General features: G+C 37.3%; 1 protein-coding gene across 2 annotated transcripts; it reads right to left on the bottom strand.

The window, feature by feature from the left end:
- Positions 1–603: 603 nt before the first annotated feature.
- DSC1 (desmocollin 1) lies at positions 604–31,018 on the bottom strand. Of its 2 annotated transcripts, XM_032859703.1 has the most exons (17): positions 30,549–31,018; positions 26,998–27,082; positions 25,590–25,792; positions 24,262–24,381; positions 23,289–23,444; positions 16,931–17,075; positions 15,601–15,767; positions 15,029–15,163; positions 13,434–13,619; positions 11,578–11,837; positions 11,352–11,494; positions 7,207–7,419; positions 5,554–5,793; positions 3,871–3,989; positions 2,284–2,538; positions 1,261–1,306; positions 1,089–1,179 (listed from the first exon to the last, which is right to left on the bottom strand). In XM_032859703.1, exons 1-16 carry the CDS (start codon positions 30,609–30,611, stop codon positions 1,271–1,273), a joined length of 2,526 nt encoding a protein of 841 aa, XP_032715594.1. In that variant the 5' UTR covers positions 30,612–31,018; the 3' UTR covers positions 1,089–1,179; positions 1,261–1,270. The 2 variants fall into 2 exon arrangements, with proteins under 2 accessions (XP_032715593.1, XP_032715594.1); XM_032859702.1 differs by lacking the exon at positions 1,261–1,306 and having other exon boundaries at positions 604–1,179.
- Positions 31,019–60,948: the final 29,930 nt, after the last annotated feature.

Here is a 60,948-nt window from a genome sequence, read left to right as displayed (position 1 = left end):
ATTCTGTTTTTACCATATTTAAAAGGCTAAGCACCATGTGTCAGGCTTGCAAGTCTAATGCCTGCCAGGCTGGTTTCACAAATGCTTGAAGATGGTGATCCTCTGCCAAACTAGACAGTGCATGCTCTTGTCAAGGTATTTGTATTTTAAAAAGGTAATAGTGCATCCCAGTGGGCAAGCAAAACCTATTTGTGAGTCTAAGTCACACCATGGGCATCAAGGTTGCAATTCTTTCTTGGAAATTCTCCCATCTGATCCTTATAAAATCTCTGGCTCACATTATTGTGGGCTTGTTCTGGTCCATGCCTTTCCAACAAACCTAGAAGCTGTAGGAACCTGAATATGGATTCATATGGGCAGAGATCCAAGGACCAAGCGCTGAAGACTCCTGAAAGCGACAGTGCTGAGAGCATCTCCGCAGTGTGAAAAGTGTAGTGAGAAATGAGTACTTATTTCCCAAACTGAAGACTGAACCAAAGAATACAAAAGTCCTTCAATACACAGCCACTCGGGTAGAGAAATCAATTCTCTGGCACCAAAGACAGTGTTTCTAAGAGTATTTCTAAGAACAATCTCCCCAGAATTTTGAAGGAAAATATTTAATTTTCATCTCAAATTAAAATGCATTTTTTATTAGCCTCGACAATACCCAGCTCTCCCACGACACGCTTCCGTAGCATAGAGAGTAACATAAGTTTTCAAATAGAAGATACAAGAACGCACATTGGTAGAGTCCTGAAAAGGGCAATATATACATGCATAGAAAGGAAAATTAACACAGGAAACTTTTCTTTCTAGAGAATATGGAAGTTACGTGAGACGAGGAGAATTTCAGGGAACCTTGTATTTATAGCGTCCTTATCTATACATGACTCAAAGTTTACTTCCAATAAACAAAATATTAGCAGATGCTGCTATCAATTTACATTCAACGAACTCCTACATATGCATTTGTAGATGTTTCTCTGTTAAAACACACATTTATTTCTTGACACATGTCTTTGCTAGCGTCCTAAATTTGGGTTCCAGGTGATCTAGAAACTCAAGCCCTTCTTCTTCCTGCCGATCGCTGCAGCAGCCTACAGAGCCCGCCATAGACCCTTTCCCTTCGTAGTTATACGAACGCACGTAGTCTTCAGAATGTTTATGCTCCTCGTCTTGTCCACACAGGTACACCTTCTGTATCAAAAAAGAGCACATTTTATTATTTTTTTAAAGACACCTAAACATATTAGCATAAAAATAATGTCTTTGATTTACCTTTTACTGTTTAATTTTTAATCAGAGTGTGTCCTCTAATGGATTCCTACATATAAAAAATGCACATGATTGGTCTGTATTATATTCATTCTGAAAATATAGCAGATATATAAATGCTCCTAGTGAACACATTTATGAAAATTAAAGATACACGCCTATCACAAAACTAACTTACGATTTCCCATTTGAACATAAGATCTGTATAGTTCCAACGTCTCTTTGTAGGTCTTCACATATTTGGGGAACCCATACAGGCTATGATTCTTCCATTTATATGCAATTATATGGGGACAGTTATGGAATATATTCAACTGGATAATATTAACCAGTATTGGTTAATCTGAACCTAAAATAAGGAACTAAAACCCAAAATAAAAGCTTGACAGTCTATCTGGTTGATGTTGATAGCCAGGCCTTTATGACTACACAGAGGATTCAATATACTAAAAAATGTTTATAATTTATGATCCATGTATCATTCTATGCAAATCTTTCACTCCAAGTGATTTTTCTGGTAATTTTTAGGGAAGAAGCTACTGGTCCTCTTGTACTTCCTAAATACATATACATATGCCCCTCCTAGATAGTTATGCAGTTTTGTAAACCTTATTTTAAAAATTAAACTTGAAAAGATCGTTTTTCTATTTGGGCTTGGGCCTGGAATCCATATCTATGATAATTAAAGGACTTAAAAGGTGATGAGTTCCAGGTGCCTGAGGAGGAAAACTTTTGAGAAATCTTTATTTAAAATCGTTTTTAGGGGCCTCTGGGTGTCTCAGTGGGTTAAACTGTTGCCTTCCACCCAGGTCATGATCCCAGGGTCATGGGATCGAGCCCCACACTGGGCTCCTTGCTCAGCTGGGAGCCTGCTTCACTCTCTCCTCCCCACTTGTGCTCTCTCTTACTATCTCTGTCTGTCTTTCTCCTTCTCTCTCAAATAAATAAATAAAATCTTTTAAAAAAAAAAAAGTAAAATCATTTTTAACTTTCATGGAATATGAACTCGAAGACATTGGCACTCACCTCGCCAAGCCGAGGTTGGGTGAAGCTGTGCCAGTCAGTATATGTGTATCTTCCAGCCTCCATTACTCCCTGTCCTGCTCCCTTGACAGATTCCAAGGTCTGATGTCCACCGCCTTTGCCAGAATCCAAAGTGTAGCCACCTTTGACCATCTCAAAGCTTTGCTGTGTTTTGACTCCTTGGCCACCAAGAGTGCCAACAGACATGCTTGTGTCACAAATATTGGATGTCTGTGTGGGGAGTCTAATATTTGCTTCCTAAAAGTAAAGTTAGAGTTATAAAATGAGTGAGTCAAATTTAAACTAACAATTTCTTTTCATTTTTCTTTCCCATCAAAATTGATTATGTTGAAGTCCGAACCCTCAGTGCCTTAGAATGTAATCTTGTTTAAAAAGAGGTCATCATATATGTATTTAGTTAAATTTAGATGAGGCCACACTCAGGTTGGGTAAGGTGAAATTTGAACACAGACATGCACAAGGGGAGAAGAATACCATTGAAGATTTGATTTTAAGTCAAGGAACCACCAGTTTATGATTCTTTGCAGTCCTATCAATAGGTCCCCCAATGATAGGTCCGTGATCAAATGAGCAAGACTAATACAAAGCAAAGGTCAAGCAAAGCTTTATTTTGCACCAAGCATTGAGAATCAAACAGACCGTCGGGGCCGCCTCTTACAGAGAGGGTGAAACCTCCCTGCCTTACAGACTAACTCTTATAGAGCAAAGGCCATGTGGTTGAACCTGGCCACACACAGGTGGCCAATGAGATTGCAACACACAGAGAAAGCTCCACAGTCATGCTAGGTCACTCACGGGTGGCCAATTGAATTATAATTCACCCCATAGTAGCTATTTGAACTAGCCTATCACCTTGGTCAGAATTGGCGTCCAAAAGGCGGGGCCCACACTCCTTGGTAGCTAGGGAGACAGTATGCGCGCTCCACTGATTGGATGTCTCCACTGGCCCGACTCATTCCTGCATTCGGGCTCTGTTATCTCCACCTGGCCTGACCCGCCCTTGTATTTGGGCTCTGTTATCAGGGACTGGTCAACCATATTCTACTGGTTTCCGGGACTTGCTTTAAGTAAGTTCCCCGGGTGGGGCGGGGGCAGGCTCAGTTTAAGTTTTACTGCATAAACAACAAAATCACTGTTTAACCGCATGGAATCGCTCTGGCCAAATAGGCCCTTACACTATGAAAGTAATACAACAGAATTATAAAGTTAAACGAGTTAATCCAGGGATGCCTGGTGGCTCAGTTGGTTAAGCACCTGCCTTTGGCTCAAGTCATGATCTCAGGGCTCTGAGATTGAGGCTCATGTGCTCCTGGTTCAGCAGAGGGTCTGTTTTTCCCTCTCCTGCCCCTCCTCACTGCTCATGCTCTCTCTCTCTCACTCTCTCTCTCAAATAAATAAATAAAATCTTTTAAAAAAATGAGTTAATGCATGCAAAACACATGGAGTTCTGCTTGACATAGTAAGCGCTCAATAAACATTAGTTGTCATTATTATTACTATCATTATGTAATACTCAGCTATTATCATTGGATCACCATACAATTTATATGAAAGTGAAATCTAATTTACCATCACTTCTTCTCCAGGTCCTTCAGTGTTTGACACAATTAAATTTTGTTGGGCTACATCTGGAAAACACTTCTTTACTGTTCTCTTAGCAGTAACACAGAAACAAGCAAACAGAACACCTAAAAAATAAAAAAGTATTTAAGTAAAATAGTATTTATTTTCTTGCTGGTATATATCATTTTTTTTTTTAAATTTCTTTTCAGTGTAACAGAATTCATTGTTTTTTGCACCACACCCAGTGCTCCATGCAATACATGCCCTCCTTAATACCCACCACCTGGATCCCGCAACCTTCCACCCCACCCTACCCCCTTCCCTTCAAAACCCTCAGGTTGTTTTTCAGAGTCCATAGTCTCTCATGCTCATTTAAATCATGCTTTTTAAAAGTTTCTTCACAGAACTTTAAGGAATTTGTTCCATAAATTAAGATCCCTTTGGGTTATGAAATTTAAAACAGAGTATATAGACCATCTCTGTCTTACTAAGATTATGTTATTAGGCTAAATGAGAAAGAAATCAGTTAAAAGTAAGAAGGATGAACTGAGCATAGTTTGTTAACAGGTCTCTTCCCAACTCCAGAATTAACTTAAATGTTTCTCTTCTTTCCTCCACACTGAAATAGTAACTCCCTTTGATTAAAATTTAAGCTAGTATTACTGATAATTCAAATCCATACAGAACACACTCAAAGGGCATTAGGCATAAATACAAACATGAAAGGCAGTTACTTAAAACCTGTGGCCACTTTTGAAATTGTAATCACTGTGCTAAGGGGCATGTCCAATCTAACCTGCAACTCAAGTCAATGAATTAGGACACAGTAAAGACTATGTGGAAAGCCTATAAATGCAAATAGGTTCTGTAGTCAAATAAATGACTAAAAAAGAAAGGAAGGCTAGAGGGAGGGCGAGTGGGAAGGAGAGATAAGGGTGGGCAATGATTTCCATCACTTTTGCATCTTGAAAAAAAGTTTGCCGAATGCAAAATCTTAACATTCTTTGCATGCATTACTTTTCCTCAGTGGCTCACCATGATAATTTTCCACTAACGAGTCTTTTTTTTTTTTTTTATATAATTCCAATTTTCTTTCTTTTTCAAGTTTATTTGTTTTTTTTTTTTAATTTTTTTTTTTTATTTTTATGTAATTCTACACCCAACGTGGGGCTCAAACTCACAATCCTGAGATCAAGTGTTATGTGTACCTTTGACTGAGCTGGCAGGCACCCCTCACTGGAGTCTTCTTCAGATGTATGTTAAATACCTTTATTAATAATAGCGAGCATAAACATCTAAGCAAATTTTGGAAGTACTCTTCACTAATTCTTCCTGTGCATAAACTTGGCTGGTTAAAAGACTATGTTTTGTATGGGAGGGAATCTCAACCAACCTCTTTATTTTACTTGTGGAAAAATGAGCTCGAAAGAAAGGAAATGATCTATCCTGTGTCTCATACCTTCTTCTTAGAAGAACTAAGGGTTCAGCTCTGAAAATTAGTTTAAGTTTAATCTGCTCTTACTGATATGTTTCTTCCATATCAAAACCTCCAGTCATATAGTACACACAAGATTTTAAAAGGACACATTTACCAAAGGCTATAAAAAGTCATTAAATAAAGAACCACCATATATATTTTTAAATATTGGATAAGCCTTCAACTAACACATTCTAGATAATTATACTTACATAACAGCAATGCAGAACCCAACACCATGGCAAGAATAGCCCATCTTCCAAGTATTACATTTGGCTTAACATCTCTCACATTTTTTATATTCATTTTACAGTCTGATGGAGTTGTACAGTCACATACTCTCACTGTTAATATGTGTTTTGCATTTAAGCCATGTCTATCTTTTATTATGATAGGCACAGTGTAATAGTTATAATCAAGAATTTGCTGCTGACGGAGAATGGCAGTTTTACCTAGAGCAAAAAAGGAATATATGTTGAAACTTTTCAGTTGCAATATTAATCTTACTTGATATGCTTAGGGTAGGCTGGGGGAGAAAAGGTGCAGAATTTAGCTTAAGGAAAAACTCTAGGGGTTCTTTTTTTTTTTTGAGAGGGAGAGACAGAGGAGGGGCAGAGAAAGAGGGAGAGAGAAAATTCTAAGTTGACTCCATGTCCAGCACACATGACCTGAACTGAAATCAAAAGTCCCACCTACACCTAACCTACTGAATCACCCAGGTGCCCCGCTTTTTATTTCTTCCTTTCTTTTTCTTTTTTTTTTTTTTTAAAGATTTTATTTATTTATTTGACAGAATGAGACACAGCGAGAGAGGGAACACAGCAGAGGGCATGGGAGAGGGAGAAGCATGCTTCCCACTGAGCAGGGAGCTGGATGCAGGGCTGGATCCCATGACCCTGGGACCATGATCTGAGCTGAAGACAGTTGATTAACCCACTGAGCAACCCAGCCGCTACCCCCCCAACCCTTGCTTTTTATTTCTTAAAAATGATTCTGATTTCTTGAAAAACCAGAAAAAAGAATTAATATTGCTCTATATTTATATTAGACTTATCTATACTTAACGTTACTCAAATACTATATTAAAACGGATTGATGTGTTTTCTTAAAAGATATTTGGAACTAGAGACTAAATATATTATCTATTGCTTTAAAAACATACTTTTGCTCTTTTTTCTGGGCTGCCAACACCCCATTCAGACTGAGGAAGACCCAGAAATTTTGGGTTCATGGGAGTCACAGCCACATGGGCTAGCACCGGATTCACCCAGGAAGCCAGGGGGACGCAGGCAGCATGCATCACCATCCAATCAACTTTGACAAATATGACTCAGGTCACTTTGGAAAAGTTAGTGTGAGGCATTACTCCTTAAATAGAAACTGGAGCCTCTGCCCAACTGTCGACCTTGACAAACTGTGGACCTTGGTCAGTGAGCCCACACCAGTAAATGCTGCCAAACACAGGACTGGAGTTGTTCCTATCGCTGATGTGCTGTACCCCACCTACTGCAAAGTTTTGGGGGAAGGGATAGCTCCCAAAACAGCCTGTCATTGTGAAGGCCAGATTCTTCAGGGGAAGAGCAGAGGATATTAAGTGTGTGTGTGTGTGTGTGTGTGTGTGTGTGTGTGTAGTGGGGAGGAGGACTGTGTCCTGGTAGCTTGAAGCCATGTGGAAGGAGGTTCAATAAACACTAACAAGAAGTTTAAAAAAAGAAAATTAAAAAGCAAGGTATTACCCTTTTTTGGGGATCAAAAAATAATTTCCTAAAATGAATGTGTATTTATCATAATGAACTAAGGTGAATGTCAAAACCATCAGTCATCTTAAGTTCCTACCGATTAGAAGATATAGCATAATTACATACCATCCTTTGTTTCTAAATTCCAAAGTTTGTTGGCAGAATTATCCAGAAAGAATTGAAAAGGTGGACCATTCTCAGGTCCATCAGCATCTACAGGTTCCAGAACAGCATAATCCTTATCATGCTGACAAATTGTCACTTCCTTATCAATCTGTGGTGGGTGATCATTAAAGTCTTCCAAAAGAACTACTAATGTTCCCGTGCAAGATCTGCCATCTACGAAAAATAAAAAAATAGGATATTTCTTTGCTTAAAAACTTATTTTTGACATCTCTGTGACACACAGCTGACATCTGCTTTCTAGTGGTTGTCTGAACTTGAATTTCACACACTTTGGGGTCCCAAATACCACTGCTACAAATACAAAATAGTGACATGTCACTCTTCCTTGAAGAGTGATAGCTCTATCAGATGTTATCTTAAGGTGCTTTTTTTAAATGAAAAGGTATGACATGATGAGCAATGTCACTACAGAAGAGCCACTTGAAAATAAAATTGATTCCTTACAGCTTATTTTGTGAAGAGCATTTGTTCATCTGCATATACAAAGACTTCACTTTAGGTCATCAGTTACTTCCTTGACTTCCTCTTCTGACTCATTTCCTGACATATTCTTTTCCCAAACTTTGTAAAACTTCTCATCAAACCCACTGGATGCACCCTTCCCTGTCTGCTTTGGTACATTCTGTCGCCACTTCTGGGAATACTTTTCTCTTTCTCTTTGCCTGATCATACTTTGTTATCCTCCAAGAATCTGCTCAGATATCTCCTCCTCTTGAAACTTGCCGTGACTTTTCTAGACAGTGGCAGCGATATTCTCCTTTGATTTCTCAGAACACTTTGCTCGTCATTGACTTACTCGCTGAACTGTGAACATGATCATCCTCAGAGCTAAGTCGTATTCGTCTTGAGAACCTAACGCTCTGCCTAGAATTTCTTGGCTAACTTATAACTTCGTAGTAACACCTTGAACATAATGCAATTACTGTTTTATACTTTGCAAAAAACTTTGTTGAGTAAACCATGAAATAAGTTTGCACCTTTCCCCTAATTCAATAAATATGTTTTTGACCATAGGAGCTATTACTCATCTCCAGATAACCACTGTTATTGGCTTAAAGCATTTCACCTTGTCTCAATATTTTAAATGAAAATATTGCTGATGATTTGTGTTTAAGAGATAACGAAGTTCAAAAAACATGTCTAGATTTTACCATTTGTGATAAGGTAATAAACTACAATAAATCGTAAGCTCTCAAAACTGAAATAAACAGAAAAATAATTGATCCAGTTTCTCGTTTTTTGCTTCTAAATTTGAAGCATTAATAAATTCAGCATTTATCATAAAGACCACTATAAATCATATGCAAATACAATCCATTTTTCTTTGAAATAACACTTAAGCCATATCTTGTAGTATATTTCAGTGATTATTTGATTATTTAATTTATTAAAAGTTATTTTTAAATTAATTACTTCATAAAAGGCCACTGTTGCATATATCTTTTCCAAAATTATTCTATCTAAACAAATTTTACAATATCTAGAAATAAAAGAGAGCTACGGCTCTTCTTTTTTTTTTTTTTTTACAGCTCTTCTAATAAGAAATCTGCAATAGAACATAAACATTTTGATACTGCCAGAAATTTATGAAATTTGTAGACATACAAGTGTCAACTTCAAAATCAGCAAACTAAAAAAGATGTGTTAATTAGCACAATTAATCTAGTTAGAGGAACATAATATAAATGAGAAGCAGTGAAACACCCTTTTATAGAAAAGATACATTACTTGTGATAATTAACATATCATTCCCAGGGAAAGGAGACTTAAGAGGTATTAAGAGAAGAACTGAACACGGACGAGTGGAAACAATCACAGAAGATGTCACTGTCATTCATCTGAAGCAGTTAAGTGACCCGAATTTCAAACAGGACGGGCAGTGCTATACTAGGCAGAGGATACATGAAACAGTGCTTTCTAGAGTGATAGCACAGAAACCAATCTGCTTGGCAAAGAAGACTGACACAAGAAGCAGAAGTAAATAAATTGGATTCAAAGAACGCTAAAAAAATGTCTAGGTTATCATCCTGAAATATTTATGAGCAGCAAAACTAAACATTCATCTGGAAATATAAGTAATTATTAATATATTTGGCCCTTTGGAAGTATAAATTCATTTTATTTACGAAAATAAACAAAAATGTTGATGTCACCAGGTGGTCTTACATTAAAATGTATAACATCCATGTCTTTACTTCTTTGTGAGCACACGCAGATTATCCATGAGCCTGGGACATAGACTCTTACAGTTCAGATTTGGCATTTCATTTCCTTATATTTTTAGCGACAAAAGACCACGTTAATTTCTTCTATTTCTATTGTCTGTATTTTCCTTCTCTTCAAATAATATTTCATTTTCCTATCACTAAGCTTCTCATTTCTGTGAAATGAGGGACAGCTCTTAACTGATTTCTACTTATGATATCCATACAATCTTTTATGGGGAAAGTTGTCATACCAAGAACCTCTTATGAGAATACAGTAATCCTTTCATTTATATCATGTGAGAATTTGACTTGTCTTCTGAATTCTAATTTCTATAGTAACTTGCCTAGTACCTGGAACTTACTAGACTGTTAACATTTGTGAAATAAATGAGGAAACATAAGTCCTTCTTTGACATCATAATCGTGCTGTTGAACCACTCTGCTTTCACTTCTGCTTCTATAGGAGCAGCAAATCACCCAGGGTTTTAGAGTGGCAGCAACATTATTTCTCAGCTAATGTTTTCTGCATTCTTTAGTGGCTTTTTTTTTCTACCTGTATTGAAAGAACTTTTAATGTAGTTCTGTAGTTTTAATGTAGTCTCTGTGAGAGATATCAAGAGGAAGGGAGGTTCGTATGCAAGTGGTTAAGTGATGATATTTACAAGGACATTTACATTTAGTTTTTCTTTTAGATGTTGAAACATAAGTATTTTTGGCACATGGAAATAGTACTATTCAAGTGTTTGTTGGTGTATTTTTGTGAAGCATATGTTAACCTACTAGCACATGTATACAAACATACTAGTAAATATAGGGAGGTTGCTGTTTGTGGGTCTCAGCCTGTAGATAACCAATCTTGTGGCTAGACTGGCCTTTGTGGTTCTTATATGACTGCAAGGTGTCCCAACTATCAGGAAACTCTGGGGGGAAAAAAGCTTTACTGTACTTATAAGTCCTGGAAATTACGTGGCACTTCTGGGGCCACACAGAGAGGATGTGGGGGTCAGGGAGAAAAAAAGCAAGCCTGGGATACTCCTTTTATTGGGGTCAAGAGTGGGGGTTGAGAGTTTCTGGAGTCCAGTCTTTAGTGGTGAATTTAAAGCCCAAGAGTAGAAATTTAAAGACTTGGAAGTGAAAAAACAAGCTGCCCCAGGGGTCAGTTACTGAAATCAAGATCTCTAAAACAAAGGAGCCTGGGCTGGTAGGGCTACTGGAATGTGGTCTGAATCAATGTCTTGTCTGCTTGGTAACGTTTATTCCAGATAGGGATCTTTGAAGCAGATGCCTTAGCAATCTAAGCTTAAGTCAGGCAGGTACTTGCATTGCAAAACAAACAAAACTGTTGGGGTATGATACATTACAGTGGTCCACATTCAAAAGTTGTCTACTGTGAGGAGTGTACGTTCAGAAGGATTTGGAAATGACTACTTTATGACATTTGAAGGACATTTCTTCACTAGATAAGTTCTAGAATTAACTAACCTTGGAGAAGGACTGCAAACCACAGCAAAAGACTTAGTCATTGTTTGACCATTTCTTAGGAAATAGGATACGTCCATTAAGAAAGGCTCAAACAGACCTACCTTGAACCCAATTGTTTTAGAAGGACTAAACCCTTTCAGGAAGTTCAAGTCATAAACATCTAAGTATGTACTCCTGAAAACAATGGAGATCCTAGAGGATGCCACCATGTCTTTGGCCATTCGTCCTCTCCTAGTTTTCATTACTGATGCACTGGAGCTGACATTGGGCTGTCTCCAACAAATTGAGCAATCTGTGCAAATCTGTTTTGCATTAAATTTTGATATGAAAGTAAACAAAGTTCACCCCAAGACTTCCTTAAAAATATATCCTCTATTTCTACAAAATTGCACTTACCTGTATCCATTGCAACCACAGAAACATTGTATTGGTCGTTTTTTACAAATTTTGATTCTCTATCTAGTACTTTTATAGTTCTCAAGTCACCAGTGTGTTCATTAATTTCAAACCAGTTATCTTCATCTCCTATCTTCTTATACCTAATTGTTAAAAATCAAATGTAAATGCTCAAACCAAAGGGCGGACATAATTTCAAAACATATCATTTTGAATAATACCTTACCTTAAGCCTTCACCACTGCGTGTATCAGGATCCAACGCTTTGTATCCCTGCAATTCTTGTCCAACTTGGAGGCCATCTTTACTCTGAATAACTTTCACTGGCGGTTGGCATTCAGGACCCTCATCGCTGTCTTTAATTTTAACAGTGACAGTTGTAGTGCACATAGTAGGAGTTTTTGAATTTGCTGCTTTAGTAAATTGTGCTTCATTAAGGACACCAACTTGCAAAACAACCTGGCGATTGACTTCATAGTTCAATGGCTGTTTAATAAACATACTTTAATCAGTCAATCTGTAATACTTTATGCAGAAGACTTATAATTAGGATTCCAAATTTTAGCACAAAAAGGAATATCATTTTTGTGTATAAAATGTTACCAAAAGCAGGTGCTAATGTACTTAAAAACTAATGGTTGACTTCCTATAATGAGAAATGCTATCAAATGCAAAATTATTGATGATTTAACCAATTTCTCTTCTCACCTTTCTTCGGGAAGATCCTGCCTTTAGTTTTTTTCATTATAAGTTTAAATATTAATAGAAATACAAAATAAGTGACTAAATCCAAATTTATCAAGTGGGAGAATAGTGATAACTGAGACTACAGAAGTATATAAAGAGTATAAGAAGTATATAAATAATTAGACCACTGGGACATGAGATTTGGCTATAATGGAGCAGTTACTCTGAGTGTATGTATAAAAATTATAGTGATACTATCTAGTAGCATCTTTTGGAAGCACATTATTTTTAGGGCTTTTTAAAAAAAATTATCATATTTGAGTTTATATAGATCCTAATCAAAATGCTCAGTCCTGAGCTGAATAAGAAGAAAGAATGTTGAAACAATGGTTAAACAATTAGAGACTAAAATCCATCAAGATAACAAAAAAAGGAAAGCAAGAGAAAGAAACCTAGACCCCCCCCCCAAAATGATAAAAAAAACCAACAAAACAACAACAACAACAAAACTCCAGGGAAAAAAAACGAAAAAGAGAGTGAGAAAAAGAATAAGCAACATAATAATTAAGGGGCATTTTCTAAAAATCATAGGAGGAAAGTACAACTTTTGTCTGTAGCTTTTAAGAAAATCCACTCTCCCAAAGATATTAATCAGGGAAAATATGTTAGAGGTTAGGAAAGGCAATGCATAGAAAGACTCAGAAAGGAACCAATTATGTCTTTAGTCATCCCACCCTGAATATGCCTGATTTCATCTGATCTCAGAAGCTAAGCAGGGTCAGCCCTGGTCAGTACTTGGAAGGGAGAAAGGAGCCAGATTTAGTTTATCATTCTGGGTGGTACTAATTGCAACTGTATTTTTAAAATCCCAAAGTGCTGGCTACTTCAAGTATAGGAGGATTAATGGCAATAGTTGCTATATAGTTAATAAATAGTCTGTGTTATACAGCATAGAGAAGTAAAAGTATAATATGAGCATGAAAGCAATTGAAAAGGCAAGAGGTTTGATGTCCAGTAGTGATTCTTCCATTTCTCTTTCTTGTGTTCCATAAAATTAAAGATCAAGTGGCTGCCTAAGACTCCTTCTAAGAACAATATTTGATTATTAATACAATATTTCTTTGCCTGGGTTTTCTCCATCAATAGAACAATGTGTTTTGTGCCTGCAATGCCCATCTTCTAAGAAAAAAATGAGGGTAAAATAATAATAATAATAATAAATTTAAGTAAACAAATGTAAATCATTTCAGCATTACATTGAAATTCTCTAGTCATATGTTTACAGAAATTACTATGGAGATATATAGTATATAGGACATAGATATGTAGAAATCAATGCCCAAGTGTACATTAGTATTTTTTAAAGTATTGTTTGATTGTTTTGTTGTTGTTTACCTTGACAACACACAAGACTGCTTCATTTGTATTTGGGTCTGTGCTAATTTTGAAGTTTCCATTTTCGTTTCCCTGTAGGATCTTGTAGACAGCCTTTGAGTGAGGAGTGTTTGGCAAGTCCTGGTCATGTACCGCCATTCGTAAAATCTCAACGTCAATTCTGTTTTCTTCTACTTCTGTAAAATACTAAAACAATTGCCTCTTGTTATGATAAATTCATAGCTTTAACAACATGATTTTCTACTTTAACATTTACATTTAAAGAAAAAGAAAATAAAGTGATATAGGAACATGTGATCATAAATTGGAAAGAACTTACAAAATTCATGCATAGATTACTTCTTTCCTTACTAAACTGCTTTTTCAAATCTTATCCATTCTTCAAATACTAATTCATCTCTTAACTTCTAAAATTCTCTGAAATCACTCAAGCCCTCAGATTTTCTCTATTCTGAATTGCCTCAAGTTTTACAGTCTATGGCCCTGTTTATATCAACATAGTAAGACTTCAATATTTATAGATAATTATAACCTACACCGATTTCTTATTATTACTGGATGACTTGTTACTATGCCAATTTTTTAAATTAAATTAAATTAAATTAAATTTAATTTAATTTAATTTCCCTAGCAAACATTTTAAGGAAAAAGTTTTTCCTTTTTTGAGGAATTAAATCACATTTTTTCCTCTTCCCTCCAAAAGAGAAATACAGTTACGGAAGCATATTATCTTAAAAGATTTTTAAAAAAGTAGTAAACCAGAATCTTCTAGAAATGTAAAATAAATTCATAGAAGTATGACAACTCATTAGAGTACAACAGATCTTGATTCCAATCCCAGTTTTTCCTCTTACATGGTCTATATGTATGAGATCATAAGCAAGTTACTTAACTGACTTTTCATTTTCTCTAAACTATGGGATAAACATATCTTTACAAGGTTTAGGGATTCATATAAAATATTGTATGAACATGCCTATCACTGGAGATTTCCTTTTCTTTAACTTGTACTCTGGTACAGATTAATGAAAAAATTATTATTTACTAAAAGTTCAGGAAAGAAGAGCCATTTCCTGGAAGTATCTTCCTATATATATATCTTGTACTGTGTACTTCCTAAGAAAGGTCCCTCATCCATGATGCTGGGAGAATCTACATATAGGTAATGGGAGGTCCACACTGTATGTACTGCTGTCCCAGCAAAGCAGAGTATATAAAGCTAGTCTCTTTTTCGTCTTAGGAAGTTGAAGTACAAAGGATACCAGAGAGAGAGGACCTCTTTTCCTGTACTCTATAAAATAAATTTAAACCCAAGGCATCCAATAATAGAAGTTGGCATCCAAGAGACTGGTGAATATATGAACAACATCAAGGGCTAAGCAGCCCTTTGATAGCCAAGAGAGTAGTTTTTCCCTAGCATTTAGAAATAACTGGTTCTTCAATTATTTTTTCAGAAATCATATTATTTTGCATGTTATCTGTAAGTGGTCACTCTTAAAACCAAAATATGGAATCTCACAGAACTACCAAATTCCTTGTGTGTTTTTTTGAAAAAGTGAAAGAACCTACGTAAATAAATACAAAGAGATACTCACAGAAGTTTCAGTAAAATATGGTGGATTGTCATTTTCATCCTCAAGTGAAATAGTAATTGTTCCTGTATTAAATAAACCAAAAGGTTGGCCCCCCATGTCTCGCACTTCCATTACTAACTTGTATGTATCACAATGCTGGAAAAAAAGAAAAAAATGAAAGAAAAAGGTACATTGATGAACACATCTATTTCCTATAGCTAGTGATTTTCATTGCCATTGAATAGGCTCTCATTATTTTATGTCTTTTTTTGATTTTTTAAAAATATATAAATATAAATAAGAAGAAGAGATTGGCTAGTCAGTACAATAGAAACCAGATATGTCTACCATAAAATTTCAAAATTTAAAGCTATTTTGCATCCACACATCACATCAGGTCAATGATCTTCATGAGAACTTGCCCAATACCTTGTGCTTTCCCCAAATCTCCTTAGACACAAAGGCAGTATCCAGAGAAGCCCAAACACAGGCTGTATGGAAACAATCTGGGAAGGTGGCCAGACTCCTCTCGGAGTTCATTATGAGTATAAATATAGTTTAGTGATTCTAAAATTAATTAATCAGTTCATTACTTCTCTATCCAGTAAAGGTGTAGTTGTGGTGATGACACCTGTATCCGGATGTATGGAGAAATGCTTTGGATGATCTGGGATTTGCTGTAAGATTTTATATCTCAGACGAGTATGGAGAGTGTCTGGTTCATCAAGGTCTATGGCAGTCACTTGTCCCACTGAAGTTCCTGTTCAGAAAAATCCCATATTATCAACAACTTAAAAGAGCCATAAAATTGAATTACAAACAAGGTATGATTGTAGCATATTCTCCCCAAAATGACAAGTATATTGATTTTACAAACAAGTGGAGTGTCTTAAATGCTCTTCCGAACCCCAGGCTCCCCTTAATTATGTGGGTATTCTGAATAACAGGGTTAATAGTCCACATGTCTTAGAACATCCACCCCACCCTTGGTTAGCGCGGTCTTCCAATTCTTCCCTCCAACCCACCACCCCAGTTCACAGGTCATTTTTGGATGGGATCTTCTTTGCATGTCTCACTTCTTTTATGGGACAACTTGATAATGTCATGAGAGGAATAGCACAGCTTTGAATATGATAACAAAGAATTTATACCTTGATATTTCAATAAATCTGCTGAATTGTTAATATATGCAAATAATTATTAATATATGTAAGACAAACATTGTATAGCAATCTGAGTATCATTTGGACAAGCTTTACAGCCCAGAAGAGTACGAGAAATGTTACTTTAGCAAATCAAGAATTATGAAAGAACAATGTTAAACATGCATGCAGACCCAATGACAAGAGAATGCAAGAGGCATTTCTTGTAACTTTTTTATTTTCAAAATAAAATGGATACTTTTGTGCCTAGGTCACAATCTTGGCTGTCTATAGCATTAAACTGGTTTGTCATTTTTTAAATTTGTTTGGAAAATATGCCAAGTAAATGTATGTATATATTGTTATAAGTCAGATAAACATTTCCATGAGATGATTTATTTCTGAATCTTTGAAAATGTCTTGAAACTTTGTAAAGATTCCAATTATTTATTGCTTTATGAATGCGTCTGTGATGTCTATGTACATGGTCAAAATAGAATATATGAATAACATTTGTCTGTAATACACATATATGCATTGTGGATTAATCTAACAAAGTTGGTAACTTCCCATATTAGCTGCCTTGTACCTACACATAGCAAAAATGAGCACAAAAAGGTTTGCCTTTGAAGAATTTATGATCTTCAAAGATTACAAGGTTTTATATAGAATATCTTTGACACTCCAGCATTGTTAAATGTTTTTGCATAATCGTGTTACAACATTACTGAGGATTTTAATCAAAGCAAAAATCTAGTTTTTTCCTGAGAGGTGAACTTACCAGTTCGACAATTTTCAGGCACACTGAAGACAGTCACTTTGTTTTCAAAATATGGAGCGTTATCATTATCATCTTCAACTTTGAACAGCAAGGGGAGTGGATACTCCGGGGCATAACCGTCTGCTGTTGTGGCATAGGCGTAGAGCTGAAGGGGAGACAAGCACCGTCCGCTTGTTTGCAAATGACACATTATGCACAAAATTAAGTCTAGCAGTTGGGAAAAGACATAATGTTTAAAAAGCCATTCATGAAAGAATATGTAACTAAGAACTTGGACGATGGAAGATACACTAGCACAGACAATGCTGCCATATGGCTTCAATCCTTGTGCAGCGTTCATGTGATTCTCCCGCCAAGGACCGTGCATTCCAGCTAAATGGAATTACTCTGTTCTCGGAATTAACCTCATAGCCTTCTGCTTGTTAGATTGTATGTAAATTTCCCCCAGCTATGCTAATAAAAAGTATTTTATTAGAGATTTAAAAAATAGGATTCCATTTATTTACGGATTTGCCTACATGTATGAATAGATATCAATGATCTTCAAATATTCAATTATCAATTATTTTCTCTGGTTACCTGCATGTTTTCATTTTTCTATCATAAACATATTTCTTGTGTAAAAAAAAGTGCCAATAAAATCATATACAGGTTCCAAATGCCATCTCAAAATGATATATGCTGGTTCCAAAGGCCAGGATTTAATGTCCTTTTCTTTCAAAGACCATCAATTTATTTCTGTACTCTTCTTATGTGGTTTATGCATTATAAGTGCTCAATAAATAGTGTTTGAGTTAAACAGATTTTCTTTACTGACAGCACCAACTAAGCATGCCCAAGGTGGATTCTGTATTAACTCAGTTATTCACCGGTCAATTCCTGATTTTCCTACCGTAACCATCTTCCAAAATGAACCAGGATTAAAATTCCAGGTATCTCCCTCCTCCTTGTCTTTCATTAGCCTTATCTGTCAGTTGCCAAGTTCTAGAGATGCTGGCATTTCTATGTCTCTGCCACTCGTTATCTCTCTTTTATTCCTAATGCCATCATTCTCATGAGACTCCAAATGTATTCTACATGTTATCCTACCAACTTTCTTGCAATTGTCCTAATTGACCTTCTCCAATATCTGCAGCACTCAAGAGTCAAAGTCATTTCCACAAAGCACAATTGTAATCCTGATATTACCTAACTAGATTCTTCAGTGATCTCTGTATCATCTACCAAAGTAATCACAAAATCCCCGCTCCTGTTAAAAGGCAACATTACATCTTCATGGTTTATCTGGAAGGGAAGAAGCTTCCACTCCAGTCTCTGGGATGGATGGTATTGAAATGACCATGTTCTTTCTGTTCCCTTATTTGCGTTTCCCCAAACAACCCCCAGGTAGACTTTGTCAGTAAGAAAACTCATACTTTGATTTCTACCAGTCTGATCACTACATCTTATTCCCAATAATTCTGAATGCAGAGTGGAAATACAGCAGTGTTCCAGCTCACCATCCCCACCAGCAGCACGGTAGTTTTCATCACCACCGTCCTGTCCGGATGTCACACTATTTGGCCTTCCTATCCATCTCTTCCTTTCCCCTCAGTGGGTTAAGGCCTCTGCCTTCAGCTCAAGTCATGATTCCAGGGTCCTGGGATCTAGCCCTATATTGGGCTCTCTGCTCCACAGGGAGTCTGCTTCCCTTCCTCTGTCTCTCTGCCTGCCTCTCTGCCTACTTGTGATCTCTGTCTGTCAAATAAATAAATAAAATCTTAAAAAAAAAATTGGCCCTTTGTAAAAACATATCATAAACATTCTCCACAGAATCACTTGTAATGAATTCTTCTACTTTATCACATTGGCATTAAAATATCTACCTATCTAACTTAAGTCCATCCTGCTGTAATTTACAAAACTTCTTACTAGTGCTTCTCTTTATCAGAAATAAAGATCATCTAGTTCCCATCATACAATCACTTGTAGTTTGACAAAATAATGTTTCCTGATGTTTAACAACAAGTTAATATCATTATCTCACCTTCCACAGATTCAGATGTGGTGATTTTGTTTCATGTACTATTTCAGATACCTGGTTTTATTTGTTTTTTGTTTGTTTGTTTGTTTGTTTGTTTTTACTAATAATGAACTAAGTATCTCCAAAATAAATCAAAATTCAAAATCATTGTTCTACAGAGGGTGATCTAAACTAGGAATATACCTAAACTTTAAAGCATAGCCTAGTTCCCTAGGAGAATCCATTTATGTCCCTGTAATAGAGAAACTAATTAAAAACTTTCTTATTTAGTCATTGAGGTAAACCCAATAATAGTACTGGTTTTACAGTAGAGTTCACATTCTTTTATACTGAAAGCAATAATCATACACTTGAATATTGCGATAAGAAGTATATAGAACATTATACTTTAAAATTAGTCATATTTTTAGCTGAGTTAGAAGAGTATTATTTAAATTTCTTATGTATTTTTAATATATTGTTTCTCCCTTGAATTCTTCTGTAGCTTCAAGAATCTCATTTCTTTTAGCCCTTTCCCACTACAATTTGCTGAATTTTCTTTTCTTTTCTTTTCCTTTCCTTTCTTTTCTTTTCTTTCCTTTTTCTTTTTCTCTTTCTTTCTTTCTTTGGGAAGATGGAAACAGTTGCCAACAGGAGTGGGAACCTGAGTTTGACCTTGTAAAGAAAGATGTCTAGTGTAGACAGGGCAAAGGTAAGAGGAGAGCAGTGGCACCAAAGCTTAGTGGGTATAGAATGTGATTAGCAACATACATTTAAAGACAATGGGTACACCTGTGTGGCTGAAAAAGAAATGCATGTTGCAAGATAACAAGGCTCTGGGAAAGAGATCAACCTGAAGCCAATTTTTCCCTGTGTATTTACAAAGATACAGATTCTCCTCAACACTCAAAGAGAAACATGTTTGTAACTGCTTTCTTTTATAGAATAGCCTGGAATGATTGAAGAAAATCCTCTACTTATACAAGAATTCTTTGAAAAGCTTCAATAAAATGGACTTATACACATTCCTGAAAGATTAGATGAATTTAATGGTCTAAGACAAACTCTTGAAACTGCAATAATGATGTGATTCATCCAGAAAAATACTTACAAGCCAAGATCAAACAATCTAACATGGGACAAGAGGGAGAGTAGGAGCACAATGAGAATGTGTATTGAATTAGACCCATGGCAACCTGTGCCAATAATTAATGAAGTCAAATTATTTCAAGTAACAATAATTGAGTAATACGTAACATTTATATAGGTTAGATAAATGCAAAAAATTGGGAAATCCCATCAAAATCCTGTTTTGAGGACAAAATCCTAGAGAATGTGTACTTTGTGACCTACCACTAGAATATTTTTAAAGAGCTGTATGGTTTTCATACTGATTTTACCAATATTTAATTTGTGTATTTAATGTTTGCAACAGCTCTGAGGTAGATAAGACAACTATTAGTAGCCTGTAAGACAGAGAAGGAAACAGATTCTTGAAGGTTGTGACTCGTCCAAGCCTAAAAGAAAAAGTGGCAGATAATGAAGATCTACTAATTTCCAGAGTAATAAGCTTTCCAATGTAAAGGTAGTAAGTGAAATCAATTTGATAGAAAAACAAAGACGTATTATTTTAATTTGCACCTCTATGTTGATAGAGAAGGCTACCATTCTACATTGCCTCAAGTGATTTCATGTTTCATCCTGTTTATATCTGGCTGTTATACTTCCCTTTACGAATCTTACTAATTTGCAAGTGGTATTTCTTGATATCAATTCAATCTTAACTATGATTTAATGGAAACTAGAGAAACATGGGTAATTCTGAAATCAAAATTATCCAGAAGCCCAACATTAAGAATAAATTCCAAACCATTTTATTTCTTTTGTCCTTTAAAAGATGTTAAAAAATAGCAAAGTAACTTTTAAAAAAAAGTAATCTCTACATCCAACATTGGGCTTGAACTCACAATCCTAAGATCAAGAGTCACAGGCTACCAACTTGAGCCAGCCTGGCACACCAATGTAACTTGTTTTTATTTTTTTTAAAGACTTACTTATTATGTATTTTAGAGATAGAGAGCACAGAGGTGAAGGGCAAAAGGAGAGGGAGAGAGAATCTTAAGCCTATTCTGTGCTGAGCACAGAGCCCCTGGTGGGCACGGTCTCGTGATCCTGAGATCACCACCCTGAGTCAGTCACTTAACTGACTGTGCCACACGGGAACCACTCCCTTTTTATAAATAAAACTATTCTCTCCTTCTGTTCTCTGTCAACAATCCAGTGAGAAGCAGCTGAAGACTTCAAAAATTCAAAGACAGGGTGTTATCAGCAGAATAAGAAATGAAATGTACATTGCAGCACACAGAGCAGGTAGCTTATTATTTCTCCTTAGGAGTGCCTACTAGTGTTAGATCTTTTCTTCTTATAATGGATCTATAAAAGGGGCAGAGGGACTCCTGGGTGGCTCAGTTGATTAAGCATCCACCTTCAGCTCAGGTCATGCTCCCAGGGGCCTGGGATTGAGTCCTGCATCAGGCTCCTTGCTCAGAAGGAAGTCTGCTGCTCCTTCTACCTGCCACTCCCCCTGCTTGTGCTCTCCCCACCTTTCTTTCTGACAAATAAATAAATAAAATCGTTAAAAAAGGGGAGGTCAGAGAATTTACATATTCACATGCACACATACCTATATCTATCTATTTTTCAACTTGATATGGTTTCTTGATAGATCAAAATGTTTGCAGTGATGCTTAGCATACCTCTCCTATTAGAATCTATGGAAGCTATTATTTTTTTCTTTTTAAGATTTATTTGACAAAGAGAGAGAGGGTGCACAAGCAGGGGGAGTGGGAGAGGGAGAAGCAGGCTCCCCATTGAGCAGGGAGCCCAATGTGGGGCTTGATCCCAAGAGCTTGGGATCATGACCCAAGCTGAAGGCAGAAGCGCAACCAACTGAGCCACCCAGGCGCCCCATAAGCTATTTCTTAAAGTAATAATTTGATATTATTATGAATAAAGTATGTTTATTCAGAGAATTTGGGTGGGAGCATAAAATTATATGGACAATATGTCATTCTAATCCAAACATTTAATTTAATTATGAAATCCCTAAAGTGGGACATTTATGTTCTAAAAATTTCACCACCTTATCTAGTGCTTTAACATCCTTAGGACAGGGTCTCCACCCGCCCCCCCCCCCAACCCTAGTCATTCACTTCTTTCATGGCTGCCTTTGTGTGGCTACCAGTTCCTGCTTATCTTTTTTTTTTTTTTTTAAGATTTTTATTTATTTATTTGACAGAGAGAGAGAGAGGGAACAGAAGCAGAGGGAATGGGAGAGGGAGAAGCAGACTTCCGGCTGAGCAGGGAGCCCGATTTGGGGCTCGATCCCAGGACACTGGGATCATGACCCGAGCTGAAGGCAGACGCTTAACGACTGAGCCACCCAGGCGGCCCCCCTGCTTAACTTTTGGATATCTGTTAAGATGTTAATTTCTGGACTACCCAAGTATGAGATAACTTCCTTTCTATGGACTCATTTAACAAAGAGTCCTTCAATTATACTCACTTCTAATTCAAGAATCTAAGCACTTAAATAATTTAACTCACCATCTCCCTGAAACTCACTGTGATTTTCTTCTGTATGTCAGGTTAGATCTCAGAACACTGAGGAGATATGTGAAGTTTGAAACAGAAAAAAGAAAGGATTTAATTTTCTGAAGTGCTGAATTTTACTTTGGGTCAAATTAGATAAAATAAGAGAAATTGGTAACTTATTCCGGATTACTAAAGAAATAAAATGATATCCAAGGCTCTCATGGTCGAAGAATAGTCAGAGAGAAAAAAGAAAAGAAGCACAATATTATTCAAGAGGTGAAAGCAGTGAACCTCAGTTTTATGATATGTTTAGAATTATGTTGGGTGACTTCAAATTTTCAGTTGCTGGGGTCCCATCCCAGAACAATTAAATCAGAATTTCTGGGAAATGACCTAAGCATCAGTATTTTTTAAAAAGTTCTCATGTGATTGATAATGTACAGTCAGGTGGAGAATAATTGAACCTGTTATTATAGGGAACTACAAACTCAATAAAATTCACCACTGTTGTCCCAGGGTTCTACAGATCAAAGCCTGTCCTTTAAAATCTGTCATTTTATTTTATAGAGCTTTTCTCCCCTTATGATATCCATTATCTTTCTTCATCAATTGTGCTAATAGAAATGTTAAGTTTACATCATACTATAATGATATTTAAAATACTAAATCAAATGATTAATTTTTCTAATATGTAAATAAGCTGTATTAAAATTACAGAAACTGTAACTGAAAAAATAATTCTGAATAATCCAATAATCTTACTGGAAACTGTTCATACTGCTCACGATCTATGCTTCGTGTACAAAAGATGTCCCCCGTGTCCTTATCTATGTAGAACAAATTGAAGGGCTCTTTGTCCACTCCTGGTCCACTTATGGAGTAAAAGATGGTGTAGTTCTGTGCGGCATCAGACTGGACCTGTAACATAAGTGACGATCTAGTAAAATAACAAATATGCTATGGTAATACCTTCAACCTGATCTGTTGTGATGCTTTAACTTTTATCACTCGCTCTCTTTTCTATTCACCTATTCTTTCCTTCCCCTGCTTCTTTATGCATCATCCCATATTTTTCAAGCTCTTATTCATACTCAGCAACATGCAAAGCCACAAACTGGATCATCTATACGATCCTAAATTTTTTTGAATTCTCTGCATATATATGGAAAATCTTGGAGTTGAACATACCTTCACAATTTCTAGTCGCTTAATCCTTACTCCTATATAAAATATAGTAACAATTTCAGTGGTTTTGAGTTATTTGAAGTGGAAACTTTTCTGATTTAAAAAATTAAAAATAACGCAACCCCCCACCCACCATTAAGACCTAATTTCAAAGCTGGCCTATTATTACACTCCAGTTAGCTGGCAGTGACATCTCTTTTTTTGGTAAACAAAAATACCGGTCTTTTTTTGTGAGGGTAAGAGTGAATTAAGGGGACAATTGGATTATGCAAAACCTATAGGCATGTCCTCTGAGCAAAGAAGAGTGAAGTCTGGTGGATTATTCAGGAGAATCTGGATATAGATTTAAAAGCATCAGAAACTCAAAATATGAAACTTGTTTGTAAATGAGGAATAGGATTCCTGGAGGAAAGTGACAAAATACACTGATTTTTTTTTTTTTAAAGTTCTGGTGAATGGGTGATCCTTATTAGTACAAACAGGTAAAAGCCCTGAAAGTTTTAAAAATAAACAAGCTATACTATATAAAGTCAAATGAGGTAAAATGTACCTGCTGAACATGTTGTGGAAATGGACCTAATGAGTTCTCCATCAGCGAACAGGGAATAGGGGCCCATCGTCTCTTGCTGCGTTTGAGAACTGTGTCTCTGGTGTGCCTCTTCTTGGGAACCTGCATGTGATGAGAGATGAAGAAATAGAGCCCAGCCTCTCAGCAGGAACCATGATTTTCACATGTACACCAATGTGAAGAAAATAAGTAGGGGTTGCACGTAATAATATCACAGGTAATACCCAATCTGTTTCTGTTTTTTATTAAGATACACACACACACACACACACACACACACACACACAGAACCAGTTTCATTCTGTTTAACCAGTTAATCAACCAGAGATTTGTAGGGCGTTGCTGAAAGATGCCATCTCGAGAAGTATTAACCCCCTAAACAGAGATTATCTGTTAACAAATATCTTAAAACTGATTTTATTCCACTTGGTGTGGTACAACCAATATTTGCTAGCTAATATACTGGCTACAGCGTTTGTAGAACTATGCAAAGATAGAGGTCAGTGTTTGTTCAAGTATATTTTATTTTATGTGATGTGGAAACTATAATATGAAAATATGAAATAATGTTTTATAACACTGCTCCTAAATTTGTAATATGTGTTATGCATGTTAAAATGCAAGCACATTCTAAATTTGGTAAAGAATTCTTATAATCAAAAGGAATATAGCTGGGAAGTCTCTCACAAGTTCAATTACTTATTCATAAGTTATTCCGCAAGACTTAATTCAGGGTGCAGACTTTGCTTAAAGTGAGATTTCTGTGAATTTCAGCAATCTCTCCCTTCCCACCTCTTGATCACTACCACTCAGGGCAAGAACATGAATGAGCCCAGAGCCAGGACATTCCAACCAGTCCTGTGGACTGGCTACACGTCGTTCTCTGAAGAGAGGGACCCCATGGCATTTTTCATTACGGCAGGAGTAAGCTGTAGACAACTTCTTTAAAGCGACTGAAACCCACAGTCACTTGGGAGAAAGCCACTCAGGGTGGAGTCCCACACCTCTAAGCTGACTCAGTTTTCACTGAGTTTTAGACACACCCCTGCTTGTTCCTTAGGTTGGTTGTGCTAATTGCCACACCTCAAAGCACTATCTGAAACCTTTGATATTTTGACCTTGCTCCCTGGCTGCAGAGCTGTTCATTTTTACACCATTTTGTAGATAGCTCTACCACTCCTTGAAACAGTCTAGTCTTTGCAAAGGTTAGTTAGAAGGGGAATAAACACACAAGCGAGCATTCAGGAACCGTGATTTGGGCGGGGAACGAAGTCTATGAAATGAAGGCCTTTTGTAAGCAGAGCATATACCTTCTTTCCTCTCACATCCAGTACAATTTCTATTTTTTTCTGTTCCTGGCTCTGGCCATCTGAAGGAAAAACGGAAAAGCTCTTCCTTTCAGAAGACAAAGTGAGGGCGTGTGTTGTGTAAATGGAGCCATCTTCTAGAATCCTGAAGTCAGGGTCGCTGGACAGGATTAGACTGGTGGCTGGGAAACATTCCTTCAGATTCACTGCAGGGAAGACAGTGGCAGCCATTTGTAAAATAGAACAGGAATAGAACAAGTTTTATAGGAATGACAACTGACAGTCCGTGAGAAGCAGAAAGAGCGAGGTGACGCTTGGAGGCTGTTGAGTACCTATTATTATAAAATTGAGGGGCCATGGAAATTAAATAACTAAATAAATGGAGTCATAGTTTCCATTATTTATTTTCATCATAAATTAATTTGTGAAGAGATATAAAATATTTTGTTACTGTCCCTGGATTTATTGTTTCCACTTTAACTCCTGCTTATGGGTTTGTACATAGACATACAAATTTATCATTTTATATGTAGTGTTACTGGTATGGTCTCAGATTTGAAACAGGTCTGCAACCATCTTTGATAACTAAAGCTGTCTTGCAAAAAAGAAATAAAACCAGTCTACACTTCAGTAATACTTGGTATATAATGGGATTGTTATCAAAATGTTTCCTTTACAGATTCATATTTAACATATTTAGCATATTTGCTATATGTCTACAGAGTATAAGTTGTATTCTCTTTTACATACTTTTAGAAGATTTAAGGATAAGGATTAATTTAGAATTTCAAAGCACAGGCCAAAATGATGTCTGCCTTGGAAAGGATACCACTTTTGTATTCAAGGTGTAAACTTAAGGCCAAAGAAAATCCTCATGAAAGGAGTCTGACCCTTGGACTCAGAGCAACCAACCTGTGCTTGAAGGATGGCTGTGATAGTGAAATTTTATTTGACTTTTACAAGCTATTCCATGTAACAAATCACATAAATTCCCGTGGTGGGACTTGTTTATTATAGTCAACCTCAAGCACAAATATTATTGGGGGGGCATTTAAATTTTAACACAACTGTTTTATATCTAATCAATTAAAGAGCATTGGCTTTGGAATTTTGGCAACAGATTAGTTGATATGAGTTAAAATGTGCCTCTGGTTTTCATGCCCTCATTAGTCTGAACTAAACTCATTTAGCCCTTTGATGTTTGCTAATTTTTCTGGCAAGAAAAGTATACAACTAACGTGGCACTTTAATTGTTTCTAACCACTACCAAAACACAAGTAGTCCATCTTTCATTTTATGTTGGATTTTAATGCCAAGTAGCTATTACAGGGCTTTATCCCAAACTTTACAAGAGCAGCCTGAAGCTAAATGTAGCAGTTAAAACTATGAAATTCTTAATGCTGTTTCTCACCTTTGCCTACAAGTGTTTCAGCCTGAAGATGAGAAGGAACTTGAAGAGAAATTTTCTGACAAGCATCACAAGATAATATTAAAACCTCAAAAAAAGAAAAAAAGAAAAAAATCAGGAATTATATTTGATCACAGACTTCCACATTACAGCTGTCTTATTGATTAAAAAAAGTCAATTTCAGAAACAAATTCATCTTCTAGTGCTTTCATATTTTTCATATTCATTTTATTTTAAAGATTTATTTATTTTATTCTAGGGAGAGAGAAGGTGGGGATGGGGAGGGACAGAGGAGAGGGAGAGAGAGTCTCAAGCAGACTCCAAGTCTGATCCTGATGCCATGAGCCTGAGATCAGGACCCCCGCCCAAACCAAAAGAGCAATGCTCAACAGATTGCCCCACTCAGGCGCTCCCATGTTCATTTCATTTTATTTTTAAAAATATTTTATTTATTTATTTAACAGAGAGAGAGAGAGAGAGAAAGAAAGATCACAAGTAGACAGAGAGAAATGCAGAGAGAGAAGGGGAAGCAGGCTCCCTACCGAGCAGAGAGCCTGATGCGGGGCTCGATCCCAGGACCCTGAGACCGTGACCTGAGCCAAAGGTGGGGGCTTAACTCACTGAGCCACCTAGGTGCTCCTCCCATGTTCATTTTAAAAGGAAAAAGCAAAGGAAATGGCTTTGGGGGCACCACAGTCATTTAGTATTAATGAGAAATTAAAATGAACAGAAGTTCTTAGAACCCAAATCGTATCGTATTATTTTTTAAAAATGGGTTACTAACAGTTGATTTTACATAGAGATTGTCATCTCTAAGTCCATTCATAAATGCCACACTGATTTCTTAGCATGAAGAAAGTACTTAACTCTGGAATTTAATGATCACATATTTGTACACAAATCATCATTTCCATACCCCCACACAATTTGAGGTTATAGTTGATTAAGGCTAGAAACCATGACGATTTTTTTTAACCTCGTAAAGAACAACATCCACAAAACTTCCCTCATCTCAGATTGCTCCTGGAACTGGTTGGCATAACCTTGAAAGTCTAAATGGTCTTGAATCAAAGAACTTGTCTAGGGGCGCGTGGGTGGCTCAGTAGGTTAAGCCGCTGCCTTCGGCTCAGGTCATGATCTCAGGGTTCTGGAATCGAGCCCCGCATCGGGCTCTCTGCTCAGCAGGGAGCCTGCTTCCTCCTCTCTCTCTGCCTGCCTCTCTGCCTGCTTGTGATCTCTCTCTGTCAAATAAATAAATAAAATCTTAAAAAAAAAAAAAAGAACTTGTCTAAAAAGAAATATAATTCAAAATATAGAAAGTAGCTGTCAACAGAGTAAAGATCAGTAACTAAATTCAAGGCATAGCTATTGTTTTAGAAAGCTAGGTAGTTAAAGGAAAGAAGATAGACTATCTGAGGAAAAAAAATGTATTGGTTTAAAAGTGTTGACACGTTTAAAACATAATTTGCTTCTTTTTTTGGCATTTTGTATCTATTTGCTTCCTTTCTGTTTATCAAAATGACTGATTTTTGATTACTTAAATATAAGATAGCACAGATCTAGATTTCCCAGAAACAGGTCAATTTTATGATTAATTTTTCTGAGAACATATTTGTAGTTTTATGGGACGTATTACTTGGGAGAAAGAAAGAGGAGTGCATTATTGTCCATAATCAGAGTGTGTAGTTCATTTCCAACTCAATTCAATTGCATTGGCTATATTTTGTCGGTCTATTTAAATAGTTTGTAATTTTACAAAAGCTCTGTTATGCAGAAAATACCCAAAACAGGAATTTGAAAAATCAATTTGTAATCACTTTAATTAATTAATTAATTAATTATATTTACTTATTTATTTTAAGTCTCCCTGTTATATGTTTTCACAACATCCCCCTATTTCCCTTCCTGGAATGTCGCATAAGTCTAATCATACAGTCACTCTGTGCTCTTTCTGTTTCCAAGCCTCTGTTCTCTCCGCTTATAAGCTACAAAAGGGGAAAACCACACCTGTCTTTTCTGTTAGAAACCCAGTATTCAGCACATGGTAGGTATTTAACAAATAGTTGCAGAATGAATTTGATGGAATTATATTCAGTTTAATTTAAATAACCACTTTTTTAAAACATAAGACATGCTTATTTATTTGACTTTTTAATATAGTTATTCCTAATGCCAAAGAAAAAACTAAATTATATCCCAAGAACTTTCCGAACATAAAGAATTCTATTAGTAATGATCTAAATATATGATGTGGAAAGAGTACTTTGTAATTGATAAAATATGTATACATATGTACAAGTCTCTGTGTATATAGATGAGTGTGTATGGATACATATATTTAACCTATATATACACACACACATTATTCTCATAGTATATAGTCACATTCCCAACTCCTATACAGATCTTTCCTTTCTGCCCTAAGACCCCACTTCTTTGCTTCTGGCTCTGTAGGCAGAGCCAATGGAAGTTTCCAGAAGTACTGTTCCCGTCTTCAAGTTAAATTAACAGCTTAATGATTTAGAGGGAGCTGGAGTCAGACACCCTTTTAGCTATTATGGGCGTTAAGGATGGATGGGCAAGGGATGAACCAAAGGAGACTGGACACAGCAGAGACCAGAAGCAAAAGAAATCTGGATGAATCCCACAGAAAGCCTTCACCACGTTTTACCTAATACTTAATTTAAGATGATCTCTGTGGTTGTTATCTGACTCCCATTCCCCAGGGAGCTGCAGAATGAGAATTTGACCATCAACCCTGCATCACATATTTATATGGAAAAAATGTTTACCCCCATACAGTGAAATCTTTAAATTCTTAAAATATACTTTGAAGCTAAAGGATTTTGCCAAAATGGAGCAGAAAAAAAGAAGAAATTCACGGCTCAGAAATGCCAGATGGAGATACGGGACCAGTACCCTTCTCCCTCATCCCCACCAAAGAAAAACAGCACCTGAGTACACACGTACAAAGCTCTAAAAAACCCAAGTGGAAGCCAACTTAATAGAATTTTTTCAATGATGGTCACATTCTTCTTTATTATTTTTCTCAGGTTAAACCCCTTGCTCAGACTAGGAGTTCTGCTCGTCTCTTAGCTCCTGGTGGGTACAATGAACGTTCTGGATAACTGCACCTTCACCCAGACTCCCTTTCCTCTTTTTTTCAGCTGAGTGGAACTAAGCATGTAAAATATCGACAGCTTATTTAATGACTGCTAGCAAAAGCAAACCTCAGAACCTCTGGGCCATATGCCCGAAGAATGAATTCATTCCACGACTCCTTGGGAAAACACCACAGCAAGACTGAACCGGGGAATCCCTTGAAAAACTCTTAACATCCAGGCAGTGGGCACGTTAAGAGTAAACAAAACACCTGCCATCCCAGGTCACGGGTCTTTCAACTCTCCCTTGAATTTTCCTCAGCTTTGTTTTTGTTTTCCCAGTCTGTCTTCTTGGCCTTCCACTGCCATCCCTACTCTCTTTCAAGCCCAAACTAGAGGGAGGAAGCATGTAGTGACATGCTTGAGTTCCCTAATCCTTTGGTTGTTACTCACCAGGAGACAGAAAAGGAGCTGCTTACAGAAGATGCTCCCTGGGGCAGCAGAGGCTACAGCCATCAGAAGTGGTCCCAATGGTCAGGAATGGTGGCTGGATAACAGGGCAGCTTGGGATGCCCAGGGTGGCTTAAGCAGATTCCCAATGGCTGGCACGTGTGCGGGGCACGCTGCGGCCACCTTGGCACAGCTGAGCTGGGTTTGGAGGAGAGTCAGAAGGCAAAGGGATAAAAGACAGGAGAAGGAGCAGCAGGAGAATTGCTTTCCTCCTATTTCCAGGCCAGTCCTCCTCCTTCCAATTCAATTACCTCTGAATGTGAAGAGGTTTTCCTACAAGTGGGGAGGGTGGGGTACGAAACACCCCAAAACCCAGTCACTAGCTCCTCCTCACAGCTTTCAAAATTTCTCCTGCCACTTGACACATAGGCAGAAGCAAGAGGGAACACCCTCCATCCTCAGCCCTCCTCCTTTTCCCCCCCAGGTTGATGCTCCCTGGTTATTACCCACTCCCACGTCCTCCACTCCTTCTTGGCCTTATTAACCTGTCTTGCCCCTGGGTGCAAAGAGAAATGGTGCACAAACTCCATACAAGGAAGTGATACCGCCTCAGCTGCAGTTTTGGCAAATCCGGGGCGATAGGCATGTGCAATCACAGCCATCAGACGTTATCTCCCCATCGAAGCGTTTAGGTGTTGTCTGCCACAGGTGTTCCGCAGCGGCTCCATGGGAGGGAGAGCTGGTGCTGCGGTCACAGCGGCGACCTCCCTGTGTCTACGCCCCGTCATCGGCTGTCCATTAGGGTTTGGTCTTCTAGGTGTCACAAAGAACTTAGCACAGTGTGTAGAGACCTCATAAGAGAATAAAGAAACAGCTGGGATATAGCTTTTTATGGCATTCTTTTTGCTACTTGTGATGCAATGAATTTTTTTCCTTGAGTGTCCTTATTTGAGAACTACGATCTGAGACCAACTGTCTTTCAAATCACACCATTCATCCTAATTACCGGTACCTCACATGCAGGCTTTCCTAGCCTAAAAGTACCATATTCCATCCTGTTCAGTTTCTTAAACACTAATGATGTTTGCAAGCATCTAAAGCATCATTTTTGCTGCCACAACTTAGTGAGTCCAGTATCAATGGCACCCATCAGCAATGATGGACGTTAGAAAAAGAGGGTACATATTTTCAAATGGTAATTGTTTCATTTGGCCTACAGAGAAGGAACTAAAATTCCTATTTCCTGAGCCACTGCTAAAAATCAGGAACCATGGCAGGCATTTCAGTTATTCCTCCCAAATAGCCCAGTGAGGGCTCCTTGGAGATGATGAAACCACGAGAAAGGACGTGATCATCCTTTGCCAGCTGACCCACAGACGATGGAGAAGTCCACATTAGAACCAGGCCTGACTGTCACTAAAGTGCTACTTTTTCAGTGTCCTCCTATTTCAATGATAAATACAGACCCATATATTGAAAAGGAGCAGAAGGTGATAAGGCGTGGGACGTCTGAGTGGCTCAGTCAGGTAAGCATCGGCCTGCGGCTCAGGTCGTGATCTCAGGGTCCTATGATTTGAGTCTTGTGTCCTTCTCCCTCTCCCTCTGCCTGCCACTCCTCCTGCTTGTGGGCACACTCTCTGACAAATAAATAAAATCTCTAAAAAGGAAAGAAAGTGATCAGGTGTGTAAGCATTCAGCCTTGCTGAATAAGCCAGATTGGGCTTATTAATACTTATTATATTTATTACTACTTATTAATACTTAAAATGTATTCAGAAGCCGTTATAACCTAATGCCTCTTTATAGCAGTCCATCGTTTGGAATACTGTGAGCATCTGGCCTCTTTTGTGAGAGTCATTCTATGGTCAAGTAAAATGGTTGTTAAACCATTTACGTTACACATCGTTCTACATGAAATTCCTCTTCCTGCTCTTGCTACTGACATTTTGACCTCGTGTTTAACTAAAAAGTAAAGGCCCAACCCAATATCTGTGCTGCTGAGAAAGGAAGGGTGAAAGATTTTCTTCTGGTTATTCAACAGTGGGAGCAATGCCTTTCCTGCATATAAATGCGGAAATAGGAATATAACTGCTTCTTTGCATGTAGAGGCTGGGAAGATTTGCAAAATAAAAGACCAGGGAACTAGAACTCAAGATACCTGGTAGTGTTTTATTGCCAAAGGTATAGCTACCAATAAATATATCCTGTGTCTGCACTGGAATTTGTTCAGAAAATAAAGTCACTTTAATTGGATATCTTCATATTTGATGCTTTGGGAGAAAAGAAAAGAATGGAAATATAGAAATAGGAATAATTATCTGACCATATATGTACAGATCCAAGTGTAATTCTGTCTGTGTATGTTTCTGCCTGATCCGGTGTATATTCATATATAGGTATATCTAAATATAGTTATAATATTATAGGTTATTCGGAAAAAGTTCTGTTTTATTTTTTTTTTTTTTTGCGTGTATGTTAGTTGTATTTTGTTCTAATCTATGTTTAAATTACCAGCATAACTGAGTGACTGATGGTGGAGTACAGTGGTTAGCAGCTTGGATTCTTCAGATTACGGGCTTACACTCTGAACCTAGATTACCTGGGCTTCAACTCCTGGCTTTACTCCTCACTACCAATATGCCATTAGGCAAGTTACTTAACCCCTCTGCACCTCAGACTCTTCATCTATAAAATGGGATAACAATAGCTGCTGATTTATAGATTAGTATGAGGATAAATGTAATAATACATAGAATGCACTTTGAACAGTGTCTGGCTCATAGCAAGTGCTAATGTTTTATACCATATAATTGCCTAAGTGTGCAATAAAACGTTGAAGCAACTATGCTTCGAGGAAAACAAACACAAAATTATTGTAAATCCAAGGTCTCTTATGTAAAAGCTACCTAAAGATGCACAAACAGATGCGTTCATTGAACAAATGTTTAAGGGTTCATATATAGGACTCTCACCTCTGCTAGAAGATAAACACCATATACAGAAAAAAGGAAGACAGACATCTTACTAAAATTTTTAAAAAAGTACAACTTTCTGAAGGAAAGTACAAATATAGTTTTCTTTCTAGTTTAAAATATAGGGTAAAAGAAGACCATAGCAAATATTAAATAACTTAGCAATTTAGAGAGAAATTAAGACTAGACAATGATTACATTCTAAATGCAGAATCTTGTAGAAGAAAAAAAAAATTTAAATATGTCACTATCACATAACCTGTTTTCCACCACTGATTTATGATCATACAGAGAAAGATTTAAATCTAAAAACCCATGTGGCCTTTATAGTTCTTTAGTTTTTAGCTTAAGACATGTTGAGAATATATGTCTTCTTGTGAATTTTCAAGAAAGTGTCTTCAGGAAATACAGTGACAAATTTCTTTCTTTTCTTACTTTTTTTTTTTTTTTAAGATTTTATTTATTTATTTGACAGAGAGAGAGAGAAAGAGAGTACAGCAGGGGGAGCAGCAGGCAGTGGGAGAGGGAGAAGCAGGCTCACAGAGCAGGGAGCCTGATGCAGGGCTTGATTCCAAGACCCTGTGAACACGACCTGAGCCAAAGGCAGACACTCAATGACTGAACCACTCAGGTGCCCCATGTTTTGTTTTGTTGTTTAATCTTAATTTAATTTTATTTTTTTCAGTGTTCCAAGATTCATTGTTTAGTGATAAATTTCTTCAGAAATATTTATGCACAGCCAACTTGTAGAAAGTGTTATCTTTGAATAAATTCAAGGCCTCAAAATGGCCATGTATTGATAGAATTATTCTCTCTGTCACGTGACCCAATTTATTTTAAAAGACTCTGGACTGGTAGGAATCTATGTACATTGATGAACCCATAACAAGACACTTTCTGTTAAATATGCATGACCAAAGATAACAAACTACAGGGATAAATAAGGGTGTGTGATCTTAATGTGGGAGGGTAGAAGTGTATGAACAAAGAAAAAGAAGTGCTTTTTTAGCTATAAAAGACACATTGGATCCCATAAATTCAATGTACCACAGTGGAAAGCCCCTTCAATTCCATTGGACTCATAATCCTTGATCTGGGCAAAAGGTTATTGAAAATTAGAAGTAATTCATAAGTACTGATAATTATTAGGAATGATTTCTTGAGGTTGCTTGCATATAGGATGGATTAATTTTACCTTAAAAAATGGCCACTTCCCATTATCAAAACTGTTGGTGAACCTATGAAAAGAAAGATCAGTATAACATTTCTGTATGATTTAGAACTCTATTCAGCACTCACACCTAATTCAAACTGGCTTAAGAGAAACAAAACAAAACAAAGTAGTTGGGGAAAAAAGGATTTGTTAAGTCATGTGATTGGAAAGTCCAGGGATATCTTGAATTCAGGCATAGCTTGAGCCAAGTTGTCAAAAGATCTCACCCAGCTGTTGATTCTCTCCATCTCTTGGCTCTTTCTTCCTGTTGGTTTCATTGTCATTCAGTTTCCTCAGTGTGGAGACAAAGATGGCCACCAGAAGCTCTAAGATTGTATTCTACCGTCTTGGTAATCCATAGTTGAAAGAGCATATCTTGCTTCCAGTAGTTTGGGCAAAAAAAAAAAATTCCACTAGCCAAATTTTGTCCATAAATTTAAAGTCAAGGGCCAGACCAGATCACATAGGCAAAAAGTGGCAGAGAGTTCATTGCCCAAAACAACTACAGGCTAACAGAAAAAGGAAGATTAATAGTTTGGCAGGCAAATATCCTCCAAACTGACCATTTCTTTATTTGTCATTTTAGTCATACCAGTTATGCACCAAATCATTTATTAACAGTGTCTATACTCTAAGTACTACCCATGGTGCTGATGACAGAAAGCTGAAGAAAACATGATCTCTGCCCTCATGGACCTAAAAATCTATTACGTATTTTGAAAACGAGTTAAAGTACTTCATACGATATAGTTAGTATTAAAATCCTGGTCAAATGCACATAATGAATATTTTAGACTTTTATTCACTTCTTGAAATTTCCTCCAATTTTTATTTTCTTTGCTGGCCTTCAAAGTTAAATGTTTGGAAAAATGTGTTGTTTTTTTTCTATGATACATGGAATCTTACTGTCAATTATTTATCTTACATATTAAAAATAATGTGGAATGCCCAGGTGGCTCAGTCGTTCGGTGTATGCCTTTGGCTCAGATCATGATCCCAGGTCTGGCTCCCTGCTCAGTGGGGAGCCTGCCTCATCCTCTCCCACTCTCTCTGTTTGTGCTCCCTCTCTTGCTATGTTTCTCACTGTCAAATAAATAAATAAAATCTTTAAAATAAATAAATAAGTAAATAAAATAATGTTATTAAATGTTTATTTTTATGGATAAGAATAGATGCTCATGACCTAAACTTGGTTAAGATAGAAAATTAGGGGGGAAACTTCAACCATGATCTAAATGTAATCTTCCGGTATGTATCTTCTAGTCTAGTTTCTGTGTATAGAATTTTAAACATTGTTATACTGTGCTACCAATTTAATTCTGTAACATACATTTTCCCTTAATAATTTTTATAGAACAAACATTTGTCCCATACCGTGGCTAGTCCTATATAGATATGTATTAAACAGTATTAAATTCCTTCAAATAAATGCATTACAATTGATTTAATCAGTCCTTAAGATTGAGTACTTACATTTTTCCAAATTTTTTATTATTATAAAAACCGTACTGGGGGATGAGCAAGATGGTGGAGGAGTAGGAGACCTAAATTTTGTCTGGTCCCAGGAACTCAGGTTGATAGTTATTAAACCATTCTGAACACCTACAGACTCAACAGGAGATTTAAGAGAAGAAAAGCAGCAATTCTAGGAACAGAAAAGTGACCAGTTTCTGGAAGTGATTCCTAGATCCTGAGATTCCTCTCCTATCATTAATGTCACTCAGTCTAAACTCATCAAGTATCATCAAGCAATAAAGTAGTTCCTGTTTTGTCCTTAAAAACAAACAAACACCATCCTGAAAGCAAAAGCCTTTTCTGGGTTTAGGATCCTTTCTTGAGATAAAGTCCTTCATATAGACATTCTAGGTGAAAATATATGAAATTTAATAGCTCTTGGTGTATAAAACCAACTTATATCCCCAAAACAGGGTACTGATGTACATTCTCACTGAAAATGAACAGAAACAGCAAGGATCCTAGCCAGGATCGAATATTAACATTTCATTAAAAATCTCATATTCATAAGTAAGACATTATCATTTGAATCTGAATTATTTGTCTGATCATGATGTTGAGACCTTTTCACAACTGCTAAGTCACTGCATTTTTTCCATAATCTTTGAATATGTTGGCATATATCAGCAATTATAAGGAAATTGGCACAGTTGAAGTAAACCAAACAAGTTAATAATTAAAACTGTCTTCAATGGTATTGCTTCTTTGAAATAAGAAGATTGTTACATTTTTTAGTTTTTAGCCTTTTATATATTTGTGATTGAATTTCATGGCAGTACAAAAATATTTTTTCCTTGGGGCACCTGAGTGGCTCAGTTGGTTGGGTGACTGCCTTTGGCTCAGATGATGATCCTGGAGTACCATGGGATCGAGTCCTGCATCAGGCTCCCTGCTCAGCGGGGAGTCTGCTTCTCCCTCTGCCCCTTCCCCATCTTACTCTCTCTCTCTCTCTCTCATTCTCTCCCTTTCAAATAAATAAATAAATAAATAAATAAAATCTTTAAAATAATAACACTTATTAAATTTTTTTTGCCTTTTAAGTCCTTTGAAATGCTAATATTCCCTGGGAAACTATTGCTATTTTCTGATGTAACAACCACAAATCCCACGGAGAGCTTTATCAGTGATTTGTTGGCTAGATTGCAATGTAAACGTAGTCATTTCTATAGGAAATGTGACACCTACTCCAAGGAACCATTCCTAATTTACTTGTTATTAAACTGAAAAGAAAACCTATTCCCCAAGATTCCTGCAGCTTGATATCCATACAACAAAAATGAATGCCTATTGATCAGATCCTGTATTCTGTTTCATGAAATGCCCCTAAGAATTTGTTCTTACCTAAGTTTAATTGAACAGACTGTCATCTCAGTGGTTCTCTGCTGCTTCATGAGTCTAAGGAGAAGGTGAGGAATTGGATTGCTGGTCTTTCCCTGGGTTGCTATGAAATGCTGTTATTTCCTGCATTCCAAAGATAATTAGAAAGATAAGAATGGGAAACAGAGAGTACTCTGCGTGATCAGACAAAACACCTTTATTATGTGGATAGCGAAACATTTTGTAAATCATGCTGCCCTTTGGGAAAAGTTTCCCTATGTGAATTTGAACTAGAATGTTTTGGAGAGTTTCTGCCCTTACTTTGAAGATGTGTGTGCATGTGCACGCTGTGTTTCTCGAAAACAGGATGGAGGGCTCAGGTACGGAGAGAAAGCTCGGTGTTAACCTTAATGTAGCCGAGCCTGTTAGGCTGAGCGTCTTGCTATTTTACCACTATACACTAGTTTCTGTGTATAGAATTTTAAACATTGTTATACTGTGCTACCAATTTAATTCTGTAACATACATTTTCCCTTAATAATTTTTATAGAACAAACATTTGTCCCATACCGTGGCTAGTCCTATATAGATATGTATTACCACTATTCTGAAAGGAAAGCACAATTATGGCATGTTTTGCTGATGCCTTGGTGGTATTATTTTACACCAAATAATTTGACTTCTGGAGAACGTGTTGCTGCATCACTATGTCCTACGGACTATTCTGGTTTGGGGAGGGTGGATATTCATCTTAGTGGACAAGGGGGTAAAAAGATTCATACCACGAACGGTGAAGACAGGATACTGGGGCAGCCCAGGAAGCAGAATCCGTGAATAACTTCTGGTGATTTTCTTTTCTTTCTTTCTTTCTTTTTTTTTTCTTCTTCTGCCCGGGAGTAAGAGGAATAGTCATGCTTTGAATTGTTTTAATTTTTTCTGATGTTGTAATATTATATATATATATATATATATATATATATATACACACACACATATACATATATATATGAATTTAAATATTTAAACTATATATATATAGTTTACTTTATGATATATTATACCATACTTTATATATTACATATGGAGAGAGAAAAAGAGAGAAAGAACCTAAGTCTAGGAAAAGAATCATAGGAAGAACAAGGTCATAGAGGAGAAGCAGGCTGCAACTTACATTGACTCATGGGTAGCCTGGCAAATGCCCTGTTCACCTATTGTACTAGAAAATAGATACTAGAAAATGAAGATATCTTGATGGAATAGTTGAGTTGTAATATTTTAAAAAGGGTATGTAAAGCATTCTACAAGTCTAGTCTTCTTTAAATGAAATAATTGTATACATATCAATATTTTGAAACAAAACCACAATACTTAGGATTTTAAAATTCTTTGGCACAAATTTAAAGACTGTAGTAGTAGAAAATATATATATATGGAAAATACCCAACTTTATAATTTTAAAATTATATGCTTGACAAAACTATTAAAAATGAATTAGATTTTAAGAAATGAATTAGAGTTGGAAAGACCAGCAAAGAAAAAGAGACAAGACATAAGAAAACATAGAAGAGGAGAGAATGATTGACTCAACTAGCTGTATTGATGCTTATTACGTACCACACGCTAGATCAGGATTTGCTCAAAGAAAAGTGCTAAGTGACACGGCTACAATAAACTGTCTGATGGGGCACAAAGGAATCATAATTAACCAACCTAGAGCAAAAGGAGCAGTGTTAAATTCCATAAACCTCTTAGTGAATTTCAGTTAAAAGAAATGGCAAATATTGGGAAAATCTTTAATATTATTAGTTGTGTCATAAAACAAAGAGACAAAATATAGAATGGAAAGAAATCTTTGCTTGAACATCTACATTTCTATTTTCATTAATAAAGTATGTTTTTGTCTTACAGATTTAGTGTAAAATATATAAATAGTTACAGATGGAGAAAGAGATAGTAGTAGCCCATGACTATTTTTAGACTAAACTGCATTAAAAATACACCTCTATACTTTAGATTTATGCTAACTGTGGTTTTCTTAGTATAAATGGATTAAGAGTGAGTAACATTAAACAAAAGAAACTACACCCTTTAAAGCACCCTCCCTCTAAGAATTAGCCTCAATTAGCCCCTGGGCTCAAATTATTATTGCATTATAAATGCTTCTGCAATCAACTGGTAACAGATGAGTCCCCTGCCATTGAATAATTAGTCTAGAAAATGCAGAGTTTAAGAACTCCCAAATTCCATTCACAGAGTTTGGATTCAGACCCAATATTTTAGCAGGTTCTCAGATAGTATGGGTGTAGAATAAGTTCATTATTTATTAAGTATCTTTTCTGTGGCTCATAGGGAAGAACAATTATGCCCTAAAAATGCTTACAATGTTGCTAAACAGACAAAATGTGTTTGTATCAAAGAGAAAATGGAACAACAAACATATAATCACATGCTAAGTATTGGTATAGAATTGAAGTGTTCCCAGCATTCAGTGGAAGGACTTTTGGTGAAGAATAGGATAATCAGAAAACCAAACCATCAGCACATACTAGTTAGCCAAATTTGTTAGCCTAGTAAGGTGACCAGTGAGGAACACAAGCACAGCATAAGACAAGGGTCCTGAGTTTGGACAAACTGAAAAAGTACACTAAAACAAGGAGAGGCCAATAAATGATGTCTTCCTAACTATAAATGAAACTGAGGTTCAGAGGGGAGATGAGTCTATCCCATAAGTGGAGACATGAAAGGTAGATAGGAATTCCATAAGTAGAAGGAAGACGGAGAACACCTGAAAGAAGAGAGGTGCAGGAGAACTGACCAAAATGGATTAGAAGGAAAAGCCTGGATGGCTTAGTTGGTTAAACATCTGCCTTTGGCTCAGGTCATGATCCTAGGGTCCTGGGATCGAGTCCCATGTTGGACTTTCTGCTCTGTGGAGAGCCTGCTTCTCCTTCTCCCTCTGCCTGCCATTCGTCCTACTTAGCACTCTCTCTCTCTCTCTCTCTCTCTCTGTTAAATAAATAAATAAATAAATAAATAAATAAATAAATAAAATCTTGAAGAAGAAGAAGTAGGAAGAGCTGGTCCAAGTATGACCAACATCCCAACTTTATCAACCAATAGTCAACATGACTTTTCTATCTCCCCTGGTGCTTTCCTAGGTTTTCAGCAGATAGGCATGGCCTCTATTCACAGTGTAATAAGAGAAACAGAAAAATACTACAACAGGGCATGATGACATACAGCTACGAACAAATGCCATGAGTCCAGAGAAGAAAGTCATTCAGCATGGCAGATAAGAAGGCAAGGTTACTAGATCTTGTGTGTTTCAAGGAAGGAAGTAGTTTTAAGTGGCTCTTAAAAGAATGGGAGTTAACCAGAAAGAAGAGTCCAGGGGAAAGACAGTCTCCCAAGAACTATGTAATAAAAACCGAAGAAGCATGAAAGAGCAATGCTTTTGCAGGAAATGATCAGAAACTCCTAGACAGAGACAAAATTTCAAGTTGTATAGTGCAACGAATGGTTAAAGAAAAGAGGAATTTTCATCCTACAGAAGAGGACAGTGGTGATAGTATATAATATTTGTTTTCAACAATCACAGAGGAAATTTTACACTTGGTTTTTCTGTTCCTATTTTTATGCTTAAAACAGTTTCAGATTTACAGAAAAATTGCAAAGACACTACAGAGAATTGCCATATACTTTGCATGTACTTTCCTATGTTATTAATAGCTTATTAATAATTATCAATATCATTAGCTATTAATATCATTAGTATGGTACATTTGTTATTATTCATGAACCAAGATTGATACATTGTTATTTTTTAAGATCTATTTCTTTTAGAGAGGGGAGAGAGAGTGAAAATTGGGAGAGGAACAGAGGGAGAGAATCTTCAAGCAGACTCCCAGGGAGTGTGGTGACCAACACTGGGCTCTATCTCACAACCTGAGCTAAAAGCAAGAGTCGAACGCTTAATGGACTGAACCATCCAGGCACCCCATGATTGGTACATTATTATAAACTAAAGTTTATACTTCATTCAGATTTCCTTAGTTTTTACCTAATGTACCTATTCTGTTCCAGTATCTCATAAAGGGTAACACATTACATCTAAGTTCCTCTTGACTGTAATAGTCTCTCAAGCTGTCTTTGTTTTTGATGACTTTGACTGTTTCAAGGAGAGCTGGTATTGTGTGTCCTGTTCAGATTTGTCTGATATTTTTCTTATGGTTAGACTGGGGTTTTCATTACATCCTATAAAGGGCACATACTATCAACATGACTTACCTGATAATAAATTTGACACATGCTAAGAAGTAGAAAGCATTCTAAAGGAGGTAATTAAAAAGCAAGTTTTAAATACATTATTTCCAAGGACTCAGGTTCAGAGAGAATGAAATTATTTACCTGAGTTCATGTGGCCAGTAAGTAGCCAGACCAAGACTCAGACCCAATTGTTCTGGTTTTGAATTACGTGTTTCTTCTTCTACTTCATTGGGTTATAATGTATATTGAATGAACAAATGCCAGTAAAGTTCCTGCCAGGGGTGTGCTGAAGCTGCATGTCCAGGTTCTCTAGAGCCAACAGTGTATATGTCTTCTAGCATCTGCACTAAGAGACATCATGTCGGTAGCTCGAAATCAGCTATGGTGGCAATCTTTACACCACAGCAATCATCACTCATTCTAATCAGAGGGGTTTTCTTTTGAATTAATTTTTTTTTCTGGAAAATTCACTGTTAAGCAGCCAACAAGAAAAGCATTGATTGTCTGTTCTGTATGTTCTGTTTTTGGACCTGGATAATCTCATTTTATTTCCAATTGTAAATATAAAATATTTGAATTTTTTAAATTTTAAAAAAATTTTCAGTGGTTTAAGCCTCTGCCTTTGGCTCAGGTCCTGATCTCAGGGTCCTGGGATGGAGCCCCACATCGGGCTCTCTGCTCAGCAGGAAGCCTGCTTCCCCCCCTCTCTCTCTCTGCCTGCCTTTCTGCTACTTGTGATCTCTGTCTGTCAAATAAATAAATAAAATCTTTAAAAACAATTTTAAAAAGAAAGAAAGAAAAAGAAAGAGGAAGAAAATACATCAAAACATTTCATTTTCTCAAAGGAATTAAAACAAAATAAAAATATTGAGCCTGAATAAAAAAATCTAACAGCAGAGGGTTTAAAGATCTAAGGAGAAAACATCCATAGGTCAAAAGAGAAGAAGATAATGAAGAAGAGGAAAGAAGGAAGGAAGGGAGGAAGGGAGGAAAGAAGGAAACCTCACTTGTTATTTTCTCAAAATATATTATTTTCTTATTATTGTTGACAATGGTTTTGTTTTATTCATTTATGTTTGTTTTCTTCGTTTGCTAAATGTGGATATCCTCCTGCGTCTGGAGCAACAACTTGATATTTACTGAACACCAGTTGCAAAGCAACTGAGCACAAGTTGCAAAGTGATCTTTCTAGGTGAAATATGTACTTCTAGAACCCCATGCTGATTTGAGAAGTACACATGTACACAGCAGATAATGTAAATTAAAATGCTGTACGTAATATTTAAACTATGAAAATAGAGGAGTCCTTCCACCCCGACTCCACCCACTTGGACTTGGTAGCTGCAATCTGATCCCTGGTTGAAAGACACCTGTCTAACAAAGCAGCTTTGTAGACAGTCTTATTGGGCAGAGCCACTTGGAAAGACTGGTCAGCAGAAGGGAACTCCCTTCCCACCCCCAATTAGTGGTATTATCTCTAAAATGAGGATGAGCATAAGGTGTTCTGGTGAGGAAGATTTGAAAATTGAAAGAAAATGTGCTTGATTATATGCATCCTAGACCCTGTGTTGTCAGACTCTAAGAACGTCAATTAAGAATCTCCAATTTGTTTGGATAGAACATGATGATTCAGAACTGGGAAGGAAAGAAGGCTCTGATTGTAGAGCAAGAAATGCTCCCCAAAGAAAAATATCACTTGGAAAAGTGTTTTTGGTGTTTAGAGTGATTATATATACACAAATATTTTACCACTATTTAGTTTGTTGTTTTTCTACGTTGTGTGCATGTGTGAATGTGTATGTATAAAATAAATGTTGCAAATTGGTTCTTGAATGCTCTGAAAGACATTGATGGATAGCTAAACCAGATACACTTACACAAACACATACACACAGAGAAAAAAGTAGACTATTTCGAAAGGAAATTTTTTTCAATGAGAGGCTGCAGTTAAGATGAGTTTGAGAAAATTCTGTCATAAAACAAAAAACAGACCAGTCTAGCTTGTTTTGCATTTTTTTATTGGACGTCTCCAATGTTTCTCAAACTTGGCTAGTTATCAGAAGCAGTTAGTGTGCTTATTAAGGTGCAGATTTCCTTGGTCCACCTCAGACTTACGGCATCTGGCTCTTGAGGGAGTGGCCTAGGAATCTGTATTTTTAACAAGTGCCCCGGGTGATTTGGATGAGTAGCCAGGATTAGAAACATAGCCCAGATCAAGGATTTCCAACTTTGGCTACACACTGAGATCAGTTGGAGAGTTAAAAAATATATATATATATACTGATGTCTAGGCACCACCTCAGACCAATGAAATCAGAACCTCTGGGATTGGAGCTCAGGCACATTCATTAAAAAGAAACAAAACACACAAATAAAATGGCACAAAATTTCCTGGTGATTTTAATGTGCTACCAAGAGTGAGAATCACTGGCCTTACCTTAAGAGGAAGCTGACAGAGCACTACTCTAAAACAGGAATCAATGAAATCCTAATGAGAAAATACCTGTTGTCCAATCTGTGGATACTACAGATATTTGGAGGAAAAGTAGCAAATTCAGGGCATTTCTAGAGGTTCTGATGACTACAGAGGTGAACCTCTTCTTCTTGTCATTTTATGTACACATTTTTGGACAGACAGAGGATTGGCAGGAAGTGAGGAAATAAAGTGGAAGAATTCCCAGCATAATCTGATAATAAAAAAATACTACAAGAAAATCTCTAAGGACATCTCATCTACTCCCCTCAGCAATTTAAACTTGAGCCTATCCTATTTATACAGATGTCTATTTGCTGTTTAACAACATCTTTTCATTTTCATTATCCAATCTTATAGCGAAAGTATACTCTTTTAATTTTAATAAATTCCAATAAACGTCTAAATAAAAGCATACAATCAAGTCCCCAAGGAAGTTGCTCCCATCTTCATAATTTGCAAATCCAGCAAATGACAGCAAACTGGGCAGTTAGGACATGGCTATGATTAATGTTATTGGAGAAAACCTTATCTTTAAAAAAAAAAAGATTGTTTTATTTTCAGTTCAGTGTGACTGTGAAAACCATTGTTTTCACATATATAATTAATATATGTGAAATATATTTAATTTCACATATATAATTATATATGTGAAATTATATATGTGAAAATATATATAATCATACATATGAAATATATTTAATTTCACATATATAATTATATAATTATAAAAATAATTAATTTCACATATATAATTAATATAGAATTAATTATCAAGTACCACTTACAAAGCTGGCATATTTACCTATAAATAGATTTTTTTAACATACTTCACATTTACCAAATTAGAAGGATTTATTTTGCTTTCACGTACTTTGTGGTATATTCTACATATATACAGGCCCGTGAAACAAGCTGTTGTGTTTTTTTAAGAGGCTTTATTTTTTAGGGAAGTTTTAGGTTCACAGCAATCCTGAGAAGAAAGTACAGAGATTTTTCATGCACTCCCTGCCTCCTGCATTATCAATATCCCACATAAGAGTGTTAAGTTCATTGCAAGTGAGGACACAGAGACACATCATGATCACCGGGAGTCCACAGTTTACATTAGAGTTGACTACTAGTGGTGTACATTGTATGGATGTGGGCAAAGGTACAAGGACATACATCTATCATTATGGTATCGTACAGAGTAGGTTCACCTCCCTAAAAATCCTCTGTGCTCTGTCTAATCATCCCTTTTCTCTCCTAACTCCTGACAACCACAGATCTCTTTCTTGCCTCCACAGTTTTGCCTATTGCAGAGTGTCATTATAACTGGAATTATACCGTACACAGGCTCTTCAAATTGGCTTCTTTTACTTAGTTGTATAAATTCACATTTCTTCCATGTCTTTTCATGGCTTGATTGCTCATTTATTTTCAGTGCTAAATAATATTCCATTGTTTGGATGTACTATGGTTTATCTATTCACCTCCGGAAGGACAGCTTGGTCACTTCCAAGTTTTGGCAATTATTAATTATAACTATAGATAAAATTAAATATAATTAACAAAGCTGATGGAAACAGCTGTGTACAGGTATTTGTGTGGACCTAAGTTTTCAGTTCCCTTGATGGATTGATTATATGATAGGCGTAGGGTTAGTTTTGTAAGAAACTGCCAATCTGTCTTCAACATGACTGAACCATTTTGTATTTGTCTGAACCATTTGCATAACTGGACCGTTTGCATAACTTTGTCTACAGAGGACCACACATTTCAGAAGTCATTCTTGTCTTGACTTGGCTGCTTCCTGTCCCTCTGTCTGGAGTGCCTCCCCACCACCTAACATGTGGCTCCTTATGCTCATCTACTATGAATCCACTTAAATCATCTCAGAGAGTTTGTCCTGGGTACCCAGTGTAAAGTAGGTACCCTGGTCCCCATTATTTTCTCTGCCAACTCCTTCTTTGTTTTCTTGTTAGCAGTTACTACAACATAACATTGCATTTTGCTTATCTTTTTGTTTTTTGTCTCTTTGTCTATCTTCCTCATTAGAGTGTGTCCTTCCTTAGGACAGGGCGTCATCAGTCATGTTCATCATTGTCTCGCCAGAACCCAGCACAGTGCCCAGCACACAGATTTTTGTCCCCTTTTGTTGCTGCTGTAGATTCACTGGGAAAAAAAACACATTATTTTTTTCTTTAGGAAAAATTGAGAGATTTTTGTATTCTGAGCTTAAAATTATTTTCAAGAATCTGTTACAGAGGTTTTTTTGTGTTAGTTTGCTTTGTTTTCCAAGCAGAAGAAGAGAAGGATAGATAAAGAGAAAAAAAAAAAAAAAAAAGGAAGAAGAGGAAGAAGAGGAAGCATTGCCAATCTCTTGGAATAATGCTCCCACCCAAACAGACCTGGGTTTAAATGTTGGTTCTACCTCTTACATTTGCATATTTTGAGTAAGTAAAAAAAACAAAAAACCAACAAAACAACAAAAAAGCCACAACTTCTTTGCAAATCAGTTACTTAATCCGTGAAATTTCATATTTAGTTTCAAATTTTTTAAATATAAAAATGCTTTTTTTAAAAGTAGGTACATGTTTTGTGAACTTAAAAATTTTTTAAATTGAATTTCCATTGACCTCACACAAGATAGGCAATTTGTTAGGATATGATATCCTTGGGTCACAGCTTTTATTTATTTTTCCTTAAACTTATTTTATTCTCTGTTAATTTTCACATTTTACACAATCTTTCAGTATTTTTTTTTCCTGGTCCTGAAATGGAAATATTTTGCAAATATATCTCTAGTTGTGGGTCTTTTTGAATTTATTTTACTTGGAAAAAATGCAATTCCATCCATCTTTATCCATTGTAACTTGTGGCTGTGCTCTTTTTTCCTTTTTAAATTTAATATTTTATTTATAACAATAGATTATGTAAGTCTCAAATACATTGTTCAAAAAATATCAGAGTTTGTTGCCTTATTCCTTCCAAATCCTAATTCTCATTGTTAAAAGCAAGTAAATTCAATTTTTAAGCTATTTCTTCTGTTATTTGCCATCACTTTGCTAAATACCGTGTTTGTACAGAAACTGTTGTTTTCCAAATTTAGACCATTGACTTTCTACAATGGAAAATATGTGTTTATCTCTCTTACATCCCCCATCCACAATTCTCAACCTCTCACCCAACTTCCTTCATAAATTTAGATTAAATCAATGTCAAGTTTCAACCTTATTATGACTGTTGATTAGGTTAGACATACCTAGCATTTGCTCAGTTCTATTTATATTTTGCAGGAATTCTTCTGGAAAATTTCTGTCTTCTTGCTCCAATATGGCGTCATGGAGTTCTAGACCTTCAACACAGCTGATTTCCTGAGACAGCTCATCAATATCGTAACAGAAATTTCCTTTGTCAGTTTTGTCTCTTTCGTATTTTTTTTTCTCCTGTAATTTTTGATGCCCCAGTGGCAATGAGCATATCCAGTCCTCAGACCTTGGTTTCTAAATCTCCAGTTAAGAGGTACCTGGTGGGTTCAGTCAGTTAAACATCTGACTCTTGATTTCTGGTCATAATCTTGAGCTCCTGGGATAGAGCCCCATGCTGGGCTCCGTACTCAGCTAGGAATCTGCTAGAGGATTCTCTTTCTCCCTCTGTCCCTTCCCTCCCCCGCTTGCTCCCCCTCTCTCTATCTCTTTCTAAAATAAGTAAGTAAATCTTAAATAAATAAATCTCCCATTAAAAAATCCAGAAATCCTTTAAAACAGACTGATTGCAGGTTTGAGGCAGGAAAAATACCAGATGAATCTACACATCTAGTAATATCAGAAAGAAAGGAAATGCTCAAAAAAGAAAGGGGTGGTGGCATGCCAGAAGGACACAGAAGCAAACCTAAAAGACTTCCCAATGGCTAAAGTTAGAACAACTTGAGCAACCAACTAATTACGTATTACTGGACTACAACCCAAACGATAAAATAAACATTACAAGCTCATGCTGATGTAAATAACTAGCTAAATAAATAAATGGGGGTAAATACACAACTCTTACATATGAACTCTAATTAACAGAGGTAGAGGGAAAGGAAATAGAAAATTATTTCTACAATACTACAGTAGAAATTGCCATTATATGGCCCGGATAAATGGACTATATCACCTTCCCCACCGAATTAGTTCACATCCCTGTACTGTCTTAGTAAGTAATGCATAAACCAAATTTATCCTTTACTCTTCTCTTTCCTCCTATTCTCTGACCTTGCTGTCACTGTTTTATTTAAGATCTCTCTTCTTTAGTTTGCACAACTGCAAGATATCCCAACAGTCCAACTGAGATGAAGACTATAAATCAGGTTTGAAGCTTATTAGTCAGGGCCAACAGAAAGCCGAGGGTTAAAGGTTAAGAGAGTAGATATAGTGATGAACTACAGTATCTGAGCTGGAAATATCATCATTATTATAATCACCATTAGAGTCATAAAAGCTACTGTTTATTGACTGGTTTCTATGTATCAGGCACTTTTAAATAGTTTACATGCAGTATCTCAAATCATGCTCATAGCAACTCCAGAAAGCTAGTACTGTTATTATGATGTTTTACAGACAAGAAAACTGAGGTCTAGAGAGTTTAAGTAACTTCCCCAAGATCAAAGAACTAGCACTTGGTGGGAAGAATTTGAACCTACTTGAAACTAGCAGGGCACTGTGAGTGGGATAAAATGTAGAAATCAAAATTAAGAGTTGGAAAACACATAAAATAATAGTAACAAAATGAGAGGATTGAATTATAGGAGATTGGTTATGACCGGAGAATAGAATGTTTGAGTTTAGTATTTTACCCCTCAAGTAGTTCTGGATGACAAGCTTCAAGTTTCATTATGGAAGTAATGAATCCCCATGGTGCCCATATGTGCATAATATGGAGCATAATCTTGAACAATGAAAATGCAAGCTGAGGGGTAAATAATTCTCCCTTTCATCCTTTAGCCAGAAAGTTCTGGGAGATATTTCCTAAGGGTCCTTGTGCATCAGTCACCTCTGCTGGTGACAGACTCAGTAATGTACTTGTGTATTGGCTTTTCCTTCTCTCATGTTTCTCTCTCCTGCCCTCCGCTCCTTCTTGAAATTGTTTCCTAAGTAAACAAGCTGCACTTAAGTCTCTACCTTGCCTTAGGCTCTGCTCTGGGAAAAAACCCAGGCCAAAACAATAGAAAGTGGCCTTAGAAAACAAACCTTCAGGATGAATGTTCCTTGTTAGAAGTGAGCAGCCTCTTTGAAGACCTAGCCTGCTCTTCTTATTGCTTTCAGGACCATAATGAAGTTTAGGTCTTGTGTTAGCTGAAGTTCTCCAAGAATGAGAATCAATAGAACCAATGTATATCCAATGATTGTGTGTGTGTGTGTGTGTGTGTGTGTGTGTGTGTGTGTGTGTGTGAAGAGAGAGCAAGACAGAGTCATTTATTTTAAGGAACTGGCTTATGCAGTTGGGGGCTTGGGGGTAACAAGTTTGAAATCCATACAACAGTCCACAGGCTGGAAACTCAAGTAAGAGTTGATATCTTGAATCCAAATTCTGCAGATCAGTGGTCTAGAAACTCAGACAGATTTTATGTCGCAATCTTGAGGAGAATTCTTCTATATCAGGAAAACTCTGTGTTTGCTCCTAAGGCAAACTTGATTAGATGAGGCCCACCCATATTATGGAGAATAATATGTTTTACTTAAAGTCTATTAACTAATCACATCTTTTTTTAATTAATTAATTTATTTTTTAAAAAAAGATTTTATTTATTTATTTAACAGATAGAGATAACAAGTAGGCAGAGAGGCAGGCAGAGAGAGAGAGACAGGAAGAAGCAAGCTCCCTGCTGATCAGAGAGCCTGATGTGGGGCTCAATCCCAGACCCTGGGATCATGACCCGAGCCGAAGGCAGAGGCTTTAACCCACTGAGCCACCCAGGTGCCCCCAACTAATCACATCTAAAAAAAAAAAAAAATGCCTTCATAGCAACATCTAGACTGGCATTTGACCAAACAACTGACACCACTGTCTACCAAGTTGACACATAAGATTAAGCATCACAAACATCAACATAGCCTTGTGGGGATACAAAATCTCTGCTCTAGAGAAAAACAGCTTACACACCAAAGGAATTGAAAGTGCTCGTCCATTTGGACCCACATGAACTATGAGATCACATATGAAGGTTAGTGTTGAACTACAGAACGCAGGATATAAAACTGGATAAGGAAGAAGTTTTTGATATGAGAGCATTCTTCTTTGACCAAGGAGTTAATGCCCAGCGAGCACCCTCAAGGCCGATCCTAATATGTTGCTGAGAATGTTCCTTGGACATGGAAATGGTCTACAGTAAATGAAGTGGAGATGCTGAAATTTGGTGGCCATAAGGTTTGTGAAGTGGGAATGTTTTAATGAATTTATTACATGAGATGGTAGAGCTCATCATCTGGTTATACTTCTTGAGAGGGCCTAGAAGGTATTACTTAAATTAAGGAATTGAGGACTACCCTGGTGCAGGGATACTGGCACTTTGAGGAAATTAGTAGTGATCATCCTCTATAGGGCTGGAGTTCATAGTAAACAATGATGCCACCACTTCCTACCGGTGATGGGGATAATGAGATTCCAGAATGGCAGAGGCCAGATGTAAGTTTGACATAGTTATTATAATGAGCAGCAAGGCTGGAGTGGCAATTAAGGTCCTGGACCCAGTAATATCTGTGGTGATGGATAACAGTCTATGGTGTTCTAAGAGTAGAGATATATGACCACCCATCAGGGTGCTGCTTTATCAAAAGGTGAAGAGAAAAAGGCTGATAGCCATCATAACAGAAGATTTATGGTTCTTTGTCCAGTTTCCTGGTGTAAGTGAGCTTACTGATGCAGAATCCATTGACTGAAGGTAAATTGGCTCTCCCTGAGGAAGGGCCCTGTAATGCAACTGTTTTCCCCTCATGTTCTGGATATTATAAAAATATGCCAAGACATAAGACCTTGGTCTCACTTATGAGTGCATGAAAAAATTCATTAGATGATAGATATTATATATTTGGCATTGGGTCCAAGAAGGCCCAGAAGGCATAAATAAATTATATTACCAGACAGCCCAGATTCCTTCGGCACTTACTTCTTTTGTATTCATGTCTCCTCCCCAACTAACACATGTACCCTCACAGGGGCAATTATGATTGAACGGTGAAGCAAGGAAAAACAAAGCAGAAACTAAACCTTTCCTGGCTTTCAAATGGGTCAACACAGTATGTTAAAGTTAACTGTAAGTGGACCGCTGCCATCTTATACCCCCACTCAGGGGTGGTCCTGACGGTGAAGGGAAATTCTCCTCTTAAGTAAAGCCAGGAGGAGTATATTTGTTTTCTCATGTTGTATGAAGGAAAAAATAGCCTGAGTTATAGCGATTCATAACTCATGGGCAGTGATAAATGGACAGGCTGACTGGTCAAAGTCCTCAAAGAAATAAGAGTAAAAGATTGGAGAAATTCAGGATGAAGGGTAGAAGGGATGGTGACACTTGTGGTAAAAATAGTGATTCTTGGACTCACCTGTTTATGTGAGTAAACATCTTATCTTCTTATCTTCTGAACAGTCGCAATCTATTTGTGATAAATGCCCAGCCTTCCAGCTTTCCACCCTTTCCTTATTGCCTTTAAGATTTCTCCATGGGTGGGGCAGGGGAAAGTGCCTGGGTGGTGTCATCAGTTAATCAGCTCAGGTCATGATCTCAGGGTCCTGGGATCTGCTGCCACGGGGTCCCTGTTCAGAGAGGAGTCTCCCTCTGCCTCTGCCTCTGCCCCTCCCCTGCGTGTGCACACACGTGTGCTCTCTCTCTCTCTCTCAAATAAATAGATAAAATCTTAAAAAAAAAAAAAGATTTCTCCTCTGGGGAGCCAGTGTTGTTTATGCAAACGTGGAGAGTTGAAGAGGACATACATTTCTATGGGGTTGTGCTGTGTTCTGGAATGAGTTTCCTGATCTAAGAAACACCACTTGGATCCTCCCTGACCTTTGCTACAGAACACAGTATTTCCCAAACACAGAAGTTTCCAAAGCCTGTAAATATTTGTGCAGGTAGTTGATGTCTTTAAAATATTTGATATTCACAAGCTATGACTCTTAACTTACTGTCTTATATTTAGCAGTAAATGTTTGCAATTTTCTTCATATAGATTATGCATATCTTATTCAGGTCATTCCTAACTATATATGATATGGCACGATATGATATTGTTGCTGCTAGTAAGGTTTTTTCCCCCAAAATCTACTTGCATATGTTTGTTTGGGTTGTGTCCTGAGTAAGGACCCCTAGGGAGGGGTGAGCAAGAGGTCAAATCTGGCCATAGCCCACTTCCCTCAGCTGTGTGCTCTGGCATGAGGCTGTGTGTGCAAGAAGAAAGAGGCTCTTTTTCCATTTCATGGCAAGTTACCTCCTAGTCTCCATGTCTGTGTGTGTGTGAGTGTGTGTAAGAGAGAGAGAGAGACAGAGACAGAGACAGAGACAGAGAGACGGGGGGGTTTAACATGGTCACTTTTATACTTAAAATATGTTGATTTTTGCAGATTTCTTTACTTTTCATCCACTTCAATATACCATGTTTTACATTATTTTAAAGTATTTTTTTCCACTGAAACCTAGCACACTTGCTTTGAACAAAGACTGACTGGGACAGAAATACTAGTTGGTGCTGCTTAGTTTCTGGGCATCTGCACTTTGACTTGTCAAGACCTTGTGTATATAGTTAATAATACCTTAAGGGTTAAACTCAAAAACATATAAAGCAGGCAAAAGAATTTATAAGAATGACTCAGGTGAGAGTTGACTAACTCAACCTATATTCTGTAATCGGAACTATAGTCAGCTTACCATACATGTTTCTGTAAAATAAATTATAAGGATGTGTTTCACAAAGATTCCTGGAAGCACCAATAAACAACCCTCTATTAGTTGTTTACTAATTTCAAGTGCAGTAATGTGTTGATTAAAATGTTATATGCAGGATGTCTGGGTGGCCCAGTCGGTTAAAAACGTCTGTCTTTGGCTCAGGTCATGATCCCAGGGTCCTAGAAGCAAGTCCAGGCCTTGATGTGCCCTGCTCTTTTCCCTGTGGGGAGCCTGTCTTCCTCTGTCTGCTGTTCCCCCTGCTTGTGCTCTTTTTCTCTCTCTCCCTCTCTCTGACAAATAAATTTTTAAAAAATCTTTTTTAAAAAATGTTATGTGCAAACAGCAACCATTTTTCTCGATTCTCTTCTAACCCCTTCCAATTTTCTGTCTTTTTCTATGGTATCACACTTGTCAGCATCAGCTTGAGTAGTAGTGAGATAAAGCATTTCTCTTTCATTTCTGAATTTATTGGAAAAGCCATGCATCACTGTGAGGTATTTTCTACTCTACAAAGACATGCTTTAAAAGGTGCTGGCTCTCGACCACCTCCTGCCACAGAGAGCCGCAGAATCTGAGCTGTGAGCCAAAGGCTCTGTCTCTGGCACTCCCAGAGGCGCTGCCTTAGCTCTCTGCTATTACCACCAGCTCTCAGCGCCCAGCCAGGCCCTCCTGTTTACATCTAGTGCTTAGGTCTCCACTCGCAGGTCATCAACTGGCAGGTTGAACTTTTGACTTTGCTGCTCAGAGGCAGAACCCAGCTCTCATCTTTCCATCTCTGAAGTCAATCAAAGTGCTACCGCCTCCCCGGGTTAAGAGGGCTCTGCTCTAGATCTGGTGGCGTTTTTTACATCCTGGCTCTGCTGGTGACTAGCTGGGTGACCTTGGACAGGTGAATCAGCCTGACTCTGCCTCAGGTTTCTTGTCTGCATAGAAGGCACAGTGGTCCCTTCCTGAAAGGTTCCTGTGAGGGGCAATAGGGATTATGGGTCGAGCACATAATTATCGCATGGCGTGTAGTATCCGCTCAATATATACTAAATTGGGCAGGGAGAAGGTGGCCCTGCCCTCTCTCGAGTCAGGGGCACCACCTTGCAACTGTGTTTCTATACCACTCTCAGTTTGGCCATGTCACTGTCTTTGAACATCAGCCAGCCACAGTTTCCTTTATCATCCCAGCCTTTACGGACCACAACACAGCCCCACGGAAATGCATAGGCACACTGGGCATCACACGGAGCCTTGCAGAGATGAGCGAGTGGGTGGTAGAAACTAGGAAGGGAAAACAATAAAACAAAACAAAACCTCATAATACTAAAAACACCTCCTCCTAAAACCCCCGCTGTAACCTACCCAGTCACGTGACAGGAATTTCTTAGTAGCCTCCGATGCCATGCCAGGGTTCTGGCCCATGCTCTGTCATTTGAATACCCTCTCTTTTCTCAGTGTTTCCTCTCCCAGTCTCTGCTCTGCCTTCTCTCTGCTTCTAAATGCGTCTTTATTTCTAATGTAGTGTACCTTACCCATTTCTTTATTTCCTCTTCTCCTTCCTGTCTTTGCTTCAAGTCCTTAGGTTTTATCACCCGCAATATCACGGTATTTCCCTAAACAAGGGCATTTTTCTCTTCAAGCAAAGCTCTGGTACCAGATACTCAGGTAACCTCATCATCACACTGTCAAACACCCGTAGGGACCCTGCTCAGGCACTCAGACAGGTAGGAGCTTGTCAGTTCTGCTGGGAGAACTTTACTGATGTTAAGACAATGTGCTTCTCTCCCTGGATTAAAAAAAAATAATAATGACGATAATGTTATTAGGGACAGCTGCCAAACTGTCAAAGGACCTTTGAGTATCTTCGAAAACAATTATTTATTATTGATGCACATGTTGATATGCGGGATTCAGCTTCATTCACAAAAAAACCCCTTTCTTGTTGTCACAGTTCTCTAGCGCTTCTTTAGGTTGGTTACTCCGCCTCCTGATGTATTCATTTCTGTTTATATGGAGAAGCCAATGGTTCCTGAAGACTAGTGAAAGGAAGACCCTTTTTTCCTTTAAACCCAAGACTCAAAACCTTCTTCAAGTTTTACAATATTTATATAGCTTTAACATTTTCCTTAGGCTGTTTTAAGTGTTTTATATCCAGTGGTTTATTTACTCCTCACAATAATCCTACGACCTAGATGCGATTATTATCCCCCTTTTAAAGGATAAGGCCACCTAAGGCATTAAGTCACTCTCTAAAAGCACATGGGGAAGACATGATAGGGATGCAGTTTGAATCTGGGTAGCCTGATCTTAACCACTACACTAAATTTCTTCTCAAAGAAATAGAGGAGCTGTTGCAAAAGTATACTATTAGAGTGAAACCATCCCCTTTGAAAGTGACTCGCTGTAAGTTTATCTCAGTTATCCTCCTAGAAAGATTGAGAGAAATAAGGTCTAGTCTGAAGGGTGTATGGGGTGGAGAGTGGATTGGGGGGAGGAATTGATAAGAAAGAAAGTTTCTCCCATTTCACTTTCTTTCTGGGAGAAATACTGATAAATACTGATAAATACAATTCTATAATTTTGCTTCTATCCACGCCTTGCTATGTCCCCGGACCCAGCTATGGGAAGCATTTTAACAACTACCTTTACCACACCGGGCTTCACTTTCCAGTCCTTGCGCTCATCCCCGAGGATCTGGATAAGTGTTCTCAGAGTGGCGTCTGGATTGCAAGCACTGTGAGACAAACACCAAGTGCTTGGCAAACCTGAAATTCCTGATCTCATTCCAGTCTAGATGAATCTTTCCTGGGCTGGGAGAGGGAAGGGACCAAGGAAAACGCATGTTTAGCGAGAACCACAGGTAGTATCTATGCATTCTAAAGTTTGCATACTGCTGCTGGACAGCTGTTCTGCATATGCGTATTTTTGGTGTTGGCCTGCAGTCCTGAAATAACCGCAAAGCCATTCTCTTTCCCTAGATTCTGTGGTCCTGTGGGCCAGGCACCAACATCAATAATGAGCTTGTTTATCTGACAGCTCCATTTTCCCCTTTGATGTGGCCAAATGATTACAAAATGCAAAAATCTCTTTTCCTGTGAAAGAGAGCCAAAGTTAAACCACAAAAAGGTTGGTGTAACTAACCTAACACTAGTAAGTCTATAGGCAGACAATTTAACCAAATCAAAAATTCCATTAATCTGCTCTTAGAATAGCTGCTGTTAGTATTTCTAGCTGCACTAAAGTATCTCTCTTCGCTTATTTGAGAAATGTTGGTGTCAGCTTCTTACTGTACATTCTTGAAATCAAGTATTTTGTTTTTGAAGTACAGTTTGTGGTTTAAAATATATTTTCAGATACTAAGCTATGAAAACTATTCCTAAGCGTATCTGTTGCTAACTTAATATGATTCTACCACTTATAGTACCAGCACATTTTAGATCATCCAAAATATATCTGAGCCAAAATACTGATGCCCCAAATCTGTAAATTAATGGGGATTAAGAGAAAGAGGTAAAGGGAGTAGTCAAATCATTTTCCCGTGTTGAACTTTGTATCTTTAAATTAAATGATAATTTATTTAATAGAATATAGTCAGCTTCAATTGTATGGCTCTTTAGTTTAGCATGAAGTGGCAATTAGCATTCCTTTTAAGATTTGCAAGTTTTGAGATAGTAAAGTAAAACTGGACAAGATTCTATTAACTTGGCTTTATCCAATCTTGAATCCTTTTGGATAATGCTGACACATTTAGTTTCTTCCGTGAGGTAGTTGGCTCTTTCAAGGCATATAATTGAACAAGTTTCTACCTGTGGTGTTTATCCCAACTCAAAACATGAGTCAGTCTATCTGTGCATGTAGAACAAGTTTAAGTTTCTTGTTAAGTAACGATCACGCAGAGCATTTCTCGCTAGGTATTGGCTAGACATTTGCTGATTCAAAATAATGGAAATCATGAAAAGATGCTACCAAGTGAATGCTTGAAGTTCATCTCTTCATAGGTTCATATTGAGAGAGTATCATTTATAACCCCAAGGACAAAATCCCAGGGTCTGTTTATCATAATAATGTCTTATACCATCAAATCATCTTTTATCAGGGATCTCAAAGGGATCCTACAACACTAATTTCACCTTTTCCTATGATATGTAGGGATAGCAATTCCACAGCACTGAGCAAAGAGTTGGAGAACAGCTCCAACCTGCTCAAGCCTTGAGAAACTGAGTGGATGGGAGGCCCGAGGTGAGCCTGTATCCTATCAGTAGCAGGCACAATGCTATGTAAGATGGTGCTCTGACTCAACTCTTGTGCTGGGAGAGAGAAAAAAAATCCTCCTTTGTTTGGAATTTTGTCAAGAACTCAAGTGAATTTAGCTGAAAATGTAAACCTTATAAAGGCAAGAAAACTTTTTGAGTGGATGTTGATATGAGAGGTTCTTTTCTCATACTGTGCATAGACAGGGGACCAAAGGTGCAATTACTATTATCAAGTCCCTAAGCTAAGCTACAGTGCTCCTAGCCAGGACCTCCTGGGGCCTTAGGAGTGATCTTAAGTTCTAGCGACCAAAGGTCAGGGTTTACCCAGACAATCCCAGTTTATACTTTTGTTTGGGACGTAATTATGACGTTGATTCCTGTCAACACCAAAAGTGTTCTAGATGGGGTGAGAATATACACCACTACTAAGATCACCTTAGGTATATAGCTCTTTACTTAAAGACCTCTCTTGAAAAGAAAGCAATAGAAAGCCACGGCATGTAAAGAGAGACTGCTCAGCTATGCTCATTCTCCCTAAGTCTCAGTTTCTCATAAGGCATTTGGATAATGATACCCACTTCACAGTGTTGTTCTGAGGACTAACCGTAGTAATAAAATAAAGTACCCTCCAAAACACACACATACTTGAAGAGCCACAGTAGATTCTCAAGAAGTTCAAGTCTCATACTATTCATTTCCTTTTTTTCTTTTATCACACCAAGATCAAATCTAAGGGGCATTCTATTCAAATAAATGTGGGAAAGTGAGAGCATCTTTTTCACTTTATAGAGTTCTCAGGGGCACAGAAATCTTTATGATTCCAGAAGCCTCAAGGTCCCTAACACTCTTCTTTTGGAGGAATGTAAGGTGAGAAGATAGAAGGTCAGTCCCTCCTGACATGGGGTCAGATTGTATGACCAGCCTGTAGATGTTACGGAGTTAATTACTACATAGGCCAAAACTTTCAGTTCAGATTACCACTCAAGTAAACACAAGAAAGAAATTTCTAATTAAACTGAAATGGACCAATATCCCCACAAAGTATAGAATGTCTTGGCAGTAGGAGGCCAAATATGGATTAATCATTTGATTGGGATATGATGCAAGAAGTTTTCACCTCAGAGAGGGTTAGCTCAGTACTGGGAATGTCAGCTCCCTTGTTTCTGTCTATCTGTGTCACTCAGTACTGTACAATTCCTATATTTTCCAAGAGATGTATAATTTAGTGTTTGTTGTTTTCTGTTTTCGTTAAGTATATTAATCAAAGGGACCATGTCCTCCCCTCGTTTTGACTCTTCCATAATTTTTTTGTTTTTAAGATTTTATTTATTTATTTGACAGAGAGAGATCATAAGTAGGCAGAGAGGCAGGCAGAGAGAGAGAGGAGGAAGCAGGCTCCCCACCAAGGAGAGAGCCCGATGTGGGGCTCGATCCCAGGACCCGGGGATCATGACTTGAGCCGAAGGCAGAGGCTTTAACCCTCTGAGCCACCCAGGCGCCTCTCTTCCATAATTTTTATCTCAAATGCTGAGCACTGAACAACAAGCCAACAAGTACTAGTCAACTAGTACTTACTGACTAGAAATGCAGACACATTTCCACAGAGAGTGCTCCGTACTTGCCAAAAATAAAGATTGACACTGTAGTCAGCATCACCTGTGGCCATACAACTATTTCTTTCATGTCTTCACAGGAGGCAAAAAAACATGGCATATAGGAAACTCTAGAAATGCAATGGGCCTTTGATTATGACTCAAACGTTTGACTCTAGAGACTGAAACTACAAAAGGCTGTGTCAACAGGTTAAAGATGAATACAAACAAAAAATATATGTCAACGTGACGGTAACTCTTGCAAGGGAAGCCTGATCAAATAATAAAAAGTACAACTACGTGAAAACTAATTATAATTGTTGTTTGGAACATAAGACATCTTGAGATAGTCTGTTGTTTGAAAGTCTGAAAATGTTTATTATGTTAGGTCAAATATAAACCACCACTAAGATTACATAGTTAAGATGAAAGTAAGATTCTGGCAAGAATGCCGATCATTTCAGATCACTTGGATTTTGTTAAAATAATATTAATATAATCAATATTAATATTAAAATAATATTATTAACCAATAGATAAAATCTATTAAAATTGGATAAAAACATATCTTATATGCTACCAGAACTTACAAATGCATGCATAATAAATTTAGCTCATTTGGGAAGCTTTTTCAAAATCACTGGTATTTTGGGGCCGGTGGCTGGCTCAGTCCTTAGAGCACACAACTCTTGATCTCAGGGTTGTGAGTTCCAGCCCGATGTTGTGCGTGGAGCCTACTTAAAAAACAAAACAAACAAACAAACAAAAACCGTACACACACACATAAAAGTAAAAATCACTGGTATTTTGAACTTGAAATACAGTACTAAATTTAGTCTGTAAGAAATGGATGTGTGCAAATATTTGCATTTATGTAAAACAATACATATAAAATATATTTAATAATAACTGTTGAAATCCGCTCTCATATTATTGTCCCTCTCAGGGATTAATCCTATGTTTGTCTCAGAGGCTCTTGTTATTAAAAGTTTTCTGTTTTCCAGAGAATAGCCAGCAATAAAGGTGCCTCTGCCATCCCCATTCCTTAGCAAGTACATTATATGAGAAAGTCAAATAATGTGTACTTTCCCTAAGTGATATATAAAAACCTACAAGATCTTGAATTGTTATTGAATTAAAACCATAAGAGACTCTTAATCTCACAAAACAAACTGAGGGTTGCAGGGAAGAGGGCGGTAGGGAGAGGGTGTTTGGGTTATGGACATTGGGAGGGTATGTGCTATGGTGAGTGCTGTGATGAGTAAACCTGGCGATTCACAGACCTATACCCCTGGGGCTAATAATACATTATATGTTAATAAAAAAATTTAAAAAATAATTTAAAAAAAAAGAAATGTTTCTAAAACAAACAAAAAAAAAAACAAAAAAACCTCTTCTGGTTGCAAGTTATAGAAACCCAGTTCAATCTGGGTTTTGAGGCCAAAAAGAAAAGCTTATTGATTAACAAAAACAAAGAATTGCAGGCAGGGAGGAGGGGTAGGGGGCTGGTGGGGCTCGTGGGATTCTAAGACAGGGACTCCAGCACTGCCCAGACTCTCTCTAACTTGCCCTGTGTTTTGCCCCTCCATTTGTCTTCTCTCTTTTCTACAGAGGATTGTCTTGTGCCTCCACCAGCAGAGATGAGAGGCTTTTTCCCTTTTAACTGCCGTCTAAATGAATCCCCAAGAAGATCTTGAGCATTTGCTCTTGAGTCAGGTGTCCACCTGTGTGGCCGAGTTCAAGGGATATCATGATGAACACTTCCCTCCTAAAATACGGGCAGGGAAGAAACGGAGATGGATTCCCAGAGGAATGGGAGTGCTGCTTCCAGGGAATGGGGGAGTGTAAAGCAGGGCATGATATAATTGTCCTCTAGAAGGAATAGCTGCCCTAATGCAGGCGAAGGTGTCTG

The sequence above is a fragment of the Lontra canadensis genome, unplaced genomic scaffold, assembly GCF_010015895.1.
Source record: "Lontra canadensis isolate GAN:19392208 unplaced genomic scaffold, GSC_riverotter_1.0 scaffold17, whole genome shotgun sequence".
Classification (NCBI taxonomy): Eukaryota; Metazoa; Chordata; class Mammalia; order Carnivora; family Mustelidae; genus Lontra; species Lontra canadensis.
The sequence above is the reverse complement of the archived record's forward strand: the minus strand, read 5'-3'. Positions and strand labels throughout refer to the sequence as shown.

What these genes read in the sequence shown, in the direction of transcription:
- DSC1 (XM_032859702.1), bottom strand. Translation starts at nt 30,611, where the DNA reads ATGGCTGTAGCCTCTGCTGCCCCAGGGAGCATCTTCTGTAAGCAGCTC. An exon ending in CGCAGTGGTGAAGGCTTAAG is followed by an intron (nt 11,495 to 11,577) that starts GTAAGGTATTAT and finishes TTTAACAATTAG; the next exon opens with GTATAAGAAGATAGGAGATG. An exon ending in TGTGGTTGCAATGGATACAG is followed by an intron (nt 7,420 to 11,351) that starts GTAAGTGCAATT and finishes TATTTTTCGTAG; the next exon opens with ATGGCAGATCTTGCACGGGA.